At 40.1% G+C, this 72,089-nt stretch overlaps 2 protein-coding genes across 4 annotated transcripts; both read right to left on the bottom strand.

Moving 5' to 3' along the window:
- Positions 1-1,507: 1,507 nt before the first annotated feature.
- On the bottom strand, positions 1,508-28,448 carry POLR1B (RNA polymerase I subunit B). Of its 3 annotated transcripts, XM_069495115.1 has the most exons (16): positions 28,251-28,448; positions 26,152-26,319; positions 25,783-25,929; positions 24,554-24,686; positions 22,756-22,892; positions 21,744-21,967; positions 20,790-20,961; positions 15,403-15,574; positions 14,457-14,738; positions 11,234-11,367; positions 9,958-10,091; positions 8,601-8,775; positions 7,846-8,002; positions 4,913-5,109; positions 4,197-4,450; positions 1,508-3,183 (listed from the first exon to the last, which is right to left on the bottom strand). In XM_069495115.1, exons 1-16 carry the CDS (start codon positions 28,425-28,427, stop codon positions 2,304-2,306), a joined length of 3,543 nt encoding a protein of 1,180 aa, XP_069351216.1. In that variant the 5' UTR covers positions 28,428-28,448; the 3' UTR covers positions 1,508-2,303. The 3 variants fall into 3 exon arrangements, with proteins under 3 accessions (XP_069351216.1, XP_069351217.1, XP_069351215.1); XM_069495116.1 differs by lacking the exon at positions 9,958-10,091 and having other exon boundaries at positions 8,601-8,771; XM_069495114.1 differs by lacking the exons at positions 9,958-10,091; positions 26,152-26,319 and having other exon boundaries at positions 8,601-8,771.
- A 9,462-nt stretch (positions 28,449-37,910) lies between these two features.
- TTL (tubulin tyrosine ligase) lies at positions 37,911-66,951 on the bottom strand. The gene is made up of 7 exons (XM_069494535.1): positions 66,718-66,951; positions 63,536-63,614; positions 56,505-56,737; positions 48,937-49,072; positions 47,677-47,946; positions 40,983-41,126; positions 37,911-38,276 (listed from the first exon to the last, which is right to left on the bottom strand). The coding sequence occupies exons 1-7, from the start codon at positions 66,872-66,874 to the stop codon at positions 38,162-38,164; spliced, it is 1,134 nt and encodes a 377-aa protein (XP_069350636.1). The 5' UTR covers positions 66,875-66,951; the 3' UTR covers positions 37,911-38,161.
- Positions 66,952-72,089: the final 5,138 nt, after the last annotated feature.

Here is a 72,089-nt window from a genome sequence, read left to right as displayed (position 1 = left end):
AGGAAATTAAGTGAAAAAGGCCAATCTCAAAATGTTATGATTCTACTCACATAATATTCTTAAAATAAAATTATAGAGATGGAGAACAGATTAATAGTTGCCAGGGGTTAGAAATGGGGACAGGGGTGGGGATGGCTGTAAAGGGAAAGCGTAACATCTGCTTGTGGCAATGGAACTATTCTGTCTTGATCATATTGTTTCCATCAATCTACACAGGTGATAAAATTAAAACAGAACTATACACACAACATAAATGACTGCATGTAAAACTGGTGAAATCTGAATAAGCTCTGTGGATTGTCCCAATGTCAATTTCTTAGTTGTGATTACACAATTTAAAATGAAAAGTTAAAAAAAAAATTTAACAATTTTTTAGCCAGTAAAAAACAAAGTGGAGAGACTTGAACAACAGACCTCAGCTATGGGTCAGATGGAGACTGAACTAGGGTAAGAAAGTCTACAGTTAAGATTCTATTTACGTAGGGGGAAGTTACCAGACAATAGATTCAAGGTGTCTTTCCTTATATTTTCCAACCAGTTTCATGAAGCAAAGCCAGGATATATCTTGAATGAACAGATTTTTCTGTCTATTCCTATTGGCCTTATAATTAGTGGTAGACCACCTAAAGCCAAACTCAAGAAAAAATTATCTTAGGAAAGCTTTTATCATCAAAAAGCCTCTTATGTAAGTGTATACAAGATTATCTATTGCCAACACTGTTTATAATGGCCAAAGAATGGAACAACTCAAATATCCATCAACAGGGGCAATACACAAAAAAGAATAAGCAGCACTCTACAAACTGACATGAGAGCAGCTCAGTATCAATAATCCAAAATAAGCTAAGTGCAGACCAAATAGAAGACCCACTGGATTTGAGATTCAGTATGAAGGTAAATTATCTCAAAAAAATTTTTATATTCATTACATGTTGCAATGACATTTTGGCTATATTACTTTAAACTAAATATATTATTATTTCTAAGATATGGAAATAACCTTAATGTCCATTGATGGATGTGGTATATACATCCAATGGAATATTAGCCTTAAAAAAGGAGGAAACATTCTGATATGCTACAACATGGATGAATCTTGAAGACATTATGCTAAGTGAAATAAGTCAGAGAAGGAAAAATATTGCATGATCCCACTATGAGTTACCTAAAATAGTCAAACACATAGAAACAGAGTAGAATGGTGATTGCTAGGGCCCAGGGAGAAGGGAAATGGAGTTGCTGTTCAACAGGTATACAGTTTTAATTACGTAAGATGAAGAAGTTCTAGAGATCTGCTGTACAACATGGTACTTATAGTTAACAATACTGTATTGTACACTTAACAATTTGTTGAGAGTAGATCTCGAGTTAAGTGTTCTCACCATACACACCCCAAAGAACAAAAAACAAAGGGGCAGAAGGACACTTTTAGAGATGATGAATATGTTTATTACCTTGATTGTGATGGTATCACAGTTGTGTCCATATGTTCAAACCCATCAAATTGTGTACATTAAGTATGTACAGTTTTTGTATAACAATTACACTTCAATAAAGTTGTTAAAAAATATTTGTTTTTTTAAAAATCAGAATTGACCTGAAATCTACCTCTTTGTTTTTACTTTAACATGGCTATAAGAACATACAAAATGACATATATGGCTTAAATTATATTTGTATTGTACTGCCCGGTTCTGGATAGACTAACAGGTATGTGACAGTCACTGCCTATTGAAAGCAGAGTATAGGGAACCTCTGGCTGGAAAGGAGACTTTTCCCTGTCTAACCTTCTATGTACGAGTATTTCATTTTTTAAGAAGATACATGTGAAATTTTTAAACACATATACCAAAAACCAACATCAGTGGTTAGTATACCAGAGACACTCAGAACCTTGAATTCTTGGTTGCCAAGTCTTTTTTTGTGATAGAGTCCCAGCTAGAGTGCAATGACCTCATTATAGCTCACTGCAACCTCAAACTACTGGGCTCAAGTGATCCTCCCGCCTCAGCCTTCTGAGTAGCTGGGACTATAGGTCCGCACCACCACGCCTGGCTAATTTTTCTATTTTTTTTGTAGAGATGGGGTCTCGCTCTTGCTGAGGCTGGTCTCGAACTTCTGGCCTCAAGCAATCCTCCCACCTTGGCCTCCCAAACTGCTAGGATTACAGGCATCTACCACTGTGCCCATCCCCAAGTTTTCATTGAGAATTCCAACACCCTTGAAAGAACACAAGAATAATCTAGTGATAACATCATTTTTTTAATCTGATAGATCTCCTAATCCAAAAGGCCAACATCAAGTTAAACGACATCCAGTTTCACTTTGATGTTCATAGCTGCCAGTTCAGCTACAAAATACCGAAAAACGTAAGGCACAGAAACAGTATCAATAGTGTCACTGCGATTACACAAGGTACAGTTGTATTTTCTGTTACGCATGGCAGACCAAGATGGGGGTGGCTTCTCTAACAGTGGAGAGAGTAAGCTGCCACACTTCACACACACATGAGCTACCGATCGGTCAGAGCAGTTGAAGAGGCGGTCATGCAGGAGAAAAGATGTACCGTGAGCTAAAAGAGCATCCCGCTCCATCTCCCCAAAACGGATTCCACCCTGAACATTTCTTCCCCCAATAGGCTGGTTGGTGACTCTGTCTCTCGCTCCAGTTGTCCTAACTTGAAATTTGTCTGAGACCATGTGGCGTAGACGTTGGTAATATACCACGCCTATGAAGATGTCTGCTTCCAGTTCTAGCCCACTGATGCCACTATACATCCTCTCAGTGCCATAGAAGTTGTAGCCAGCAGCCTTTAACATCTCACCAAAGTATTCTAAGGCCGAGTTCTCTGAGAAGGTGAAGGGTGTAGCATCATGGCAGAGACCATGCAAAGCTGCAGACTTCCCAGCCATACTCTCAATTAACATACCGATGGTCATGCGCGATGGAAAACCGTGAGGGTTGAACAGAATGTCTGGGACCATCCCACTTTCAGTAAAAGGCATGTCTTCTACTGGCCATAATCTGCTCAAAATGCCCTTTTGCCCATGACGACTGGCAAATTTATCCCCAGTAGTTGGGTTCCGAGGGACTCTCATTGTGATGCAAATACACTTAAATCTTCCACTCCCAGTGTCATTACTACACACTTTGATGTTATCCACAACACAATTTTCTTTACTCCTAGGAAAAAATAAACCATATAAAAAGTCAAACTATTTGTCTAAACTTATACACTTGAGTTTTGTTGATATAATTACTGCTTCATAAAGGATATTCCCAACTTATTCTTACCTCTATTCTCCAATAAAAAAAAGTTGGTATCCCTGAAAATATTTATGAACCGGGCTGTTGATTATGTTTACTACAGAATTATGTTCTTCTGAAAGACTATCAGTAACAAAGGCAACTGAAAAACTATTAAAAAGACCTAATGAAATCAATTTTAATATTATAGAAAGAAGCTAAAATAAAAATTTATTTTTAGTAAGAAGCATAATGAACTCAACATTCTGGCTAGGAAACATTCCTAACAACGTTTATGAGAGAGATGATAAAGTTTGAATAATACGGTTTTAAAATAAGTCACTTATAACTCTCAAAAATTAGAACAGACTGACAAGAAAAGCAGAAAAACAAAGGCAGTAAAACAGACATAGGAATTTTGTCTTATTTAAGCAATGCTAATTTAGTTATGACTGAGACAATAACTGCTATGGTTTGAATGTTTGTGTTCCCTCCAAAATTCATGTCAAAACTTAACCCCATTGTGGTGGTATTAAGACGCGGGGCCTGTAGGAGGTGATTAAGTCATGAGGATGGAGCCCTTTTGAATGGATTAGTGAGTGACCTTATAAAATAGGTGGAAGAAGCTGCTCGCCCCTTTCTGCCTTCTGCCACGTGAAGACATCCAGACAGCACCATCTATGAGGAACGCATCCTCACCAGACACTGACTCTGCCAGCACCTTCATCATGGACTTCCCAGCCTCCAGGACTCTGAGAAATAAATTTCTGTTTCTTGTAAATGACCCAGTCTCAGGTATTATTATAGCAGCACAAATGGACTAAGACAATAACTAAGCTACCACTTATATTTTCTCCAAATATTTTCTTGCTAAAAGATAACTTTCATTGACCTCTAGCAATTTCACTGAGAAATAGCCTTTAAAAAATAGCACAGATACTCAAACTTACTTGTAGTACATCACAAAGCTTTCCCCGGTGTTGGGGTTTAGGTAGCTGTAATATGGATCTCCATACTGCAGTTTTGCTCCTATAAATGGCAATCCATCATCATCTAACTTCTGCAAAATCCGTGGGTCACCAGGTTTGACTCCAAACACCAGACTATCATCTCCTTGTTTAATTTTTTCAGTGAGGTCTATGAACTCAGACTTGTAGACACTTCCATGGGCAAAGCCTCGTTCCCAAGAGGCCTTATTCACAATCTGTGAGGTCCAAGAATTGTTAATTTAAGAGACTAAGGCCAAATTCGGATTTTCACAATAAAAATGGGGTAGGACTATAATAATGCTTGGTTTAGGATAACTGGTATTAGATTTTAAAATTCTCCTCACATTTTCCAAATTACTGCTAATACTATGAAAACCCAGACACACATAAATGGCTTAAATCCTAATCACATATAAATATAAAAGATATACTCAAGACCACACGCATTCAACATTTACTCATAGTATGCACTCAAATGTTCAATATCTGAATATTTAGTGAATATTCCTCAAGGCTTGCCCACTTTCAACTTAGACTAGGAGCCAAACATTTAATAGAACACTCATATGTCAAATACTAATTACTTAGGGACACAAAAATATTTCCTTCTGTCATCTCACAGTAAACAAAAGTGAAAAAATAAAAAGATTGGAACTACATCTCCTGGAAAAACTTACCATGGCATCTTCCATATCATAGCCAGTGTAAGAAATCACAGCAACGATGGCATTTGTCCCAATTGGATAGTTATCCATGTCATAATAATCATACATGTAAGGTCTCACTAAGGGACTTTGTGGAGTCTGAAGACGATACAATTTATTATCTGATCGGTCTTGGTAAGTGAGAAGTGGAAAGCCCATAGTTTGCTTACCTACAGAGGGAAATGACAGACGTCTTAGCATTTTATGGGTTTTTTTCACCTTGATTATAAAGGTGATACTTAAAAATGGCAACTAAATATTCACCATAGGGGAATGAATAAATAACATATCACGGTAGTTATGCTTACTCCAGACCAATACATAGCTGTGAAAATGAAGTACACTGACATGTATCAACATGATCAGACCACGAAAACCATGCTGAGTAGGACAGAAAGTGCACAATGACATTCAACATGACACTATTTAAGTGCATTTGCAACACATCCCAAACAATTCTATACCTAGTTTATGGATATGTGTGAGATATAATAAAAGCATAAAAAGGGGAGAGAAAGTATGTGCACACGCTACATGCTATTGCTACTTGAGGGCGAATGGGGGAATGATTATTATCTAATGAGATTCCTTTCTTACACACACACACACACACACACACACACAGAGAAGAAAATGGCAGTATTTGTTAATATTGGGTAGAGGAGCAGAGGGTATGACTCTTCCTTATACTGCTTCACAGTAGAGAGAATCATTTCTGAACAAAAATGACTTAAAAAACTAAAATACACATACAAGTAAAATCTTTCAAAAATATAGGGAGACTTACAGCTTCCAGTAAGAAAGGGCTACTCTTACAAAGATCCCCAACACTTGAGTACAAATGTTCCAGAAGAAAACAAAAACAACTACATATAGCTGGAAATAACCAAAAGCAGTCAGAAACTGAGAGTAATTTTCACCTGAACAAAAGGAACTGCACTAGGTGATTTTCCAGTTTCTTACACTGTTAACGTTTTTTTTTTTTCTTTTTTGGTCTGATGGCCCAGTCAATGTGACAGCTACAACTTAGATACTAGTTTGAAGAACCAAGGAACAGAATTCAGAGCATGATAGCAACCGGAAAGTAAAGGGGAAAATTTCAGAAGTGAGAGAACCACAAAGAGAAATCCTTAAATTCTGTATATAAACTGAGTCCAGATCTTTGGTGGAGTCCTGAACTATGCATACATGGGAAAGATCCAAGCAACCTATCTAAGGCTGAGAGAATGCACTTCAACTGCTGTGTTCACCAGTTAAAACTAAAAACCAGACCTCTTCCCCTGGAAATTTTTGGTGACGCGCAATGAGCCATGGTGATGAACAGTATATTAAGGAAAGACATATAAAGAAAAAACTAAAATGGATTTGAAGGCCAAACATCACAAAACAAACAAACAAACAAACAAATAAACACAAAAACCAATCCTCTTCAGAGGACTATAGCAGGATCCAGTTTTTAAAACATCTTATTTATAATGTTCATAATACAATCCAATATTACTGGACATAAAAAGAAAGAATAAAACATGACTTATACTCAAGAAAAAAACATAATCAGTGGAGACCAATCCTGAGATGACCCAGATGTTGGAATTAGCAATGATTTTGAAACACCTATCACACAAACTATGCTCAAAAATGTAAAGAAAAATATGTCCACAATAAATGAAGATAAGAAATCTCAGAGAAAGGGGAAGCTATAAAAAAGAAACAAGTGGAAATTCTAGACTGAAAAATAGTCATGTGCTACATAATGATGTTTTAGTCAACAGTGGACTGCATCTATGATGGTGGTCCCATAAGGATACCACATTTTTACTATACACCCTTCCTATGTTTAGATACACAAATCCTTGCCACTGTGTTATAATCGCCTACAGTATTCAGTACAGTAACATACTCTACAGGTTTGTAGCCTAGGAGCAATAGGCTTTACCATATAGCCTAGGTGTGCGGTAGGCTGTGCCATCTAGGTTTATGGAAGTGCACACTATCATGCTCGTAAGACAAAACTGCCTAAGGACTCATTCTCAGAATGTATACCTGTTGTTAAATGATGTATGAGTGTGTAAAAGAAAATTTAGTAGATGACAGAGTGAGAAGTGAATGTGATGACAGATCAATAAAAATGATCCAATCTGAAGAAAAGAAAGAAAAAAGAGAACAGAAACTCAGTGGCTTATGGGACAATAAAGGTTTAACAGACATGATAGCTGAAATCTCAGAAGAGGAGGAGAGACAGACAAGGGAAGGACCAATTATTTGTAGAAATAATGACAGAAAACTTTACAAATCTGGCTACATTAAAAAAAAAAAAAAAAAAAAGGAAAACTCCAAGTAGGACAAACACAAAAAAAATTCTATCTAGGCATATCATAGTCAATCTGCTAAAAACCAAATATAAAGAGAAAATCTTAAGGACACGGAAAAATATCACATTATATTCAGGAAAACAATAATATATATGACAGACCCAAGAAGAGACAGTGTAACAGTGAAAGAACAATAACTGTCAACTCAGAACTATATGTCTACTGAAAATTTCCTTCAAGAGATACAAAATAAAGACAATTTTCAGATAAATGAAAACCAAGAGAATCTGTGGCCAGCAACCTGCACTATAAAAAATGTTAAAGGAAGTTTTTCAGGCTGAAGGGAAATTATATGTGATGAAAACCTGAATCTTCAGGCAGGAATAAAGAACACTGAAAGTGATAATTATACGGGTGACGACAACGGCTTCTATTCTTCAAAAATTGAATCACCAGATCTAAGATAACCTAAACCAATGGACATTTTACAATTCTTAAGACTTTTCTCTGAGTTTGAAATTATTTCAAAAGAAAAAGTTACGAGCGCTTTTCTTGTGTAAGTGTGACTACCACCCCATGCTCCCTCCACCTTACCCATCTGGCACTGGTACATGTTCCGTGGACTCTGGTTGTGATCGGAGAAAGGGATGAAGTTGGCGATCACACTCAGCAGGCTGTGAGGAAAGAGCTCCTGGTGTGTGGTGACTCCAGCAATCACCTCATCCTCAAAGATGGCGACGTTCATGAAGATCTGGGAAAGAGGAAGTTCAAGGCACACAATAACCATGACTGCCTCACATATTAACTCTTACTATTTCTCAGAGTTCAGTACTCAGACCCGAAAGAAAACCTTCCCCACCCAGCATCATGAATGCTGAAGGGATCCACTGGGAAGCACACGGAAGCTTCCAGTTAGAAATAGCACCTGCCTTATGTATTTCACTCTACATCTACCCCAGTCCAACTGTGAAGGAGAATAGGAAGAAAGAACAATTTTTAAAGTAGCATAAAGCCCACAATTTTGCAACTGCAAAGATATAGGCAAAGACTGGGAGTGAACCTAATAAAAAGTTTCCATCTCACGGGCTGAGCCAGGTGCAAAGGAGCTCTGGGAGCTGGGCAGGCAGCTCATGTGACCACCAGCCCTCTCTCAGGTGCCATGCAGAGAGATGAGCCATGGAAACTGCTTTGCGCTGGTCACAGAGGTGGCAGAAAATAAGCATGACTTTCTTTTAAATGTCTAATTGTTACTGTAACAATGATAATAACCCCTTTAAAAGGAACAGTTAAGTCTCTGAAAGTTATACTGTGCAAGCACACATGCCCACTCATCACACATACTTAAGTACCTGTTCCATAGTTCCAATTAGTTCTTCTTTGCCTAATTCCAAGTTCTGCACAGGCCGTACCAGTCTACAAGGGGTGGTAAAAAGAAATAATCCTGGGTACAGACTTGCTTTCCCTGTCATGGGGACAAGGGCCACCTCCATCCAGGGAGGAATTCTTTTTTCTCTCAACACCTGTTTTCAACAAAAAGAGATTCAGTGAAAAATAAGTGATGTGTCTCACACGACTCCCATCCCCACCCTGCTGGTAGGTGGGTAGAATGGGGAAAGAGGTCAAATAGGAAAAGCAGTATCTTAAGAAATTAAATGATGCAAGTAAACATGCTAACGAAATTCTGACCTCTGGTGTCTAAAATACATTTGATTACTGGCTTTATTTTCAGACTTATTAAATGAAAAGGCCCTTCCTTTTCATTTAATAAGTGAAATTAAGGAAAAATACCAAAACTATTAAACAGCTCCCAGGTAAAAGGAGAAATACAAATCAAAATTACAGAAATTTGGAAAAAAAAGGACAAAACCCATGTACCCGAAACTTTTATGGGGATTCACAGCTAAACCAATCATCAATAAAAATGAAAGGACATTGGAAATAAGACAAAAAAAAAAATGAAAGGACACTGGGCAGAGGGGGAGATGGAGTGATATAGATCAAAGCATACAAAGCTTCAGTTATGCAAGAGGATTCAGTTCTGGAATTGAATGTACATTTTGTGACTACAGTTAACAATATTATATTGTATACTTGAAATTTACTAAGAGGGTATATCTTAAGTGTTCTTATCACATACATCCACACATAATGCTAACCAAAAAAAAAAAAAAAAGAGAAAATGAAACTAAATGAAGTAGCTTCTTAACTTAAAAGCTAAAAAAAAGAATAAACCAAAAGAAAGCATAAGAAATTATAAAAAAAAAAATCTGAACTTCATGAGGTCAGAGTATAGAAAGGATCAAATTAATGAATCAAAATTCTTGGTCCTTAAAAATCAACAATATCCACTACTTAATGTAATCAAAGGAGGGGGAGGGAGGGACAAATATATTTTAAGAAACAAGGGAGGAAAACCACTGAAACAAAATTTTCAAAATCATACTTTCTATGAAACCAAGATGAAGTGGACAAAATGCAGGTTATCAAAATAGACTAATTTTCAATTTCTAAATTCCATATAAGAAATGAAGGCCGGGCGCGGTGGCTCACGCCTGTAATCCTAGCACTCTGGGAGGCCGAGGCGGGTGGATCACTCGAGGTCAGGAGTTCAAGACCAGCCTGAGCAAGAGTGAGACCCCGTCTCTACTAAAAATAGAAAGAAATTATATGGACAACTAAAATATATATATACAAAAAATTAGCCGGGCATGGTGGCGCATGCCTGTAGTCCCAGCTACTCGGGAGGCTGAGGCAGTAGGATCGCTTAAGCCCAGGAGTTTGAGGTTGCTGTGAGCTAGACTGACGCCACGGCACTCTAGCCCGGGCAACAGAGTGAGACTCTGTCTCAAAAAAAAAAAAAAAAGAAATGAAGATATCAAGAAACTACCCTGCCAAGAAAGCACAAGAGCCAGATGGTTTCACAACAGACTAGATAACCCAATGTTTTACAAACTGTTTGAGAGCACTGAAAACAAAGGAAACTTTCTAAATTCTTTTTATAAAACAGAACATGTATGAATGTTATTTTAAAAAATCTTAAAGTATTAGTATTTAAGAAAGTATTGGTATTTCACAAACATTAAGAAGCAGCATGCCATGACCAAGTAGGATTTATTCTAGGAATTTAAGACTCATTATTTATCACTATCATCAGAGAATGACTGTTACTAGAGAATGAATGAATACACTCAATTAAAGGAAAAAATCTTGCAATTTTCCCCCGAAGATGCCAAAAAATTAAACCTAGAATTACCATATGATCCAACAATTCCACTTCTAGGTCTATACCAAAAAGAACTAAAAGCAGGGACTTGAACAGATACTTGTACACCCATGTTCACAGCAGCATTATTCACAACGGCCAAAAAGTAGAAACAACTCAAGTGTCCTACAAACACTTAAAAAATAAAAACTAAAACTATTGCTTGATGACTTGGGATACAAAAAAGAAAAACTAAAAACCAACAAAATAGAACAGAATATGAACACAAATTCAGCCTGCTGCCAAAGGACAATTCTTCCAATGGCCATTATCTAAGCCAACAAATACTCTTTGTTAGGAGGAAATTTCAAAGATAAGTTATTTAAAGAATGTCCTTCTACTTGACTTTCTAAAAAATGTATTTTCAAAACCTAGGTGACACGGTATGTCTTATATCTTACAGGTCTTTAATATTACTGAGATCCTTTATCTGTCCCTAGTATTAACAAAAGAAAGTTAAAATTTGTTAGATAAGCAGACTGGGGGCTCACTGGAACTACCAAGAAATGCATATGGGTCAAATATCTATGACTGACCCCAATGATAATAAGATCAGTACAAGGCAAAACTCTCACCAGAGGGAATATACCAACATTTTGGAATTAGCTTCTACCCCTGACCATTTGATCACTCTAAATTGTCCTGGGGCTAACCTCAATTAGAAAAGGATTGAAAACCTAAAGTTAAGGGATGTGACAACTTACAAAGAGTTAAGATCACCTTAAAATGACGAAGAGAGTCTGCGATGCCCGGAGCCAGCTCCTTATCCACCCAGCCAACCATGACACCATCCAGCAGGACAGGGTAGCATTCGCTGTAGGGGCGGTGGGGAGCCCCATCTACAGGAGTGACCCCTGGAAAGGGAACAAACAGAAGCAACACATTGGACTGCTCTGTGCAACATTTCAAACTTTCTCGTGATGGGTTCAACAACTGCTTCATCAGTTTAGATATCTAATTATCCTTGTCTCTGAAACTGGTACTGGCATATATTTTTATTGAGCTTCACAGATACCACATTTGTTTGTTTGTTTTCTCTTTTTTTACACAATTTAAGGTTTGTGGCAACCCTGCATTGAACAAGTCTAATGGCATCATTTTTCCAACAGAATGTGCTTACTTCATGTCTCTAGGTCAGCATTTTGGTATTCTCACAATATTTCAAACATATTTATTATATCTGTTATGGTGAGCCGTGATTAGCAATCTTTGATGCAACTATTGTACTTGCAGATCTGGTGGAAATAGCAAGAGAATGAGAATTGAAAGTAGAGCCTGAAGATGTGACTGAATTGCTGCAACCTCATGATCAAACTTGAACAGATGAAGAGCTGATTCTTACAGATGAGTAAAGAAAGTGGTTTCTTGAGACAGGATCTACTCCAGGTGAAGATGTTGTGAACATTGTTGAATGACAACCAAGGATATTCCATACATAAACTTAGTTGATGAAGCAACAGCAGGGCTTGAGAAGACAGACTCCAATTTTGAAAGAAGTTCGACTGTGGGGAAAATGCTACCAAACAGTATCATATGCTACAGGGAAATCTTTTGTGAAAGGAAGACTAAAATGATGCAGCAAATAAGATGTCTTATTTTAAGAAATTGCTGCAGCCACTTCAATCTTTAGCAACCACCACCCTGGTCAGTAGCCATCAACATAGAGGCAAGACCCTCTACCAGCAAAAAGATTAAGATTCACTGAAATCTCAGTCAGCATTTTTAGCAATAAAGTATTTTTTTAACTGAGGTATTTACATTGTTTTTTGTAGACATAATACTATTGTACACTTAATAGAATATAACATAGTGTAAACAAGTTTTATATGCACTAAGAAACCAAAATATTTGCTTTATTGCAATATTTGCTTTATTGTGGTCTAGAACACAACTGCAACATATCCGAGCTATCCCTGTATGTTTTTCTATTGCATGTATAAGTCTAAATCACTTTAGCAAGGACACACAAGAAGCTACTAACTCTGATCGCCCGTGAGGACAGTAGCTAGCAGCGGTCCTCAAACTTTTTGGCACCAGAGGCCAGTTTCATGGAAGACGATTTTTCCATGGATGGGGTGGGAGGGGCTGCATGGGGAGAGGTGGAGCTCAGGCGATGATGTGCGACCCAGTTCCTAACAGGCCACAGACTGGTACCAGGCCTGGGGGTTGGGGACTGTAGAGGGGACACGGGTATAAGGGAGACTTTGTATGCCTTTTAAATATTTTGATTACTGAGCAATGTAAATGCATTAACTTGCTCCTAAATAATCTAATTACAGCTGATCATTATTTGCTACATATTTGTAAACACAAAATCACTACTAGGAGCACTTTCAAGATCATTTGAGAACGTGGCAAAAAATTTTAGTCCCCTGATGCACACACCCAGCTGAGGTCACACAAGGCGATGCTCTGTCTTCTTGTCTCAGCTCACACTTAATCGAGCTTCCTTTTTCTGGTCTGTTTAGCGCCACACATTTTGCATTTTTGTGATTTTTGTCGTTGATTTCACTGTATAAAATGGCCCTGAAATGTAGTGTTGAAGTGCTGTCTAGTGTTCCTAAATGCAAGAAGGCTGTCATGTACCTAACAGAGAAAATACCTGTTAGATAAGCTTATAGCTATAGTGCTGTTGGCTGTTGCTGCTCAATGTTAACAAATCAGTGATACCCATTAATGAAGGTGCCTTTCAATGGAAAGATATCAAACAAGGCTACGTATTGATTAGCTGATAAAAATTTGACCAGAGGCCCCCAGGAACCTACTCCTGTACCTCCCCCAGGAAAAAGGGTTCAATATTCACTGATGATTTTATAGAACATAAGTACTATAAGTAATGAGAATCGACTGAAATTAAGTAAAAAAAGAACATCCTTCCATGAATCATAAATACCATCTGAAGACAGCAAGTGTTGAGCATCACAGATTACCCAGTCTGTTTCATCTATCACCCTAAGATGACCAGCCCCACCAAAAGTTAGGCAGCATTTTCTAGTCTGTCTTCTTCCCCAGTGACAGAGCAAATAACCCTTCCCATCTCTTCTGCAGTAAGATATATTTTCCACCTCTCTACTTTTTCTCCTTTCTACCCTCTCCCAGACTTTGATGTTTTTAATCACTGGTAGCAAAGAAAATTATTTTCCTTTTAGAGAGTGAACCTTCAGATTACACTGATTATGTCTTCTGAATCTTGAGTATTTTTTGGCTACTTTCTCTGGGGCTCCATTCTCACAGGCCACTCTCTAGTTGGGAGAAATACTTTTAAGCAGAAACGTCTTGACTCTTGCCTCAATGCCCATATAGTTGCTTGAGAATCCCTATACTGAACACAGAATATTTCTGGTTTCCAATTCCCAACAGGAGAACCCTCAGACTAGAAGACTGTAGAGTGCCCAAAGACAAGACTGACATCTTTAAGTATGAAGGTAAATGCAAACCAAATATCAAACCCAGAAGAATAATGAGAGCTAGCCTTCCAGCCACAGCAGACACAGCAGAGCAAGGTTACCAGGAACAAAGGTTATATATCTAAGGACATAGAGGTAGACTTGACAACCCCCTTTTAAACTGTTTTCCTGCAAACCTGTAAACATTGTTTTCTATTTAACAGATGCAAAAGGCTCACTAAGAGATGCAAGGAGAGTGACCCAGAAAGTTACACAATAGCTTCTATATTTCCAATATTAACTACTGGTCTATTGCAAATGCTTTGGCATCATTTTTGCAAGAGAAAAACAAAACACCTATAACATTTAATTTTTCTTGTTTTCAAAGAATGTATTTGACCTTCTCTAGAGAACCCAAGAAAGCAGCCCAACTCCTGCACAGAAGAGTGAAAAAGAATTCTTGCAGGAATTCTCTGCTAAATCCCCAAAGGAAGCGTAACTTACATTTGATGCTGTTAAAAACCATATAAGCAAACAAGACTGCTTATCACACATACCCAGGTTGCACAGCAAAGCTGGAATAGGTGTTGTATACACAAACTGTGTGACGACTTCACACACAGCAGTTAAGTGGTTCATCAGCCCACAGGGCTCCCCGTCTGGGGTGTGCACGGGACAAAGGAAGCCCCAGGACTCTGGCAGCAGCCTGCGTACTGTGGTGGTCCTCATCTTGGCAAAATCAGCCCCTCTGTGCACACAGCGGAAATGAGAGAGATAGCGTACGAAGTTCAGCTTGTCAGCCACAACACAAAGTCCGGAATCTTGCAGGAAGCCAAGACCTTAATAAAACAAACGTTACTGAAAACACGAGCCAAATTTATAACCGCTCCTAGTTCTGATAAGTGGAGTTTATAAAAACTAGTAAAAAAAAATCCCCATGTTTCACAAATCATATTAGCCCTGAACTGGTTCCCTATCTCCTCCACCACTACCTCTCTGTGAGAGAACATTAAATGAGTAACAAAATAGCAAGTATTTAAATTCATCTCGGAGGCCTGGATGATATACAAGCATATGATAGCATGCTAACAAAAGAATCTGCATCAGTAGCAACTGTAAATATTAAAAAAAAAAAATGCAGATTTCTGGGGTCCCAATTATCACTTTTTGTTTTTAAGTTTCCCAGATCATTCTAAGGTAACTGGTTTAGAAATGGGCACGTATAGCAACCCTTCTGGACTTCCTGCTAGGGAATTCTTCCTCAGAGATCTAAGCGGTTTTGCATTTTCCAGGAGGCACAAGAAATATATGTGGTTATTAGAATTAGATTTAAGCTATATAGACTTCAGACTGACATATAGTCAAAATTTATCACAACATGAAATCTTCTTTAGTGAAAATGAGGAATTTACTTTTAAAAAGAACCTCTCTCAGGGACACGTAAATTGTAAGCAAATAAATTGAAAAACACAACTAAAATGAAGCCAATCTATTTAATTTCACCTGTTTTAGAATGCAGATTCCCAGTAGCAAAAAGGTATTCAAATGGTTTTGTAAGATCACTTCCCAGACTAAAAATCTTCATCAAATTATCGGTGTTCACGGACACATTGGTCTTCTGAGCCTTCTTATCAAAAGCCATTTTAATAGACACTAACCAAGCTTCCATTTTTTCCTGAAATAAAATAATTTTAATTTAAAATAGCATCTGTTTTAATTATCACAAATTTCATATTTATTCACATGTAACCTGTACAATCCTTAACAATGGTCCATTAACTTAGGTACATGACGGGGAAAAAAATCTAAACCACAACCCTGAAAGACCGCTTTTCTGCGTAGGACTATATGTGTGGCATTTCTTATGACAGAATAGGCAAGCTACTCTAGGACAGAGTTTCTTAACCTCAGCCCTATTAACGTTTTGGTCAGAGAGTCCTTTCTTATGAGGGCCCCCACCCAAGTTGTGACAATGAAAAATGTCTCCAGACATTGCCAAATGTTCCTTGAAGGGTGGGATGGAGGCAGAACCACTGCTTTAGATAACCCACATTAATGGAAAGAATCAAATTTATTTGCTTTGGCCTTAGAAGTTTTTAATTTAAATGCTCCTGTCAAGTAGTTGGAACAGCTTCAATCCCAGAAAACAGCAAAAACTTCGAGATCAAAGCAGTAGCCCCCATGCTCGTAAGAATTAAAATCAAGAGCTCAAAATCCCGAAATTAGATCCAACATCCAAGATAGCTGATGGACTAACAGAAAATACTGACACTTTCTTCCCCTATAAAAAAATCTGAAACATAATGGAAATAAAGTAGAAGACCAAAAAACAAAACAAAATAACAACAACAAAAAAAAAAACCCTGAGACCGGAGGAGGCTGGGAGAATAAGGAGCTAAACTCTCTCCTTTGTTAGAGGTCTGCCTATTGTCTCTTATTAAAGTCTTGCAAAGGCAAAGAACTAGCATTTATTGGGCACACACCATAAACTGACACTCTGCATATTTATTCAAACTTCACAACAAACTTTTCTTCAGGAAGCAGTATATTACAGAACCACTGAAAAGTTCTGGGCCAAATGTATGTCAGTATTAAGAATTTTTTCAGACTTTAGAAAGGGAACAGGTACATAAACCACCACATACTACCTAATACCCATGGTGGAGAATGAGACACAGACTTGTAATCAAATGTGCTTCTAAAGTAAAAGGCACAAACTATTAATAAGTAGGATAAAAGTTACAAAAAGCCTTCTGTTTGTTCAGGTCAGGTCTTGCTGCCAACTCATGCTTTTTTGAGTTCTAGCACTTTTTATTTTTTTGAGACAGAGTCTGGCTCTGTCATCCGGGGTAGAGCGCAAAGGCATCATTGTAGCTCACTGTGACTTCAAACTGTTGGGCTGAAAATTTATTTGCCTCAGCCTCTCAAGTAGCTGGGACTACAAGTGCGTGCCATGACACTCAGCTAATTTTTCTATTTTTAGTAGAGATGGGGTTTTGCTTTTGCTCAGGCTGGTCTCAAACTCCTGAGCTGAAGCAATCCTCCTGCCTTGGCCTCCCAGAGTGCTAGGATTATAGGCGTGAGCCACCATGCCTGGTCTCTAGTGCTTTTTGAAGCTGGAATTACAGATAAGTGATGGGAACTCATGTATGCAACCTGGACACATCAGTACAAGCAGCAGAACTGAGCAGGAGACCTCTAAGAAGCCTTCCTATGGTGAAAGCTGTAAGAGAACAGCTGTCCCTTGGTATCTGTGAGGGATTGGTTCTAGGACTCCCATGGATATCAAAACCCATAGATGCTCAAGTCCCTTATAGGAAATGGCTTAGTATTTGCATATAACCTACACATAGGCTCTGTATACTTTAAATCATCTCTAGATTTACTTATAATATACAATACAATGTAAATGCTAAGTAAATAGTTGTTATATTGCATTTTTTAATAATATGTGCATTTTAATTGTGTTTTCATTTCCTGAATATTTTTAATCTGAGGTTGGTTGGATCCATGGATGCGGAACCTGCAGATATACAGGGCTGACTATATAAAATTGCACTGATCTGAAAAGACGAACTGACACTTCGTAGAGAGAGAGGAGACACCACAGAAAACCACGAACGGTGTCCACCTTATCTGTCACAGGAGTGCAGAAAGGGCAGCTCTTCAACAGCACACACTTCTTCACTGTTACTAAGCAGCCCTCAGAACCAATCACACCAACCACACAGGGTCCCTCAATCTTTGCTGACAACAGTCAGTGTAGTGGCTAAAGATGTCTGCAATTCTAAAATTACAACTAGATAAGAAGAATGAGTTCCAGTGTTCTACAGCACTGTGGGGGAAACATGGTTTACTATAATTTATTATGCATTTTCAAAAAGCTACAAGAGAGGATTCTGAATGTTCATAACAGAAAAAAAATGAGAAATGTTTGAGGTAATTAATGTGCTAATTACCCTGATTTGATCATTATACATTATACATGCAGCAATAGACCACTCTGTATTCCATAAATATGTACAATTACACATCAACTGAAAATAAAAGGAAAGAAAAAGAAACTCTATACAAGTCGGAGCTTCCTATGGGTGATTCAGAAACCACTGAAAATCCCTAAGGGAATGTCTTAAATAGGTTTTCCTCTATATCTGATATTTGGAGGAAAAGCTGGAAGACATACATAAGGCCACTTAATCACTGGTATCTTTGCCTACAGGCCTCTGATTGAATACATTAGCCATTGCTAATCCACCTGATGAAATAATCACTGCTTGAACACTCACACTTTAAAGATCTACCTATCTATTTTTCCAGAAAATAGCACTGAAGTGCCACATTTCATTTCTGCATACTGTCTGGTACTGGCACTCTGAAATAATTTTACAGTTATTTTAGACACAGCATTTAGTGTCACTGTGGATCCAATTATATTGAGTTATCAGTACTTTAAAGGAATAACTTTTTGAAAGGAATGGGAGGAAGGAATACATTTTATAAAATTCTACAATGAATCTCACAACTGACTTTTCACTAGTAGGACTTTCAAGTAGACTAGTAAATATCTCTACTGTACGGATAAGGGAACTACCACAGAGTGAGTGAAACTGTGAGCTCACCAAACAAGGGTGTCAGTGTAGGCTTGGTTTTTTATCAAGTGAACCTAAAAGAGAAAGTTTCAGTGGAAAAGCCTAGCATTGTTGTTCCACTTCTGCTTGTTGCTGTTTTCCATTCCTCTGTTGAACCTACACCTGCCAGTGTCATAAGCTTTTTTATCAGGTATATGTCGAACACTTCAGCTTCACAGTCAAGACAGAATCAGAAATTCTGGATACGACAACTGATTTGTCTATTTCTCTGGTCTTTCCTCATGACTATGTCTACATTTCCTCATTTAGATTTAAAAAGCAAGACCTGAATAATCTACAAATACAGAAAATAGGGCTGTTACTTCAGGCAAGAAATATCAACTTTGTACAGCTTCTTTCTTTTAAAATTTTTTTCCACAAATAGGACTCTTGTCCTTATTAAAAGTCTGAATTTCTATACAAAGTAAAAGTAAAGAAGGAAGCTACATAAAGTGAAAATACGTTCCAAAGAGAAAGGAATGGGTCAGTCTCCACGAGTGGACAAAGACCTATACGGCTTATTTCAATATAAATAAAATGTGAATTTAAGTCTGTAATTTATCTTATGTCAAGGTCATGTATCTTCTGAAGACTGTTTGTGTTCCAAACTTAGAAGTTTACAACTTAAACACAGCTGGTAAGGAATGAAACACTCTTCAGCAATGAATTCTCTGAAAAAGTCCCAATTTTCCCCTTGTTTCCCCTGTTACTAAAACAGGTCACCTTAGTAACACCTTGCTACCAAAGACATATTCCTAACAGTGTGGGATACGATGAACTCACCATGCTTAGTTTAAGTAGGTGGGAAGTGTAAATTAGCTTTTACTTGACAGGCTACCAACAACAGAAAACTTCTGCTGTCTGGTTTCATTTTTTGTCAGGGCAATCTTAGGCTGCTGAAATTTTTTGGTCTAATTTTATGGATAGAGCAGACAGAAACAAAAATTATTACTTTTCAGCAAAAATTTAAATAAGAATTACTGATTAGATAAGGAATTAGGAGATCTTTATTCAGCCTTCTCTACCTTGCCACTACATTACCTCTTATATTAAATGTTTTTTAGATAAGTTACAAAATATAAAATGCCACCAAATCAACATTCTTATGAAATCACTTTTGTGTCATGCTTTCTCTCTCTATATATATTGACAATTAATTGTCAGTATTCACAATAGTTATGTTCTACTGCATTACTGAATACTGAACCCTCACTCCTAGGGGAGATACAGGGTTGGATTCCTGAAAGTCTCTGGTCATAATATTTTTGTCAGCCGATCAATACATAACCTTGATTTATGTGTGTTTCTGTTGAAAGACAACTTATTGGCCATGTGCAGTGGCTCACGCCTGTAATCCTAGCACTCTGGGAGGCTGAGGCGGGAGGATCGCTTGAGGTCAGGAGTTCGGAGACCAGCCTGAGCAAGAGCAAAACCCCATCTCTACTAAAAATACAAAAATTAGGTGGGCATGGTGGCATGCGCCTGTAGTGCCATCTATTTGGGAGGCTGAGGCAGGAGAATTCCTTGAGCCCGGAGTTAGAGGTTGCTGTGAGCTAGGCTGATGCCATGCCACTGTAGCCTAGGTGCCAGAGTGAGACTCTGTCTCAAAAAAAAAAAAAAGAAAGACAACTTATTAGATACATGTTGCTAATTCACAGCCTTCTTACATTTAGAAATACTAGATTGCACTCAGCACTATACTTAGGGCCATTCTAAACAGCAAAAATCACTAATAAAAAGCACAAAAAAAGTGAAAAACATCAAACTAAACAGACCTCAAAAAGGACCCTTGTTTACAGCATCAGGGCTGACACAAGATGGCAGATCACTGCCTTGCTCGACCTCACTGGTAACAGGCATCGGGACTCAGATTCTTCACTGCTCTGCTCATGTCTCTGAATAACCACAAAAACATGAGGATCGATATTTGGGTTACAAATAAATTTTAGCTGGTAGGTGAATTTGAAAATATGGAATCTGTGAATAATTAGGATCAACGGTGTGTAGGCCATTTACTTTTTATCATTAAAGCTATAACCAAGATTTGATGTGGTCTTTCAACTGTATAAAAATATTAAACAAATTTCTAAACCTGGTATAAGCTAGGATTTTTTATTCCCTTACTGATAAATGAACAAACAAAAAGATCATGCAAACTGCCAAAACTAGAAATCAAAACATGCTAAAAACACCACCACTTGATACAATCACACCATTCCACGAGTGGTACCACTGGCCGAGGGGGAGGCTGCATGCATTTACCTTCAGAAACATAAGGAAGAGCTGACCAGGTGTAAGGACTTCTTGATTCACTATACTGTCAGGATTGTCCTCCATGCACGCTCCTTTGGCTAATGCAAAGAGCTTCCGGGTCATGAGACAAAGCATATAAAACTTTTCAGTATTGGATTTCAAGTGGATACAGATGCACTGGCTGTCAAACAGAAAGAAAAAGCTTAAAACAATTCAGTTGCTAATATTACTTAATGCCCTACTAACCAGGGTCCCCAGTTCGTGCTGACTTAGAATAAAATCCTTACTTGGAAAAACTGCTTTTCACCTTTACTGGCAACATTAGCAAAAGAACAGAATACAGTCGCAAGGTCTAGAGCTGTGCTGATCCAAATGGTAGCAAGCAGCCACATGCAACTAACTAACTTTAATTATTAATAAAATTAAATGAAATTCTGAATTCAGCTTCTCAGCCATGCTGGCCACATCTGAAGTGCTCAACATGTGGCTTGTGCCTACATATTGGACACTGCTGGTCTAAAGCTGGCTCCTTTAATAATTATACAGTGATTGCATAAGACAATGTCCTTGCCTCGGGGAAATAAAGGGACACAATGTGTGTAACCGCAACTTTCAAAAGTTATGAAAGAAAAATGTATGCCCCTGTACAGAAAAAGGAATAAAATATTACTGGTCAATGTATATAAGTGTTTAACATAGTATACTATTTGAATATTATTCCTGAAGTTTGAAGTTATTTCAAAATAAAAGTTAAAAAGTACAAGAAAACTTTTAAAAAATGACCAAAAAAAAGAGAGAAAGGTTGAGGATGGCCATAGAAACAGAGGTAGCCTCTGCTGGCCAGGACCAGAATTCTACCCCCAGATCCATTCTGAGTCGCAGACGACTCGCCAGCCCAAACTTCAATCAGTACAAAGCACCACTGACACCCCTCCACAAATAGCACAGGCAAAACACACATACTTAAACAGGAACTCTGCAGCTTGTTGATTTGGGTACCAGTTGGGAAGATTGAGTTTAACTCTGAAGCATTCACCTAGATAGTTAAGGACCTGTTTTTGTGTGGAACAACCCTCTTCTGTTACAATCCTTAACATCTGAGAAACAGAGTTCCTCAAGAATGAGTCATCCTCTTTTCCTTTAATAAGCTCTTGAAAAATTTGATAATCGGAAAAGTTGACAAGTGCCTAGAATAGAAAATAAAAGGTTTTCTTTTTCATTCTCACAAACAGTAACTATAATATTTTATTCATTTAGTAATAATTTTCTCGTCTAAATTTTTTCATGCCCAAGAAAAATTAGCACTCCACTATTGCTGAATCAAAGTAAGCACTCCAAAACAAAGCATTCCTTATTTGTCAGCCAGACACCAAGATGGCCCCCAGTGGTCTTGGCCTCCTGCTGTTCACAGTGTACAGTCTCCTCCCACACTGAACTAGGGCTGGCCTGCATGACCAAGAGAATATGGCAGAAAAGGTGATGTGAGACTCCCAAAGCCAGGTTATAAGAAGCACTGCATCTTCCGCCCTGTTCTCTCAGCAAACTACATTGGGGAAAGACAGCCACCTCAAGCAGCCTATGGAGAGGTCTACGCAGACAGGGGCTCCATGAGCAGACCTCCTGCCAACAGTTAGCAAGGACTCATCAGCCCTGTGAGGGAGCCCCCTTTCAAGTGGATTCTCTGGCCCTGTTCAAGTATTCAAAATGACTGCAGCCCCGACTGACATCTCATTGCACCCTCCTGAGACTCCAGGCCACAGCTGCCCGGCCAAACTACTGCCAAATTTCTGACCCACAGAAACTGTCAGACAAATGTTTATGGATGTTTTACGGTACTGAATTTCATGGTAATTTGTTAGAGAACAGTAGATAAACAGTATAGCATGTACTTTAATGAGAACCCACCCAATCTGAACAGGATACTACCTCCAATCAATCTCTTCCTAACAAAAGAAATAAATTCATTAAGTCATACCTTAAGGGCAAATCCCAAAGGAAGAAAAAACAGTTCTTTCCGGTAGATAAAGTTCAACATAACTGTGCCATTTTCCAAGTAGTGAAGGTTCATATTAACAGCGGAATGTTCTTCCCTCACACAGTGTATTGAAATTCCTATTGAAACAAACAGCAAAAAATCAGAAACTCAGTAATATTATAATTGCCTCAATCATTTTTTTCTGAACTATTTTACCCTCTTAGACAGAAATTAGAACCAAATCACTAAGTTTAGCCAAGAGTGGCAATCAAAAATGTTTCTAGACCTTGCCAAATGTCCTCTTGGGTACAAAATCTGTTTTGAGAAAAATTAATGTAAAGTAACTGAAGCTATGAATTTAACCATACTTCAAAGTTTCCCTCCAGACCAGGGTCTATATCTTTTACCACTTTATATGCCCCTTAAACTGTGGAGTCTGGTCAAGAGATGGTGCTTGATCTAAAACTTCTAACGGAAAAAGTAGAATTTTAGATTTTAAGTTTATTTTAGCCTTAGGCAAAGATTGCTAAGACATACGACATCAATTGATGCAAAAGAATAAATGACTAGACATTTTGATGGGCTGAAATGCTGTTTTTCTAGGTATAATATACACAGCTATAATTAAAGGCTGATTTTTTAGCTCAAGTATAAGGATAAATTGCTTAATCATCAGGGTTACCCAAGAATGCAATATGCTGCCTCATGAAGCCAGGCACTGTCACAGAGTGCTCAAACAGAGTCCAGATGGCTGAAGCCAGAGACCCTGAGGGGAGTGGTATGGTAGCCTGAATCAGAAGACTTCCAAGACCCATGCCCACCTGTGGCCAAGTCAAGCCTGCCTCCATCTTCTTAAGCAGTAACATAAATACATGTGCTCTTTCAGTTTGAAAAAATGGAACGTCATAGAAAGTAGGTTTCCCACTGTGAAATCTTTTTTTAGGTCTAATTTTAAAAATTTTTAAAATACTTAATTGATCAAAATTATATGTACTCAAAGTGTACAATACCTTGAACATACACAAATATAACACTGTGTGATGATTACCACAATCAAAGTGATAAAAACAGCAATCATCACCCGTAGTTACATGCTGTGTGTGCACGCATGTACAGTCGGGACACTTAATATTTATTCTTATCAAATTTCAAGTAAACAGGCCGGGCGCGGTGGCTCACGCCTGTAATCCTAGCACTCTGGGAGGCCGAGGCGGGTGGATCGCTCGAGGTCAGGAGTTCGAGACCAGCCTTAGCAAGAGTGAGACCCCGTCTCTACTAAAAATAGAAAGAAATTATATGGACAACTAAAATATATATATACAAAAAATTAGCCGGGCATGGTGGCGCATGCCTGTAGTCCCAGCTACTCGGGAGGCTGAGGCAGTAGGATCGCTTAAGCCCAGGAGTTTGAGGTTGCTGTGAGCTAGACTGACGCCATGGCACTCACTCTAGCCCGGGCAACAGAGTGAGACTCTGTCTCAAAAAAAAAAAAAAAAACAAAAAAAAAAAAAAAACAAATTTCAAGTAAACAACACAGCATCATTAAATATAGGCACTATGGTGTTTATTAGATCCCCAGAACTTATTCATCTTACAAGTGAAAGTTGATACCCTTTGACAAACATCTCTCCATTTCTTCCCCTACCCCCATTATGAAATCTTAACACAGAAATGCTTCATAGAAAAACAAACAAAAATATAAGAAAAATATCAAAGACTCTATTTAGATGTAGCCACTTAAAAAAAAAATGATTTTAAACTTTTCTAAAAGAGCATTACAATAATCACTAAAACTTACCATATTGAGTATAGCCAGGCCCTCTGGCTTTCCATTTTGGTCTAATCATTGCAATGGGAAAATTTCTCCGAGGCATAATCAACATTCGAATTACTTTCTCAATGCCATTAATTATAAAATAGCCTCCCATTTCCTGCCAAAAAGATGAATTATAACTTGTTAAACAAAGATACATGACTAACTGTAAACATGTATTTTATTCCTAGACAAATGTGGTACAACATGAAGAAGAGGTGAACAGAGCTAAAAGGAACTAGTGATCTCTTGGGAAGAGTACACAGGCACTGTCTATGTGTGAATTAACAGTCTTCTCAAATGTATTACAAAGGTCCTAAGAACATGGGAGAACCATATGGAAGGAAAACAGGGTACTACTGCTCTCTACCAGACAGACTGGAACTAACCTGCCTTTCTGTCCTCTAAAACGACCTCAGTCTTCAAATAACATTAAAAAATTGTATTTCAAAGAGAAGCCTAAAGGTTAAAATGGTAATCATTTTGCTTCCATAAGGGTATGGTTTCCCAAGTAAGGTATAGAGCTACTATTTACTAATTGCCTACTATGAAACAGGCATATCATGCCAGGCACTCTATGTTATTATAACATTTAATCCTCACAACAATAAGTGGCATAAGAACTATTACACTTATTTTCAGCAGAGGAAACTTCTCCAAACCACACAACTGGTAAGTGGAAGAACTGGGTGTCAAACCCAAACTGGACACCAAAACCCTCTTCTTATTGTATAACACAATGTTATCTATTGTAGACAGAGTCTGTATGTCTTGATTACTTCAAGTCAATACTGCAAAGCCACCTAACATAGCTGAAAGAAATGATGAAGGGGAAGAAGGTATATGAATCATTTAATATGCTCACAGAATCTGTCAGTAAAGCAGACATTTTTGACAATAGTTTTGTGGGTTAAGACAGCTTGAAAAAAATAAAAATAAATTTCCCAGAAGTACATCTCTAAATATGTTATCACTCAGAAAATTAGGGAAAAATCTATCAGTTCTTCCCCCCAAACACTAACGTTCTCTAAATATACAGCCACTTTTTCATACTGTCTCATTTGATAGTCATTAAGAGTAAAACACAGTCTTGTGGATAAGATATTAATTCCCCATTATACCTATCTAGAAATTAGAGAAGAGAAAGGAAAGCTGACTCCTCACTACCAACCCAGGCTTGCTCTACTATCTCCAGGCCTGGATCCCTGGATTACCTCTGTCTCCTCGTGGTGCTCAATGAGGGCTTGTGGAGGAAGGCTGTGTAAATTGCAAAGCTTGGACTTCACCATGATGGGAACATAGCCAAGAGGCTGTTTAATGATTCCTCTTGGGATTCCATTTACTGCCCAGTTGATATCAACCTAAATGAAAAGGAGAGAAAAAAATTACTTAAAGAATGTATCTGAACCTGCAAGAACAAATGAGTAATTTTAAAAGAATGAGGAAGAAGATCACACTAAATGATTTTATGCTTAGATGATAGCACTAAGAAAGTAGAATTCTGGTATAAACTTTTAGGCTCCAGCCCTAGTCTCAAAAACATGCAGTGTGAGAGCCACTCACACACAGTCTCTTATACTCACTGTCAACTTCCCACGGTAGGTACTCCTTCGGCCCCGGCATTCTGCTGGGTAAACCTTGAGCTCTTTGCAGATGGTCCCTTTTGGAACTGTGGGTGGACTAATAACAGCATCCACAATAGTAATAGAGATATGCTCATCTTTGAAAGCAAATTCAAAGGGAGGTATAGCCTGAAATACACAATTCATGCTATTAAACTGCTTGCATTTCCAAGGCACTTTTTCTCTAAGATTATTCCAAATCCCATGTGTTCTATAAGCATTGATGCCTATAATGCCAATGTGACACAATCTGAAAAAGACAGTTAAGGCTACATCTAGTCTACTCATAACTTCACTGAGTACTTAAAACTATAATGGGTTAGCTTAAGATTTTTTTGAGTGCGTAGTATGTGTCAGATTCTGTAGCAGGCTCTAGGGATACAGCTGTGAACAGAACAAATCTCCTCCCCTCTGAACCAAATGCCTACCTTGTCTATTCTTACCTTGTCTGTGTGCATAGCTGCTAATAGGGCAAGCATAAGGAAACATCCCCTTGATTTAGGACTGGACACTCTAACAGCATTCTTTAGGTTCATATTTGTACATTTCATTACCGCGGTGGCCTCACACTGAAGCCAGAAGCATGCAAAGGGGAAGGTGGTGGCCAAGGATAAGTTTTCCCTTCCCCAGCAGTTGCTTCTCTGTACCACCCCCTGGGGGAAGGGTTGCTGTTCTGAGGAAGGGGCACTCCTGAACTATCAACAGTCTCCTAGCCTTAGTGTTAGAATGAGAATGCCAAAAACGGAGCCAGAAAAGAATACCAAAAAGGCTCTCCACCCTCATGTGAATTCAACTGATCTTATCTAAATTTTTAAATTTAATCCAAAGCTGGAATTATTTTAGGATTTAATATTTTATTTAAAAATAAAATATTTCAAGTTTAAAGGATGGAGCATTAAAAAAAGGGAGATCAAAAGATTCACTTTCTCAAGCCAAAGCTGTACTACCCAAACCTAAATATAGTTGATGCTAGTTATTCACTACAGTTGTGTTCTGCAAAATTGCCATAAACACTGAATTAGCAAATACTGAACCACGGTTCCTAGGTGAACTACAAGGTCAGGCTCCTGCGAGCCTATTTAAGGACACCTTATTTCATATATATCGTTGAGTCATTAACATTGAACTCTTAGCCAGCAGTACTAACTCTTGCCTAAACAAACCTTATCTAATGCGTAACATTTTCTCCATAAGCCTTCTGTTCTTAGGAACACTACATAACACTTTCATACTATGCTTGGGGGACATTTTAAATAGCAAAATTACCAACAAAAAGCACAAAATATAGCACTAAATAGACAGCAGAAAGGACCTTTGTTTGTAGTCTGAGAACTTGAAACAAGAAGGGAGAGCATCACCTTATTGAACCTCAGCTGGGAATATGCACCATGGGCGATGCAAATTTTTCACCGTTCTGAGCATGTTGACAAGTATTGATTTTGAGGTTACAAGTAAATTCTTAGCAAGTAGATGAATCTACAAATATGGAACCCCTAAATGATGAAAATCAATTGTATTCTGAAATGATTAACATGACAGACATAATTCTGATTCACAGAATGAAGGAATCTACTCCAAAGAAACTAAACTATGTTCAAGACTTTCAAGTGATATAAAGGCGTGTGCGTTGTGAATGGTTGGGAAACACACCCCAAACGGGCCACTTCCTCACTCACAGCACCCGGAAACTAACTGTCCTACAAAAAACTGTTCGCAAGCATTTAACAGTCCAGAAATCACGAATCCCCTAGTCGACTCGACTACAAGTCCAATGAGGCCAAGCCCCGCGTCCTGTTCAGTATGTTTTTCTGTCTCGCGTACATTCTGAGCCTAGCGGGATCAAGGAGCACGAGTACTGGGGATTATACTGCGGCCTCCCAGCAATCTCTCTGGGACCCTGTCCCCGCCCGTGCCCCACACGGCCCAGACTTCACCCCCGCCCCTCCCTCCTCCAGCCTCGCCGGGCCCCTCTCCTTCGCCCGCCCAGAGCTTGGCCTCGCCGCGAAAGCTGCGCGGGCGGACGCCGAGCTGCCTGGAGCCCAGGAAGACGCCGCGCTCACCTGCACCGCATGGCCGAGCCCCTCGTGCACAGCGTAGTTGAAAGACTCCACGTGCGCCCGCGTCAGCTCCTGCAGCGCTGCCTTTTGCTGCTCCCGCGGGATCCCGTAAGAGGGGTCGGTCAAGTGCTTTAGGCTAGGCGCGCTGGGCAGGTTCCGCCACCGGCCCCCGGGATCCATGCGGCCGCCAGCACACCGGACGCCAGCAGCCAGCAGCCAGCAGCGCCGCACTCGCGGGTAGGAATGGCCGAGCCCCGACGCCCGCGGCCTGCTGGGAAATGTAGTTCCCTCTTCCTCCGCCCGCCCCTGGCCCTTCGGTTTTATAGGGTCGACTTGGAACCAAAACCGTAGAGTGAATGGGCCGGTTAAAACCACACCGAGGCAGAGCGTTACGAGCCCGCCGTCTCTCTTCCACCCCACCCAGGTCCCTCCTCCGCGAATGACTGCGAAGGTGGAAACTGGCTCCACGCCCAGCTCGGCGAGTGACTGCTTGGGCTCTCGTTCGCTCAACTGGGATTGGACGGGAACGTTCTTCACCGATTCCCCTCTAGTCCCCTTGACGGCTTTCCGATCCGATGCTGATGCCGACCCTGGGGACGCACCCTGCCGGAGTCGTGGCATCGAGAAAGCAGATGTTGTTGGGCCCCAGGCTGATTGTTCTCTCTACCCAACTCTTAACGCGTGAAGGCCCATCACTGGGCCAGTCAAGCGGTGGTCGGCCCACGCTAACCTTCTCCCCCCAGTCTTCTGGACTGGAGTCCTGAGCCGGGGAGGGATGGCGGGGAAGGTGGTCTCGGGTGGAAAGGGAGGGGGAGGGAGGCGTCTAAGTGGACTTACAACCTTAAGATCCTCTGAATCTCTATCAATCAGTTAACTCCCCAGAATACTGATTAATCAGAGAATGCCTGCTGTTGTCTTTCAACTTCGTGTGTAACAGCTGTATTGCGATATAATTGGCATACAATAAACTACACACATTTTAAGTGTATGCATTAAGTTTTGACCCGTGAAGCTATCACCACAAGTAAGACGATGAATTAATCCACCAATCCCTAAAGTGTCCTCCTGCCCCTTTGAAATCCCTGCTTATTGTCAACTTCATCTTTTCCCAGTTCAGCTGCTAATTTTCATTTCTATATTGCTTTTTTTCAAAAGTGATCTTCTGTGTCTGTTTTATCTTGACATCGCCAAAATCTACCAAGGTGTGTGCAGCTGCCTTCTCTCCCTTTACATCTCTGCCTCTTCTAAGAAATACTCTTCCTTCATTCCCTCTCCCCTAGTCAAGGACTCGTAGAAGGCAGGAGAATAAAGACATTATTGCAGATGCAATAATTTCCATCAGCATACAAACCTGCTGGAAAAGCTCTTAAAACAAAAAACGACTCACTGATCCATTGTCCCTTTTTCAGCCACGATACTATTTTTCTGCTCCCCTTTAGACCATACATCTTAAGAGGACTGACCATCCTCATGGTCTCTCCACTGTTTTCAAGGTTCATCCATGTTGTAGCTTGTATCAGTACTTCATTCCCTTCATGGCTGAATAATAATCTATTGTACGGACATATCACACTGTGTTTATCCTTTCACTAGTTGATGGACAATTGTGTTGTTTCCACTTTTGGTTACTATGAATAATGCTTCTATGAATACCCAAGCACAGGTTTTTGTATGGACATGTTTCCAATTCTCTTAGGTATTATAGCTAGGAATGGACATTTCTGGGTCATATGTTTAACTTTTTGAGGTACTGTGAAAGTGTTTTCCAAAGGAGCTGTACAATTTTACATCCAATACATATTACTAGCAATATACAAAGATTCCAAATTCTCTGTATCCTTACCAGTACTTGTTATTGTCTGGTTTTTATTATGGCCATCCTAGTATATATGCAGTAGTATCTAATTGTGGTTTTGATGTGCATTTCCCTAATGACTAGTGATGCTAAGCATCTTTTCATGTGTTTATCGATCACTTGTATATTTTCTTTGGAGAAATGACTGTTTACATTGCCCATTTTAAAATTGGATTGTCTTTTTATTGTCAAATTGTTATAATTCTTTATATAGGTTATACTAGTCTTTGTCAGATATATGATTTTCAAATATTTTCTCCATTCTGTGCATTGTCTTTTTGCTTTCTTTATAATGTCCTTTGAAGCAAACAAGTTTTTAATTTTGATGAAACACAGTTTTTTCTTTTGCTGTCTGTGCTTTTTGATATCACAACTAAGAAAGCATTGCCTAATCCAAAGTCATGAGTATTTACACCTATTTTTTCTACTAGTAGTTCTGTAGTTTCAATCCTTATACTTAAGTCTTTAACCCACTTTGAATAAATTTTTGTATATGGTGCAAAAAACGCATACTTCATTTCTTTGCTTGTGGATATCCAGTTGTCCTAACACCATTTGTTGAAAAGACTACTCTTTCTTCCACTGAATTGTCTTAGCCCCCTTGTCAAAAATCAACTGACCATAGATGCAAGGGTTTATTTTTGGATTCTCAAATCTATTCCTTTGATCTGTATGTCTATCCTTATGAAAATACCACCCAGTCCTGATTAATATAGGTTTATAATAAATTTTGAAATCAGGAAGTATACTTCCTCCAACTTTGTTCTTCTTTCTCCACATTGCTTTGGCTATTCCTGGTCCTTTATTTTTTCCATATGAATTTTAAAGTCAGCTTGTCAAAAAAGGCAGCTGAGATGTTTGATAGGGATTGTGTTCAATCTGTAGATCAATTTGGGGTCTATTTTTATCTTAACAATAGTTGTCTTTCAAACCATGAACACAAGGTGACTTACCATTTATTTAGTTGATTTCTTTCAAAGATGTTTTGCAGTTTTTGGTGTACAAATGAATGCTTGTTATTTATTCCTAAGTATTTAATTCTTTTTGGTGCTGACATAAATGGAATTATTTTCTTAATTTCATTTCAAATTGTTCATAGTATATAGAAATACAGTTGAGTTTTGCATATTGATCTTGTATCTGGCAACCTTGCTGAATTCATTTATTAGATTGAATAGATTTTGTGGATTCCTTAGGATTTTCTATATATAGGATCTCATAATCTGCAAAGAGAGATAGTTATACTTCTTCCTTTCCAATCTAGTTGCCCACCCTCCCTTTCTTCCTTCATTCCTTTAATATAATTGCTCTGTCTAGAACATTTAGTACAATGTTGGAGTGGCAAGAATGTATATCCTTGTTTTGTGCCTGATATGATGGAGAAAGCTTTAGTCTTTCACTATTAAATATGATGTAGGCTGTGGCTTTTTTCAAAGATGTCCTTTATCAAGTTGAGGAAGTATTGTATTCCTAGTTTATTCTTAGTTTGTTGAGTGTTTTTATCAAGAAAATATTGTGGGCTGGGCAAGGTGGCTCACGCCTGTAATCCTAGCACTCTGGGAGGCCGAGGTGGGTGGATTGTTTGAGCTCAGGTGTTCGAGACCAGCCTGAGCAAGAGCGAGACCCCGTCTCTACTAAAAATAGAAAGAAATTATCTGTTAAAAATTTTATTAAAAAAAAAAGTATTGTGTATTGTCAAATGCTTTTTCTTTGTATATTGATATGATTATGTAGTTTTTATCCTCTTTTCTATTAAAATGATATATTACATTGATTGAATTTTGTAAATGGAACAAACTGTATTCTTCGGATAAATCCTATTTGGTCATAGTGTATCATCCTTTTTATGTGTTATTGGATTTGGTTTGCCAGTATTTTGATTTTTCTCATGTATATTTCTAAGAGATATTGGTCTGTTGTTTTTCTTGTCTTTGTCCAATTTTGGTATCAGAGTATTAGCAGAGATCCAGTTAATTTCCAGACAGTTTTGCAAGTGTTCTCGTTGCTTTTACAGAAGAGAGGATTTTCAGAGGTTCTTACTCTGCTATTCCCACTGATGTCCTCTCATGTGAATTTTTAAAAGGAATTTTTCTTCAAGTTGTGCCATGAAGTGTTGCATGGGACAGGGGCTCATTTTCCTTTGCCTTTAGGGATTGCTATGGTCTGAATGTGTCCCCCAAAGTAAATGTGTTGGAAACTTAGTCCCCAGTGCAACCGAATGGAGAGGTGGGACTTTTAAGAGGTGATTAAATCATGAGGGCTCTGCCCTCATGAATGGATTAATGATGTTATTGTTGTTGCAGGAGTGGGTTGGTTATCTCAGAAGTAGTTTCCTGATAAAAGGATGAGTTCAGCCCCTTTCCTCTCTTACCATGTGTCTCCCTGCCATGGGATGATGCAGCGAGAAGGCCCTCACCAGATGTAGCCCCTCAATCTAGGATTTAACCATCCTTCAGAACTGTGAGCCAGGCCGGGCGTGGTGGCTCACGCCTGTAATCCTAGCACTCTGGGAGGCCGAGGTGGGCGGATCGTTTGAGCTCAGGAGTTCGAGACCAGCCTGAGCAAGAGCGAGACCCCATCTCTACTAAAAATAGAAAGAAATTATATGGACAGCTAAAAATATATATAGAAAAAATTAGCCGGGCATGGTGGTGCATGCCTGTAGTCCCAGCTACTCGGGAGGCTGAGACAGGAGGATCCCTTGAGCTCAGGAGTTTGAGGTTGCTGTGAGCTAGGCTGACGCCACGGCACTCACTCTAGCCTGGGCAACAGAGTGAGACTCTGTCTCAAAAAAAAAAAAAAAAAAAAGAACTGTGAGCCAAATAAGTTTTATTTTCTTTATAAATTACCCAATCTATGGTATTCTGGTATAGCAGCACAAAACGAACTAAGACAGGGATACTTTGGGGAAAACCTCTGGGGCCATGGGAGAATTTTAGATTCTTTAAGGAGAAGGGACAGCTGCTGACAGCAAATGGGACCAGCCTCTACAAGAAGTCTTCCAAAAGCTTTATAGCTGCACACCCAGGTTCCTAAGGAGCTGCCTTGGTCCATGTCTGCTTATTCCCTGCACTCTGCCCATGCAGTCTCTTCTGAATCTAGCGGGAGTGTGTCACGTTGCATCTGAAACTTGTTTGGCATGGGATGCCCACGCCAGGGTTTCTGTCATGGAAGGAACTTCTTCTGTGCCAGAAATATATTTATGGAGTGGAAACAGCCATGGAAGGCAGGCCAGCCATAGATGGGAAAGAAGCCCAAAGCCTTCAGCCTTACTGCACAAGAAGTTACAAGTTGATGACAGTTTGCATAAATCAAGCCCTTTCTATCTGTAAGGGCCTAAGCTTTGTAAGGTTTATAGGTATTTGTAGACCTGGCCTTAGTGAAATACATAGTAAGAATTTCTTGGCCATCTGGCTAATTATGGAAGTAGCCTCATTTCAGAAGCCCCTCTACCTCTGCCCCATGTTTGAAGACACATAACTCTCCTTCACCACGGGTCATACTTCACAATATCCATCATAATGCAGATGATACACAAGATGTGAGAAACAATGGGCAGGATTCTGGCAGCTGAAATTGTCTCAATGCTTCAGGCTAGAGCAGCTCGTCAGTTTTGAAGAACAATCTGTTGGTTTATGTATTGGCTAATGTCCTGGGGTCAGCAAACTATGGCCACAGCTGGCCTACCATTGTGTGGCCTATGAGCTTAGAAGAGTTTTTGCACTTTTAAAGAGTTGGGGGCAAAAACAAAGAATATGCAACAGAGACCCTATATAGCTTGCAAAGCTAGCAGATTTACTATCTCCCTACCCCTGGGTAATGAGATCATGGATTTAAACAGCCAGTGATATTCCAGGACAGTCAACACCCACAACAAGATGATAGAACCAAAGGGGACAAAAACACTTGAAATATCATTACTTTACTTTAATGCTCCAGGCATAAACATTCATAAAATTGCCTTATTTCAGAAGTCATTTCCTCTTCAGTACAGATTCTGTATTCAGGATCAGAGACATGTATATCACTGAATTTTTTCTATAGCACCCACATGCTACACGGAACCCACTCTGGCCCCCTGTTTTTGCTAGTAGAGCCCCTCACCACACCCACAACAGGTCTGGATTGCCCCAGCTTGACACAACCTCAACTGTTAATGAAACATGCTTTGTAACTTCACTGCCACCTGCTGGTTCTGTTGATCCCAGTACATTTCCAGCACTCCCAGATGTTCCATGTACGTATATAATAGTAACCATCCTGAAGAGCTAGTGAAACATGGTGTCAGCTGGTAAGTACGCCAGCACCTGCTCCACTAAATCATACAACACTGAGGCACTTAAATGTTCTTGGTAAAATGGGTTTATAATTACCATAGGAATTATATGTGAGAGAAAGGGCTTTTTTCTCAATAATTGATTAATAAATACATATTTAGCAGATTTATAATTTCATGTCTGTTTACATTTACTGTCAAACCTTCATAAACTGTTTATATAAATGAAAGCATGTTTGAGTTGCCAAATGCCAGGATGAGAAGCAAATACAGAACCTGCTTAGACCATACTTGCTTGTTCCACGAATATATATGTCAACATCTGGTGATTCTTAAAGAAATGACTGTGTTTCCAAAAAGGATTTTTAAAAGCCTTAAAAGGCTTTTTATAAGCCGTATGCAATTCTTCCAAGGTAATAATGTGTTTTTCCTTTTTTCTCAAGCTGTAGTTCAAGATCTTAAGACATATTGCTGTCTGAGGTTCTGGTTTAACTGGCCAGTGGTGGGGAGAGGGGAGAAGTGTGGGCACCACCATTTTTTAAAAGCTTCACAAGTGATTCCAGCATGTAGTCAGTATTGAGAACCTTGGTATTAAAGGCTCTTGAGTCTTCTCCCTCTTTTTTTTCTTTCATTTTTGTCTTCTTCCTAGAACTAATACAGGAGCACTCACTCTCATTTATCCTCACTAAAAGCCCTTGAGGTAGTCCCCGGGTCAGGCAATGATCTCTTCCATGAGCTAAGAAACTAAGGCACAGAGAGGTTAACGGGCTCATCTGCTACTGTGTAGTCGGATGACAGAGCCGAGATTGGAATTAACATTTCCAAATAAATAATGCCTCCTTCCCCAGCAGCTGGCAGCACTTACACGGACTGAAAGTGTGAAGCCTGACAGGGAGCCAGGCATGACCATCTGTGCCAAGGACACCATGGAAGGGTATAGAAGAGTTCTGAGCCAACCATCCCACCGAATCAGAAATAAATGTGTAAAGCTGGGTGCAGTTGCTCTTGCCTATAGTCCCAGCTACTGGGGAGGCTGAGGTTGGAGGATCACTTGAGCCAAGGATTCAAGGCTGCAGTGAATTATGATCTTGACTGTGAATAGTCACTACACTTCAGCCTGGGCAACAAAGCAAGACCCCATCTCTAAAAAAAAAAAAAAAAGAAAGAAAGAAAGAAAGAAAGAGCGAGCAAAGCAAAGAAAAAGAAATAAAAAATAAAATTTAAAAATAAACAAAAATATTTTAAAAAATAAGTGTATAAAATAGATACTTATTTGAAGTCACATGAGGAATGAAGTGTAACTTTTTGTTTTTTCTAAAGTCTTACTTCCCTCATATATATGCTATTTTTTTTTTTTTTTTTTTTTTTTTTTTTTTTTGTTGAGACAGAGTCTCACTTTGTTGCCCAGGCTAGAGTGAGTGCCGTGGCGTCAGCTTAGCTCACAGCAACCTCAGACTCCTCGGCTTAAGCGATCCTACTGCCTCAGCCTCCCGAGTAGCTGGGACTACAGGCATGCGCCACTATGCCCGGCTAATTTTTTCTATATAGATTTTTAGTTGTCCATATAATGTCGTTCTATTTTTAGTAGAGACGGGGTCTCGCTCAGGCTGGTCTCGAACTCCTGACCTTGAGCAATCCACCCGCCTCGGCCTCCCAGAGTGCTAGGATTACAGGCGTGAGCCACCGCGCCCGGCCTTATATATATGCTATTGATTCAGGTTTCTTAGAAAATCCATCAAGATTCATAGTCTTCCTAACATCTGAATTCTTAGCTCTGTCACTATAAAGGCTAGAAAACTTTTGGACGTCCCTGTAATTTGGGTCCAAAAGATAATTACAAATCTATGTTAGCACGTGACATCGTCACAAAGACTTCCGTGCTTTCCCCGTTGCCAGCGTACTTAGCCTTGCCAAGGACCCAGTACCCCATACTTTCTAAATGGGTGCGTATCTTCCCATGATCTGATCAGGTTTCATTCCCTTCTCAGAAGTTTCAAAACACTAACCCATCAGCTATGTTGAGCCTCCAGGATTCACAATTACCAATGACTGTTTTATTTTGCTCTAGATGCAAACTTTTAAAAATCTGTATTCTGGGCAACCACCAGGACTTTTATTTTGTACTTCCAAGTTCCCATGAGAGCCAACCCAGTTGGGCTCTTCTCCACTTAACCCTAAGGTAACACCCTCACATCCTATCACCCACTGCTGCACCTATTAAATAATTTCTATCATTACCCCTTTCCTCACTGTACGCTGTCACATCTCATTGTGTTCAAGGAGGTGTTGCTTTTTCTTCTCTTTTGTAAAAGTCTCACCTGACTGCAGAAATGTTTTCTAGCGCCAAGAAGAAACGAATAATGGTGCACACATATGCACGGAGAAAGAATACACCATGTTGTGGGATGGAGTGCAGTTTTCAACAGATCTGCTGTGATTTGCAGGACACTAATAAGAAGGGCCTGTTTACTCAGTTCACATCAAACACAAATGACATCTTGTCCTTCCCATTGCTAGTAAGGTGGTCTCCTGAAAAGCCTCCAAAGTATTAGTCCATCCAGTGCATGGAAGCCACATGGCACAGTACACGTTTGTTGAGACTCACAAGACACTGCATAGAACTCTGAAACCACTTCTCTCCCATTTTAGAAGACTCTTCCATTTAGGCAGGACCTATACTCTCCTGATGCCTGCAGGTACAGGCAGGCAAAGAACTCTTCCTGGAACAAAACCTGCCCATCCACTCCTGCAGAAGGTGCTTGGAGCACAAGGAGGACAGAAAGGGGGCAAGCTACCTGTGTCTGGGGTAGGGCCACCTGAAGGGGGTAGGGAATGGAGAGTGGAATTCTACTTTCTCCTGACCCCCAGAAAGGTTTTCTACAAAGTTTAAAAAAAAAAAAAAGTCGAGGGAAATTTGCAAAGCTGCATTTAGAATTCGGGTTAAAACAAAGATAATTGAGAATCATCATACTTTCAAAGACCCACCACACCCAACCTATTTTAAGTAAAGCAAGATATGTTTTTTTTCTCTCTCATGCTTATTTGATGCTTACAGGTTCAGGGCAGACTTGCCACTTTGTTTCTAAAACATGCAGAGAGCAGACCTAGAGCAGCAGTTTGCCATATTGGGGCCTGACCCACACGAACCCTGACAGGCGACTGACCAAACGCCATCAGGAAGGTGATGAGGAAAACCGCCTTCACCAAGAGGCTGGTGCGCAGCACGAAACTAAGGACTGTTGGTGCATGCTTGTCCAGAGTTTAGGGGGCAGAATGTCATGAGAGGACGACTGGGGAACACACGGGCAACCTCCAAGAAGCTCTGATGTCCACTCCATGTCCCAGGACAGCAGGGCTGCGGCAGGCACGGAGCTAAGGCACTAGGGCTGTAGCAGGTGGGGGCACCGACCAGAGGTCCTGGCAGCCTGCTGTCCCCAGGGAGCGGGGAGGGGGTTTTGCTCACAAGGCTGCCTTTGGGTACCAAGGTTATTTTAAGGGATGAGAACATAAAATAACCAAATCCCTGGTTGCTCTCCCCTCAGAGACATTTGCTTCAGTTTTCAAAAGTCTGGGCAGCATTGTTCAGAGCTCCACCTGGGACACTCCCCGAGCAACCCGCTTTGGGGGAGTCACCTTCTCTGCTCACATGCTCTCTTCCATCCGTCTTTGCGAATTGCCTTTCTCCCCCCTCGCTTTGGCTTGATAACGAGCAATCCAGTCACTTCATTGTCCCCTGCAGGAGGACCCTGGGCTTTTTCCAAGGCAGCTCTGAGCATCCCTCTGTCACAGTTTGATGAAGGCCGCTGGTGGGGCCTGTGGTGGTTCCACGTCTGGGGGCGGGAAGACACTGGATATGGCTATGTCCACGATGCCCTGGCACAGTTCTGCATAAAGCTTCCTGAAATGCGTTTTTAAAAATATCACTGAGGATGTTCATCAAAGTGCAAGCAAAAAAATCTAAGTTTTATTGTTAGTTTTTTTTTTAACCAAGATCTGCCCTAGAAATTCTATCTCATGACCACATTTATAGATGAGTTGCCATTATACATACAAATACTGCAGAAGGCACTGCATAAGATAAAGTATTCCTTCAACAAGTATTTACGGAAGGCCTTGCAGGTGAACAAGACAAACAACTGCTGCTTTGACTGGCAGGGAAGACAGGCAATTTCAAGAGTAAGAGCCATCCTGCCTGTCCTTGATAAGGGACCCACACACACACACACACACACACACACACACACGTACTTTTGATGAGTTAATTTCATGGCAATTAGTGCAATGAAGGAAACTACTAAGCCTCTGGCAAGAGAAAATCAGAGATGGGGTTGCTCAGGGAAGGGTTCCTGGAGATGCCATTTTGGTAGAGAAGGAGTCAGCCATGGCAAGCCTGGTGATGATGGTGGTAGGGACTCCACACACAGGTGACAGCAGGCACAAAGGCCCCACACCAGCCTGGGGTGAAGTTGGAGAGCCAGGCGGGCTGTGGCCTTGAAGGGGGAGGGAGGGGTCTAGTTTCTGTCTAATGTGCAATGGGAAGCGTGGAGAACAGTGTGGTCTCGTTATATTTTATCACTCCGGCTACTCTGGGAGGATGGATCTTACCACCGTAAGAGCAGAAGTAGAGATCCCAGTTAGGAGGCTCTTTGCAAAAGCCTCCGCCACGATGGAAGACGACCTGTGCAAGGGCCATGGCAGTGGGAGTGGAGGACTGAAGAGGCACAAGCCACAGGGTCTGAGGGTGAGGGAAGCGGGAGGCAGGGCTGGTGGACTCGCTGAGACGGCAAGTCTGGGAGTGGGAGGAGGATGCTGCCAGACATCCAGACATCATGGCAGGGAAGGCAGGTGCAGACACAGGTCTGTATCCCTGGGCTGTGAGGTAATCTGGTGGTTTCAAAACCATGAAGTTGAATGAGATCACGTATACAGAGAGCACAGCAGGGAGAGGAGACGGACACCCAGGGCTGGGACCTGAGGTACCTGATGAGGTCGGGGAGTCCTGCTTGCCCGCACCTCCCCAGACAAGCCTGCCCAGCACAGAGCGTGCCGGCAGCCACCACAGGAGTGCATCTCAGCACGCGGTGGTCAGCTGCCTCTAATGCTGTCGACAGGTCCAGGGAAGTGGGGACAGAAACAGGCTGCTGGACTTGGCAATGTGGAGTTGGCTGGGGCCCTTCCAAGAGCAGTTTCTGTGGGGCGGTCAGGATGGAAACAGCATAGAGGGAGAAAGGTGGCAAAGTAACTGAGCAAGGCGGGAGGACAGAAGGGGGAAGGTCTAGACTAGAGCATCACAGAGGGACAAACCTGTGACAGAAAAGACAGCAGAGGAGAGACTGGGCACACCACTGTTGATTTGGTGAAGGAAGACACAAAGCGCTGCCTGCCTCTGCTCTTAGCCTACCCAACTCACTTTCCACCTTCAGGTCTCAATGCCAAGATCACTCCCAACGGTGGCCTTTTATTTGGTTATGTTATTTTTCAGCATCCTTTGCTCTCTGTCAAAGCACTTGTCTCAGTTTGTAATGGATATCTGTCTGGTCCTCTGTCTTGCCCACCGTCTCTCTCCACTGAGGGCAGGGCCCACGTCTCTCTTTGCTCCCCACTGTGAACCCATGGCCTGGGACACAGCCTGGCTGGTTGCCAGCTGCAGGGGCTGACAAGTGAGATGGAATCACACCTGTCACAGCCATCAGGCAAGTGGCAAAGGCCCAGCTCCTAACCAAAGAGCAGCTTGTGTATAAAGGATGGTCCCTTGGAGGTTCAGGACTTTCTCCTAAGCCTTTGAAAAGTCACTTCAACTTCTCAAATCCTCCAAGATGTAGATGGGAACCATGAAAGAGTCTTGACATGATGAAAGTGGATCTTCAGAAGAACGAAGAGGATAAGAGGATTGAGTCCAAATGACTTTGTGTTACACTGAAGGCCTTTCACAGAAGGTCTGACTTACCTTTTCACCTTCATCTTTCATCACATCATGACACTAATACCACTATAGCCAGGCATCTCCCCAGGAGGGACGGAAGCTCCCCAAGGACAGGTTCTCAGGGAGCTTCTATTCCTCTATGCATCTCCCAGACATGCTCAGGGGTCAGCACAGGGCAAGGTCCCAATGGGCGATGTGCCCCTTTCTGAAGGCTCTCCCCACCTCCCTCTGGTGCATCTGACCCTCTTCCCTGGCATCCCAGCTCCAGTTCCACTGTGTCTATGATGCCTCTCAGACTCCTTCCTGCCTGGGGAGCCCCTTAACTTCTGGGTCATCCCTTTATCCCCCTTCACAGGATCCTGCTCACTCAACTTGTCACAGGAGAGGGTCTCTCTGGCAGTTATTAGCTTTCTTTGAAACTCTCACGGCATCTACCACCTGCCTGAGCATGGCCCAACTGCTCAAAACACAGGGGGAAAATGGAAAGGAAATGACTCAGCAAAGCCCCTCTGCCAGACAGCTCCTCCCAAGGGACTCTATCACTGTGTCACCCTCCCTGACAGCAGTCAAGGGTCCATGCTTGCACCCTTCAGGAGCGGGAGCTCACCACCTTACCAAGACACTTATCCAACTACTGAACCAACTTCCTGCATGTTAAAACACAATGGCGTTCAGGCTTACTGAGCACAAGCAGGGGCACCGTTGACCTCAATGAGCCAGACCTTCAGCTCCTCATCCACCATGAAGTCGAAGCCGAAGAGCTGGAAGCTCTGGTAAGGGAGGTGCTTGGTGCTGATGGCAGGCTCCACGCTCAGGAGGCAGCTCCTGCGGGGCGGGAGGGGAGAACTTGCTGAGAATGGGATTGTCAAGGGAGAAGGAGTACATGAGATGTGCTTAGAAGATTTTATATCAAATGTGTCTAAAAATCAGCTTTGACTTAATTCTCTGCTTTCGATTTATTATCAATAAATTATTCATGAGAATGCTACTTATCAAGCATTTATTAGAAACCTCTGCAACCACTCATGTTCTTCCAGGCTGCTTTCCTTGGCCTCAAGAAGCAGCGCAGCACCGAGTTGCCGTGGCCTCTGTAAATGCAATTCCTCCAGCAGGTGGGTGGCCGCTGTGTTTGTTTGTAATAAATAAAACATTTCTCTGTATTTTTGCCATGTAACAAATGGACTACCATTTGGTGAAGGGCAGAATTTGCAAAAGGAATGGTGGCCTCATTAATTTCTTTCACTAGCTCCAGTTGTAATGCCAAATCATTGCTGATTAAAAGACTTGAGAGCCATACATGCTGAAGCTAAATATGGGAATATAGAATGGAATTATTATTAGCATCAACTACTGTTTAACAAAATTAGGGGATTGTAGTGATACAGAAAAAAAGCTGAAAGTGAATCTCAGAAACATAACGAAAAAGTACATGACGACAGTCTGAGGTCAGGCTAGAATCTCAGACCAGTTTTTTAACTTCTCTAAGTCAAATTTTGACTTTTTTACCTATAAAGTAAAAATAGTATCTACTCTCATTGCTGAGATTGTTCAATAAGATAATTACAAATGTTTCTTGGCATAACTCCTGGTACCAAAGAAGCATTTAATAAATGTTACTCTTGTGAACAAGCATATTTCATTAATTATAATTATAAATCTCTTATTTATGAATAATAAATACCTGTTACCTAGTACAACCATCCCAGAAAGCCTATGCCATTTCTGTCTTATGAAGATCTTCCTTGATTTTCCCCTCAACTGAACATGGGGGCACAACATTTATGTTAGTAAACAAAATGTGTTACGATGACTCTAGGATTACCAGAGATAACTGTCCTGCTACACAGCTGTGTATTCAGAAGGAAGAAGATGCAGGGTACTGGCTTCCCCGTGACTAACTCTAAGATGTATCCCTATAGGTAGGTTTTGACTCATGACTTTAAAAAAGAACTAAGGGCTCTGCGAACTTAGAGCCAGGGTCTTGCTCTCCTTGCCCTCCTTCCTTCCCTCCCCACCCCAACCCCACAAACTTCAATCTCCTTTTCTTTTCCCCCCAAAAGAAAAATATTTTTATAGATATGTTTAAACCTTTAAAAACAATCTTGTACAGATAAGCCATTTAAGAACTAATTATAATAAAAATTTATTTTCCCATTCATCTTTAACCTGCATTGATTGACAAGTCACATGCCACATTAAAAAAGTCTCTATGAAAGAATACCCTTAACTTTTGTTTTAATTAAAATATTCTTTAAAATATAATTAAGAAAAGTTTAATAGATACTAATGGTAAAAAAAAAAAAAAGAGCAAGAGAGAAAAATACTAAAGGATAAACAGTCAAAGAAGCATTACACTCTGACACACAAAGGAAAAACAGAGAGCCAGAACCAATTCACTAACTAAATATTATATTTTTTTCTGCTGAAAGCTCAAGATTAATAATTTACTTTAAAGAATTTTTTTCATCATCAGAACCTTTATACAGTATATCTATATTTGGCTGGAGTGGGAAGTTGGGGGAGGCTAGCTGGGAAAAAAGAAAACATGGGAGCTGTGAGGAATATTTATAGCACCAAAGCAGCAACATTCTCTGAACTGTACAGAAGAATGTAGAGGGGGCGTAGCAAATTTCCAATAAATCTTTTACTTAAAATAGGAATTCTTTCTTCAGCACACTTGATTTATATGGTGTGAGAATTCTAACCACCTATAATCCCTGAAGAAATGGGACTTCAATCCCTTTATTCTGCTAGGCTCGGTGTAAGAATACTTTAAGAAAAAAGTCTGAGTTGTCAAGACAGAGCAAGCAACAACACAGTGGATAAACAGACTAATGGGGCAGAATAGAGATCACAGGAACAGACCCGCATATGAATGGCCACCTGACTGGCAACAAAGGCACACCACATGCAGTGGGGAAAGGACAGTCTTATGTACAAATGGCCCTGGGTCAATGGGATATACATGTGGAAAAACATGAAATTTGACAAATAACAATTCCAGATAGGCCTAAATATAAGAGATAAAACCTAGATAGGTATCAACTATAGAAGGGATAAACTGTAAAATATTCAAACAATGGAATATAACACAGCAATAAAAAGGATAAACTACAGCTATGTGCAAGAATATAGATGAACCCTACAGACACAACACTGAAAGAAGCTGAATACAAAATAGGAAATACAGTATATTCCCATTTACATAAAGTTTGAGAACAAGCAAAAGGAATCTATGATAATAAAAGTCGGAAGAGAGGCTGTCTGTGGCAGGGAACATATATTCTGAGGAAGTTTAAAGGAGTCATTTGGGGTGCTATAAGTGTTTTATAACTTTATTTGTATCATGGTTAGGTGAGTATATGCATCATTAAAAGCTCACTAAACTGTATATTTTATGCATGTTATACCTCATTTAAAAAAAATCTCTACTTAATAAACTGTAATAAATGAACACTAACACTAAAAAATTATTTCCAGGCATGTTAAAAAATAGAACTAAGAGAAAAAAATGGATAAATAAAAACAGACCTAAAAGTCAGGGGTTGTCAAACCTTTTCTATAAAGGGCCAGATAGTAAATATTTTAAATTTTACAGGCTATATACAGCTTCTGTTGCATATTCTTCTTTTTTCCTTTTTTTTTTTTTTTTTTTGGAGACAGAGTCTTACTCTGTTGCCTAGGCTAGAGTGCCATGGTGTCGGCCCAGCTCACAGCAACCTCAAACTCCTGGGTTCAAGTGATCCTCCTGCTTTAGCCTCCCAAGTAGCTGGGACCACAGGCATGTACCACCATGCCCAGCTAATTTTTTCTATTCTTAGTAGAGACAGGGTCTTGCTCTTGCTCAGGGTGGTTTCAAACTCCTGAGCTCAAGCAATCCTCCTGCCTTGGCCTCCCAGAGTGCTAGGATTACAGGTGCGAGCCACCATGCCTGGATGCATATTCTTTTTTAAAAAAAAAAAAAAAAGGTCTTTAAAAAATTAAAAAACTTAGGATCAGGGTGGCAAAAATAAATAAATAAAAATAAAAAAATCAAAAACTATTCTTAGCTTACAGACCTTACAAAAACAGGCTGCAGGCCAGATTTGGCCCATAGGGCATGGTTTGCTGATATCTGCTATGGCTGATTCAGATTTTGGAGATATCAGATAAAGATGTTAAAGAATTCCATTATATTTTAGAAAATATGAGACAAGTGGGAGAATTTCATAAGAGGACCATAACCCAAGAAAAGAAACAAATGAAACTTTCAAAACTAAAAAGCACAATAATTACAATTAAGAACTCAGTAGATGAGTTTACCAGTAGATTTTAAAGGTTTTTAACTTTTTAAACTTTTTAATAGGTTTTAATAGCTCAAGAAAAGATCAGCAAACAGAAAGATAAGCCAGAAGAAAAGAATGAGTAGAATCATGAAAAGATAAAATGATATACAAAAGCCATAGGAGAAGTGTGAGAAACAGTGTAAAGGATTAACATCCATGTATTAATATTATAATTAGAGACATAGAAACAGAGAGGAATGGGGCAAAAGGCACAGTTGAAAAGATAATGGCCAGGAACATTCCAAGACTGGTAAAAAATAACAAGCCAAAGATGCAAGAAGCACTAAGAACCCAATGCAGGAATAAGTACAGAGAAAACTACACACATCTCTAAGTAAACTTTATAAAAATCGATGAAATAGGATCTCAAAAACAGAGAAAAGATACATTAAGAGCAATACTAAGATTTCAGCTGACTTCTCAGCAGCAAAGATGGAAGCCAGAAGACAATAGTATGCTGCCTTCAAAGGGGTAAAGGAAATTAATTGCAGATCTAGAAATCTGTTTTCAGAGCAGATGTCCTTAAAAAACAGACACAATATATTTTTAGATGAATAAAAACTGAGACAAGATTACCAGCAGGCCTTATTTAAAAAGTACTAAAAATGAGGGGTTTTCTTAACAGTAAGGAAAATGATCCTAGATAAAAGCAAGGAAATGCAGGAAAAGAAGAGAAGCAACATAAAAGGTCAAAATGTATGGGAAAATCTAAACGAATATTAGCTATACATAACAAAAACGTCTTGTGAGTTTAAAATATGCCTAATATTGATGATTCCCCATGTACCCACCATCCAGTATCTTTAAGCTCCTCCCCTATGTCCTCCTGCCTCCCCTCCAGAGATAACCAGTATTTTGAATTTTATGTTTCTTATTTCTTTGTTTTGCTTTATATTTTTACCGTACAAGTATATTCTTCTAAATAATACACTATTTAGTTTTGCTTGTTTTTTTAACTTATATAAATGAAATCAATCTGTATACATCTTGTATATAGCTTATATTTTTTGTATTTTTTGCTTAACACTATATTTTGTGTAAATCCTATGAAAATATTCTTCAGGAATAAGGTGAAATAAACACATTCTCAAATGATAGACAACTAAGAGGATTTAGCACCAGCAAGATGTCTCAAAAAGAAATGCTTAACTCTGAAGGGAAATGATACCAGAGAGAAACTGAGAACTTCAGACTAAAGGAAAAACAAAAGAAATGGTGTCGGTGGGTAAACATAAAAGAACATTTTTCTCCTTTTGTATTTAAACTGAGCTTCTTATAGACAGTATATAGTTTGGTTTTACATTTAAAAAAATATAACCTGATAGTCTATCATTCATATGGAAATATACATAACTGTTGATAGCAAAAATAACAACCTTATGTGGTGGAGAATTCAATGTATGTAGTTATAATACACATGGTAACTATAACATGAAGAGGGAGAGTTAGCAAACTATAAAGTTATAAAGTTTTTGCATTTTATTTGAAGTGGTAAATTATTAACGCTAAGAAGGCTGTGAAATATTAATTATGTATATTGTAATCCTTAGAGCAAGCACTAAAAAAACCCAAAAAACAGAGAGATATATATATAGAGAGAGAAAGAGTGAGAGAGACAGTGCCAAATACGCAACACAAAAATTAAAATAAACTATCAAAACATTTCAGATATTACAAAAGAAGGCAGGAAAGGGAGAAATGAGAAAGAAAAACCAAAAATACGAAAAAAAAAAAAAGGACAGACAACAAATAATAAAATGGTAGATGTGAATTCAACCAAATCAATAATTAAGTTTAAGTGGTAAAACACATCCATTAAATAACAGAGATTATCATACTGAATTAAAATAAAAATAGAAAACCCAACTATATGCTATCAAAAAACTATTTTAAGTATAGAATATAATGAATGAGATACAAGATAGGATAGAATAAAAATAAAAGGATGGAAAAAGACATACCATGGAAACATTAATTAAAACAAAGCTGGAGTGCCTATATTAAAATCTGATAAAATATACTACTACCAGAGATAAAGATAAATTATTAATGATAAAATGGTCAATTCCCAAAGAAGAAATACCAATCTAAATGTATATGTACCTAACAATAGATCTCCAAAATATATGAAACAAAAACTGATAAAACTGAATGGAGACATAGAAAAATTCATAATCAAACTTGGAAACTTCAATGCTTTTCCTTTCGATAATAAATAGAACATGTAGAACAGAAAATAAGAAAAGATATAAAAGACTTGAACAACATTATCAACCATTTTTACCTAATTGACATTTATAGAACACTCTGCACAACTATAGCAGAATACACATAAAACATTCACTGAGATGGACCACATTCTGGGCCATGGAACAAACCTTAGCAAATTTTAAAGAAATGAAACCATATAAACTATGTTCCTCTGACCACAATGGAATTGCTAGAAAATCCCCAAATATTTGGATATTAGACAAAAATTTCTAAATGACACATGAATTGAAGATAAAGTTACAGGGAAATTTGAAAATATTTTGATAAAATGGAAATGAAAGCGTAAATAGCAAAATTTGTGGGATTCACCCAATGCAGTACTTAGAGGAAAATTGATAGTTTTAAAACACTTATATTTTTTCCAAAAAGAAATCTCTCAAATCAATGAGCTAAGCTTTTACCTTAAAAAACTGAAAAAAAAAAAACACAACAAATTAATCCCCCAAAAAGAAGAAAGAAGAAAATAATAAAGAGCATAATCAAACAAATTGAAATAAAAATAGAGAAAACCAATAAAGCCAAAAGCTAATTGTTTGAAAAGATTAATAAAATTGATAAACCTCTAGTCAATCTGTCCAAGTAAAATAAAGATGATCAATATCAGGAATGAAAGAAGTGACATCATTATAGATCCCTTAGATGGTAAAAGGAAAGAAACATTACAAATAATTTTTGCCCATAAATTAGACAACTTAAATGAAACAATTCTTTGAAAGGCAAAGACACTCATAGCTTCTTTAAGAAGAAACACATAACCAAAAAAGATCCAATTAAGTTACCTTATTATATGTTTGATTTGTAGTAAGATACTACTTTCTAGGGTAATGTTCAAAGCACTTGTTAGGTACTGATTAAATTCCTCGAAGAACATTTCATTCCCCTCTTCATATTTCCCATAGTTCTTTGAGTACTCCTTTTGAATGCAGTGATTGGTCAAATGGCAGGTTTTGTCTTGGAAATTATCAACATGATATGGTTCTGAAGCAGTCCGAAGCACACCCTCTCTATAGAGGTAGATATTATACTGATGATCCACCAAGACCCAGCTTCTGCAAATCAATAAAAACACTGCTTTACTCAAGTCATCCAAAGCTTCTACATATTATAGAATATATAGATCAACCCCTGCCCCCAACTTGACTTCTTTTGGAGTATGAAGGAGTTTGGGTGGGGGGAATAGGAGATGGATGTAGGTTCTAAAATTATATGAGGCAAACCACGATTTAGCTGAGATAGTAGGTTATTACTATAATGAGACAAACAAAACATTTCACCATAAATGACAAGAAGTCTTTAGTCCATTCAAACGATACAGCATTTTGAAGAGATTTAGATGGGCTGGTTTTTATGGTTAACCTGGAAAACCTCCATTTGCCACGTTTGCTCTTTTAGTAATCTTAAGAGGAAGAGTATTCTTGCTGAAGCTGATCTGACCTAGGACTGATGCTCAAGAAGCAGAAAGTTATCACGAAGGAATCAAGAAGGCAGAGTCCTCGATGAGGAGATGACAGCAAGGCCAGGGATGAGCTGGGCACAGAGGGTTGTTCCACTTTAGAAAGCAGCACACAACCTCTTTCTCCATGCCAGGTCCTTTGCCCAGAAACTTGAGATCCAAAAGCCTGAGGTGTGTTCATGAAATCCACAAAGAGTGGGATACAAATAATGAAGTGAAGACAAATTGTTTGGCAGGGTCACACAATCGGTCATGTCTGAAGTATGTGTTCTATGTACATCTCTCAGCTTATTCCATAAGCAAGCCCTTTATACTCTTCTCTTTGGATTCATAAGTCATTTTCATAACAGAGAATATTAAAAATAATCCATAACCTTAGTAACATTTTCTAGACAGAAGAAAGCAATGTTGAAAGGAAAACAGAAAGTTAGGTACAGAAGCTCAGTTCCAGTAAGTTGTACTCAATTTTGGTAACATCTTAAACACAGTCAAATACTTCTTCATATTCCACGTCCCCCTCCTCACCACACATGATTGCATTTTTTCAGATGAATAAACACAAAAGCTGTGGATACTGATGCATTACCGAATGTCGAACTTGCGATGACCCGGTTCCAGAAGCAGAGGGTGCTCAAGGTATTTCTGGATCACGTGCACTTGGCCCTGGTTGTCTATGAAATCGAGAAGCTCTGAGGCCTCCGAGGAGATGAGAATGCCTTCACCTAACAGGGCAAAAGGAAAACAGAAACTTGTCCAATTGAAACCAAGAGGAAAAGCTCTGTACAAAGCCAGAAAGGAAATACAGCAAAAAACCCACAGGAGGCTTTTACTGGACTGCTCATACTTTTCTTTCTCCCCGCCACCCTCCTCTAATCTCTCACATTCTCTGCTCTCCCACAAGAGCACCCAGGGTTATCCAACTCTTTGTCCATATAGGATTGTCAACACTATCTTGGCAGGCTACAAACATGAAATTTCAGTTTTACAGATATGCAAAGTGTCTAAGCACTCTAAATAAATACCATTCTACTATTGGTCACTGGCTAGCACAATGAAGACTGTAAACTGCCTTGACCAATAAATCACTTCTAACACTAAAACTTATAGAAATACCAAGAAGGTTATAAAGACACATGTACAAATATGTTCTCTGCAGCATTATAACAGACAAAACTGGATACATTCAAACTGTCCATTAACATTAAACAAATAATATATCCTTTTTAACAGCATAATTGAGATGTAACTTATATACTGTAAAATTCACCCTTTTAAAGTGTACAATTCTATGGGTTTTAGTAATTCAAGAGTTTTGCAAGTATCACTACAGTCTAATTTTAGAACATTTTCATTGCTAATGGGTACAGGGTTTTTTGGGGGAGGCAGTTACTCCCCATTCTCTGCTCACTCCAGGCCCTGACAATCACTAATCTACTCTCTGTCTCTTATCTGTAGATTTACCTCTTCGGGACATTTCATATAAATGGAATCATACAGTATGTAGCCTTTCATGTCTGGCTAATTTCACTTAACACAAAGTTTTCGAGGTTCATCCATGTTGCATCATGTATCAGGACTTCATTCCTTTCCAGGGCTGAGGAGTACTCCACTGTATGGATATACCACATATTATTCATTCATTCTTAATTCATGGACATTTGGATTGTTTCTATTGTTGTTTGGCTGTTATAAATAATGCTGCTATAAGAATTGATACAAGTTTTTGTGGATATATATTTTCATTTCTCTTGGGAATCTACCTAGAAATGCAATAGCTGAATCATGTGGTAACTCTACCTTTAACTTTTTGAAGAACTACCAAATCAGATTCCAAGGTAGCTACACCATTTTACATTCCTACCAGCAATGTTCGAGGGTTCCAATTTATTCACATCCTCACAACATTTATCATCAGTCTTAATTACAGCCATCCTAGTGGGTATGAAGTGGTATTTCATGTGGTTTCAATTTCATTTCTCCAATGACTAATAATGTTGAACATGTTTTCATGTGCTTATTGGCTATATATTAATATTATCTTCTTTGGAGAAATGTCTACTCAGACTCCTCGTTTATTTCTTGATTGGATTATTTGTGTTTTTATTATTGAGTTATGAGTTTTTTAATACATTCTTGAGATAGGCCCCTTATCAGATATATGATTTGCAAATATCTTCTCCCATTGTGAACAGTTCCATTATTGCATGGATCCCTTATGTTGCCTTTTTAAAGCCACACTCAAATCCCTCCCTATCCTACCCCCATCCCTGGCAACCACTAATCTGCTTCCCATTTCTATAATTTTGTCATTTCAGAAATGTTATATAAATAGAATTATACAGTATGTGATCTTTTGGGATTGGCTTTTTCCATTCAGCATAATTTCCTGAAGATTCATCGAAGTAAGCTTCTGTATCAATAATTCACTCCTTCTTATTGCTAAGTATTAACAGTATTCCATGGTATTAATTCACCACAGTTTGTTTAATCATTTACTCATTTGAAGGACGTTTGAGTTGTTTGCAGTTTGGGGCCATTAAAAATAAAGCTGCTATGTACAGGTTTTTGTGTGGACATAAGTTTTCATCTCTCTGGGACAAAAGCCCAAGAGTGTGCAATTGCTGTGTTGTATGGTAGTTACATGCTTAGTTTTATAAAACATTCCCAAACTTTTTTCCAGAGTGGCTGTACCATTTTACATTCCCACTAGCAACGTACAAGTGATCCAGTTCCTCCAGATCCTTGCCAGCATTTGCTGTTGTTACCATTTCTTATTTTAGCCATTTTAATAAAAATGCAGTGACAGCTTGTTGTGGTTTCAATTTGCATTTCCCTAATAGTGAATGATACAGAAAATCTCTTTATTTGCTTATTTTCCATCTGTATAGCCTCTTCAATAAAATGTTTTCATGTCTTTTGCCCATTTTCCAATTGGATCATGTGTCTGTTGTTATTTACTGTTATGTTTTGAAAGTTGTTTATATATTCTAGATCTGAGTACTCTGTCATATAAATGGTTTAAAAATCTTTTCTCCCACTCTGGAGTGTATCTTTTCATTCTCTTAAGGGTTGTTTCACAAAGCAAAAGTTTTACTTTCATGACGTTCAATTTATCAATTTTTACTTTTATGGATTATACCTTTGGTGTTAAGCTTAAGAACTCTTTGCCAAGCTCTATCTCCTATTTTCTTCCAAACAATTTTATAGTTCTACATTTAAGTTCACAATCCATTTTGAGCTAGTTTTTGTATAAGGTGTGAGGTTTACATTTTTTTTTTGTTGTTGTTTGTTTTTTGACACAGAATCTCACTCTGTTGCCCGGGCTAGAGTGCCATGGCATCAGCCTAGCTCACAGCAACCTCAAACTCCTGGGCTCAAGTGATCCTCCTGCCTCAGCCTCCCGAGTAGCTGGGACTATAGGCATGTGCCACCATGCCCGGCTAATTTTTCTATATATATTTTTAGCTGTCCATATAATTTCTTTCTATTTTTAGTAGAGACAGGGTCTCGCTCTTGTTCAGGCTGATCTCAAACTCCTGAGCTCAAACAATCCGCCTGCCTCGGCCTCCCAGAGTGCTAGGATTACAGGCATGAACCACAGTGCCAGGCCAAGGTTTATGCTGATGTTCATTTTTTGTCTGTAGATATCTACCTTATTCAGCATCATTTGTAGAAAAGCTTATCCTTCTTGTATTGAATGGATTTTGTGCCTTTGTCAAAAATCAGGTGAGCATATATGTTTGGGTCTATTTCTGAGTTCTCTATTCTGTTCCATTGACTATTTCCGTCCCTCCACCAATACTAGAGTGTACTGAGAACTGTATAGCAAATGCCAGCAAGGGTCTGGAGGAACTGGATCACTCATACATTGTTAGTGGGAATGTAAAATGGTACAGCCACTCTGGAAAAAAGTTTGGCAATGTTGTATAAAACTAAACATATACAGTACTGTATAGTATGCCTTAATGTCAAGTAGAGTGATTAATTCCCCTTTATCCTTCTTTTCCAAGATCATTTAAGCTATTCTAGGGCCTGTGCCTTTCATATGAATTTTAGAAGCAGCTTTATTTCTATGTAAAAACCTTGCTGATATCATGATAGGAACTACATTAAACCCATAGAACAGTTTGGAGCAAAATGACATCTTTTCTTTACTATGTTGAATACTGCAATCCATGAACACAATATATATCTGTCCTTTTCTTTAGGTCCTCTTTGACTTTTTCCATAACCATTTTGTAATTTTCAGCAGACAGAGCCTATACATGGTTTGTTAAGTTAACATCTAAGTATTTAATTTTCTCTGGGGTGACTGTGACAGTTTTTTACTTTGGTTTCCACATGTTTATTGTTGGTATATAAAAATACAACTGATTTTTGTGTGTGTGTGTGCTGATCTCACATCCTGTAACATTGCTGAACTTACTTTTTAGTTCTAGGACTTTCTCACCTATGCTTTAGATTTTTAGATTTATAGCTTCTCTCCACTTAGGTCTCATGCTTTCAGTACAAAGGAATTCAATTCAGTTCATTAATTCAGTGATGTATCTTTCCTAAAAGTCAACCCCCTTCTCAACTACTCTGTTTCTGTCATTTGTTCCACCATCTGGTTAGCCTCTTGAACAAGAAACCACAAATCTACTTGGAAAAGCTCGCTTCTTCTCTTCCCCTACACACATGACTCATTCTGCTTCATCTCCCTTAGGAACCACACTCAGATATTCTGGTTCCTCTTTAGTTTCACTTGTCAATTCTTAAGTTCAGACTTTAATCTCCTCTTCCCTATAGCACTTTTCAAACTACTTTTAGAATAATCATCCTAAAACACCACTTTCCTACTAATGTCTTGAAACTATCCCTATCACCCATTGATGTCTTGCTCTACACAATCTAAGCCCATTGCCTCCCATATGCTCCAACCTTATTTTCCTTATGCTATTTCCTCATGTAAACCATTTCTTAGTGAAAATGAATATACCTAATGTTAATAGGTTGGAAAAAATAATGGGAAAATCAGAAGACAGATAGCTACATTTTTATAACTTTAAAAACCTATTGTCATTTAAAAAACATGGCATTAAAGGGAAATGGAAAAGTTACCCATAGACTTATTTCCTGCCGTAATAAATATTTTTATTTTTTTTTATATTACCTTTCTTTATATGTGGGCAAAGCCTGGGTCAGTCACAGTGAACTCATTTCATATTCTTTTTTTTCACTTTATATTGTCAATATTGTCACTGCTTCTATAACTTCACAATTATGTTAGTGGCTAAAAAATATCTCATTGTGTGGATGTAAACCAATTATATATTTGTTTACTGATTACTGGACAATGAGGTTGTTTCTAAATAATATTTTGCTATTGTAGATAATAGTAGTAAATGTCTTCGCTATAGATCACTCTTGTTTCTTTTTAAATATTTCTTTGGTGTAAGTTTTCAGGAATGAGATTACTGGACCAAATGATATGCATCCTTTATGGCTCTGCTCTGTGTTATCCTATTGCTTTTTCAAAGGGCTGTAAACTGTCACTAACAAGGAGAAGTCCACAACAAACTTTCAGCAACAGTATCACTAAAAGTTTTTGCTTTCTTATTTTGGAGGTATAAAATGATACATAAAATTCAAATTTATTTTGCAAGTTTTGGATACTGGTGTTGTATGTTTCCATGTGTTCATTAACTGTATTTCTTACATTACTTATTTGTTCATATCCTCACTAAATATGAAGCAATTATGAAGGAACATTTGGGATTCTTAAGGAGCTCCAAGGTCAGTCTTTCTTTTCTGTGTTACCATCCCAACTTTTAGGTAATCTGGAAATAGATGCAAAATTAGCCTTCTTTCTGATTAAGCTGTGGGTGCATGAAGGCAATAGATCATGTCTGTCTTATTTATTCCTGTATCTCCAAACACTCATTACTTCATTCATTCATTCATTCATTCAGCACATATACTGAACCTTTGCTGGGTGCTAGGTGCTGTCTTGGTGGGGGAGACAGTGCTGAGCACAGATGGGACATGGTCTGATTGCTTTAGCAGACTCTGTCTCCTGTATCGTGCATAGATTCTGGAGAATGGCCAAGAACAGGAGGACAGGGAGCAATGCTGTGGGAGGTGAAGGTGGCTCAGATCAGAGATGGGTGGGGAACAGTGGCTTGACACTGGATATAGCTGGACGGTTGAGCCAATTATACCAAACATGTATAATAGTAGTTACTAAGTAAATGTTCTTTCAACAAGAATAAAAGCTATTCATCCTATTGACTGAATAGGACAAGACAAATATATACCACTTATTTCCTCAACTCCTAAAGCAAAAATTCTTTTATTTTACTTTTTTTTTTTTTTTTTTTTGAGACAAGGTCTCACTCTGTTACCCAGGCTAGAGTGCAGTGGCATCATCATAGCTCACAGCAACCTCAAACTCCTGGGCTCAAGTGATCCTCCTGCTTCAGCCTCCCAAATAGCTGAGACTACAGGCACACACCACAACGCTCAGTTAATTTTTCTATGTTTTATAGAGATGGGGTCTTGCTCTGGCTCTGGCTGGTGTCAAACTCTTGGCCTCAAGTAATCCTCCCACCTGTGCTTCCCAGAGTGCTGTGATTACAGGCATGAGCCATGATACCCAGCCCTAAAGCAAAAATTCTTCGTTTAGCATTTATTCTCTTTACCCTCTCTCCCCTGCTGCTTGGTGTTCCTCTAAGTCTTGCCTTGGTGAGGGTCCAGGGACTACCCACGTGTCTTCACAATGGCCTTTCTGAGTCTAAACCCAAATTGACAGGAGGAATCTGCAGTACCATGAATGTCTACTTCCTCTTCCAATTCTTCCCTTTACCATTAGCACCAAACTAGGGGACAGTACCTGAGAAGAGGTCACAAGAGGGCAGAGAGATGTAGATGAGGTACCTGGCTTGTGGCAAGAATCCACCTCTCCCATTTTCAGGAGATGCCAGGTGATGCCCTCCTGTCTCATGGCTGGTGGAAAAGAAGGTGAGGTCCACTGTACCGGGAATAGTACCAATGGCCAGATAGTCTTTCCAGGCAATAAAAGAAGTAAATTCAACATGGAATGGTTCTTAAACGACCATATGATGGTAGTCATAGAGAGAGACTGTTTATGTGCTCACTACATTGGGAACTCTACTTTAAGCCTGTGTAATATTATAAACCTCACTTCCTCAATGCTTTCATTCAACACACATTTATTGTTTGAGGAGGGTCCAAGGACGAACAAGACAGAAAGTCTGTGTTTGTGTGAAGAGATGGATGGATAAACAAGTAACAGAGTGCTAAGAAGAGGTTGCTGCAAGAAAAAAAATAAAGCAAGGGAAAGGGAAAGAAAGCAATGGGCAGACAGGTTACTTCAGATTAGAAAAGACTTCCCTGAGGAGGCAACATTCGAAATGAAAGAAACAGAAAATAATCCATCATAAGCACATGCCAGGTACAGAGACAAATTTAGAGTATTTGAGGGACACGAGGCAGTCTCTGTGGCTACAGCACAGAGAAGAAGGCTGAGAATAGAAGGAGATGAGATCAGAGATATGGGCAAATGTCAAATGGTGCAGGCTACCCTGCAGAATCTGGAGTTTATTCTAATTGCATTAGGAGGCCAGCTGGTGAGTCTTGGGCAGGGAGTAACACGATTAGATTTATTTTTTTCAACATCACTCTGTCTGGGAGGAGGAGGACTAGCTGTGGGCAGGCGCTGCAATTGCAAAGACTAGAGAGAATGGGGGCTTTGCTTGAGAGGGGACACAGTGGAAATTTCAAGAAGAAGTCTAGTTCAGAACGTGTTGTGAAGATAGAGCTAGCAAGACCTGCTAATATGTTAGGTGGAGACTATAAAGAAAAATGCAGTGGAAGATGCATCCTAGGTTTGGGGGCTTCAAAGCCTGAGTGAATAGTGGGATCATAAACTAAGTGGGAAGCCTGAAAGAGGAGCAGGCAGGGCTGGGCAAGGTTGGGAAGGAAATGAAGAGTTCTGTATCAGACATGGTCAGTTTAAATGGCTTTCAAAGATGGGGAGGGTGTCAATGGATCTAGAGCTAAAGGGAAAGGCCTAGACAGGAGATGACATACCATTGAACAAAGCATGACAGAAACCTTCAGGGAATAGAGAAGGGGACAGCAATGTCAACTCACCTTTGGCACCGGCTGATGACTTTGCAATCCAGACGTTGCCCTCTCCATCCTCTTTCTTTCTGTTATAAGAAGCCAGGAAGAATTCTCTCTCATCTGTCCTTGAGTTATTGATCGGTGGCTGGATTCCATTCTGCGCTGGAGCAACTGGAGTCTTGAGATTAGTTGGATAAATCACATAAGACTCAGGGAACCATGTGCCGCACTCGGCCAGTTCCGGGCTTGTCTTGATTAGCCTGGCAGATGACAGAAGAAGGTCAGTGTCCCTTCTTATTTGCACTCTGTCACTCTCTCCAGAAAGGCCATTGCTCTCCCCAGAGCATTTCAGGGAGGTAAGGTATGACTCAGTCTCCTTCTCACCCCTCTATTTGCTCTTGGCCACCCTGGAGAGACCTCTAATGCACTCTCAGGCAGCACACAGCTATTAGATGCAACTTTAAAGGCGTGTCCCAGTTAATTCAAATGGCTTAATGCTCAGAACTTTAGCTCTTTTTTTAAATGCATCTCTACGGAAACTTGACATAATCCTGGGCCAACACTTTTTCAATAAGTATCTTGTGAGTGAGCCAGACCCACACTAAAAAAACGAAGTGGGGAACAGAGTGAAAATTTAACCAGTGAAAATACTATCTTGGCTCAACTCTCTGGGGAAGAAAAAGCTACTTAGGAATCTGAATTATCTAAAGACTTTTTTTTAGTCCATTTCTTGCTTTTAGCTCAGCCTAGATTTAGTGACAGAATAAAAATGGAATCTTTCTAATGGGACATAGGGCACCAGTGGTCATAATAAAACATGCCTCCTGCTCCCAAAATAACATAACCACACAGAAGATAAAGTCAGACCCTGGGCAAGGCACTTAACAAATACAAGAGCTTATCAAAAGCTCCCCACTGTACCTAATCAAACCTCTGGAGCCAGCGGTGCTAAAATCACATTTCACAAAATAGGAACTGGGTCACAGAAAAGCAAACTTCCCAAGATCATAAAGGTAGTAAGTACCAGTCAGGACACAAGCCCCAAATTCCCAGGTCTTTTTTTTTTTTTTTTTGAGACAGAGTCTTGCTCTGTCACCCAGGCTAGAGTGCTATGGCATCAGTCTAGCTCACAACAACTCAAACTCCCGGGCTCAAGCGATCCTCCTGCCTCAGCCTCCCATGTAGCTGGCCTGCGCCACCATGTGCGGCTAATTTTTTCCACTTTTAGTTGTCTGGTTAATTTCTTTCTATTTTTAGTAGGGATAGGCTCTCACTCTTGCTGAGGCTGGTCTCAAACTCCTGAGCTTAAGGGATCCTCCCACTTCGGCCTCCCAGAGTGCTAGGATTACAGGCGTGAGTCACCTTGCCCGGCCATCCAAACTCCCAAGTCTTAACTCTAAACTTACCCTTACTCCCCAGGAGTCAGAGCCAGGGAGGAACCTACCCAAAGACATGTGCAGGCCTTCCCCAAGCTGTGCTCCCTCTTCTGTCTAGAACAGGACTGCTAATGTTAAGCCCACATTAAGATTCACCTATAAACCCTAGTCAGTGAGCAAATGGCAGAAATAATGAAAAGAAATTTTAGGTTGAGATTACAAATAAAGTCATTTTAAAGTGAAAGGCAAAGAAATTGAAAGTTACTTGAACTCAAAGGAGTGAAAAAAATAAAAACAAATAAACTTCTAAGCCCTTTAATGTTCAGCTCTATATTGGCACCGTCCCATATGGTAGCCACTAGTCATATGTGGCCACCGAGCATTTGAAATGTGGCCAGTGTGACTCAGAAAATGGATTTTAAGTTTAATTTTAATTTAAAAACTGATGCAGTGTAAAATATTTTTCCATTACGTACAACTTATTGATTTGGTAGGATGACATTTTACTTTATTGTTGTATTGCAGTAGGCACATCAGGCCCATGTGTCATTTCTAGGATCACACACAAACACATCACTATTCTCTTTGGGGACAATAGTTTGATTCAGTTCAAGTGATTTTTTTCTGTGCTCTGATGAAACATTATAATGTATTTATTATGCAGAAAGCATGAGTTTTAGTGCTAGCTATATAAATCACAAATTGGTAACCAAGGTGAAATATAATTATTTTTCTAGTTAAAAAATGGGCAAATTTTAAAATTTAAAACAAAGGCATATTACTGCTGTGGAACTGACTAGAACTATGACCAGGTCAATAAAGAAAAAAAAAAAAAAAGCTGGAAGAAAGTACATCATAAATTCACAAAAAATAGCAACCATAATACACTGCCGCAGAGTAAAATGAAAAAGCAAGTTTGTTGTATAAAGGCAAAATTTTCAGCAAATACACAATGAATTTGATAAATATTTTCCTTTCCTTTCAACAAAGAAGAATTAATGAAATTAGTGGCCGAAATCACAGTTAAATATCTTACAAAAATTGTTTAATCAAATTTTTAACAGGATCTAAGCTTGTAATTTTGGTTAATACTAAAATGGCTTGGCTTGGCTTGGCTGGGCGAGGTGGCTCACGCCTGTAACCCTAGTACCCTGGGAGGCCGAGGCAGGTGGATTATTTGAGCTCAGGAGTTCGAGACCAGCCTGAGCAAGAGCAAGACCCCGTCTCTACTAAAAATAGAACGGAATTAGCTGGACAACTAAAAATATATATAGAAAAAATTAGCCAGGCAGGGTGGCACATGCTTGCAGTCCCTGCTACTTGGGAGGCTGAGGCAGAAGGATTGCTTGAGCCCAGGAATTCGAGGTTGCTGTGAGCTAGGCTGATGCCACAGCACTCTAGCCCAGGCAACAGAGTTAGACTCGTCTTAAAAAAAATAAAAAATAATAAATAAATAAATAAATAAAATGGCTTGGATCCTTACACAAAAAGACAACCATTTTAGAAGGAACTATTGTGAAAGAAACTATCTTAAGAAAAATATTTAAACCAGTATCTTCCAAAAAGTTAACAATCTTCCATTAAGAAACAATTGCCCTCAGACTACAAAATCTTCCTAGCTAACAATATCAAAGATTGATTCAAAGTTGGAAAAATAGTAAATATTTTAATAAATAAACTCATATATAAACAAATATAGCTTTAGATGAGTTGCATGACATAAGAGATGCTGGCCAATACTTTTGGCATGCTATATGCCTTAAAGGATTCCCAAAGATACTGTCAAATTTTAGCCTAAAAAATATCAAATTCATGGTGTAGAAATTTTTGAATCTTTTACATCTGTTAAGAGTTTCACCAACGTGTGAAAAAATTACTTTCTATCACCACAGACAGGACTTTAGCTACGTTGTATTAAAATATAGACTTACTGGGATTTTAATAGACTGATGTTTCCTTTGTTACCTCATTCTACCGCATGATACATATTGGAAACATTTGCTTCATTCCACTATACGATACATATTGAGAACATTTGTGCTCAGTTTTCTGAAGCAGACTCTGTGAAAGAGTCATGGATACAGTAGTTGAAATGGTTCAGTATGTATTTGCAAATGTTGCAATGACTTTCCAGTTTATGAAACTATTGAATGAAACAGAAGACAATGAATTTAATGATACTGTGTTCTTTACCAATACTCACTGATTGAGAGATGGAAGAGTTTTACAAAGATTTACTTTGTAATTCCGATTCAGATATTCTTGAAAAGGAATGTTTGCCAATTCATTATTTCATTCAATAATCAAAGATTAAAAATGGCGATCTTATTTACATTCTCTCACCTATATGTCTACATTGCATACGAAAAACTTAAGCTTAAAGCTCTGAGGAAGGGAAAGAAGACCTTATTTGTGATCTAGCCAGACAGGTATGAGAATTTATGTTCCAACTTCATAAATCAAGTCAATAATAATGATTTCACATATTTTTATAACATGACTCAGTAGTATGCAGAAGATTTTAATTGTAATTGACAGCCTTGTGAAAACTGGCTGCAAAAACTAAAATAAAATTTGAAGAATACTTTGTTAATATTGATAAATTTAGTTACTTTTCAATATATTCAATACCCCCCTAAATTTGATAATAACACTGAGTTGATACAAGAGTTGGTGAATTTCCTTAACTTGGACAGACATAGTATTGAAAACAATATGCCTTTGTTTCAACGTCAAATCAATTCTTCTAAAAAAAGATGAACCAGTTTTGTCAATGTGTGTGCAAATATTAAAGAAAAATGATTTTTTGGTACTTGATTCAGTTACTGAAATACTTTTACATATGTGGGAATAACTTCAACCATAATTTTTTTTGAGATCTAAATTCAGATGAAGAGTTTCTAAAGAAAATGCAATGTCTGAATTAAGATGTGCTACAAATGTAAAATATACATCAGATTTTGAACAGTCAGAATGAAAAAATATATAAAATATCTTTTTTATATCAATTACATGTCAAAATGATATTTTGGATTTATTCAGTTAAATAAAATAGATTATTAATTTAATTGCACCTGTTTTTGTACTTATTTTAAGGTGGCTACTAGGAAGTTTAAAATTACATGTGTGGCTAGCATTCTATTTCTGTTGGACAGCGCTGTAAGATGACCTTAGTTTGGAAGCCCTCATTTCCTGTACAGAACCAAGACTAGGCTCTGCAGGAATCCTTCACATTTGTTCCTCATGGGGGCCATTGGGAAGTAATCACAAGTGGAGGTTTATTCATATCTATAAGGGAGTAATGCTCACAAAAGGGAAAGAAGGGCTCTGATCTGCACCAGGAGATGAAAAGCCCCCCCCCAGGGCTCTGAGACCACAGCCTTGGGACCTTGATGAATTTCTGACACTCCCTGGTGACAGGAGGAAGGAGTGGGCTGTACAGGGTCCAGCAGAGAACCCCCCTGAGGCTCTGGGCAGCCTTCTGAGGGCACCCAGTCACAATGCCCACGAGTCCCATCTGTACAGGTTATAACTGTCCTGGTTCCGCATGAACTGCTGTGTCTGTGGGCAACGTGGCTGTCCTCTTTGAGCTGCCATTTTGTCCTACAAAATGAGGGAGATCTCATTTCTCACTCTCCGGAGTGCTTTCAAGCCATGCAAAATCACGGGGAAGAGACAAACTGACAAAGGGAACCATCATCTCCTGGAACTACTACAGACCCTCGCACGACACCTGAGAGAATGAAGGAAGCTGATGAGGATGACAACAACCTCCAACCTGCATAAGTCATGTCACCACTCACAAGGTGCCATCACAGGTCACACTGTGTGCCTCCAAGGGGCAAAGAGCAGGTATTGTCACCACCATTCATCCCTATTTTACAGATGGGATACTGGAATTCAGAGTGGTGCTGTCCAAGGCCACAGATATCTACCCAGACCTGTCATGACTCCAGCCCTGCACTCACTCTGCCTCACTATAGCTGCCAAATATGCAAATATGGAAAACAATATTTTTTACAGCATCTTCTGTTTCTGAATTATACAAAAAAATTTCTACCTTTATCTTTAGGGGAAAAAAATCATAGTAGAAAAGATTGAATAAACATTTAATAAAAACTTCTAAATGAAGAGTTTAAATAAACAATCATATTCAGCTTCTACTCCTGATTCCAGTGAAACAGTTGTTTGCATTCTATCACATAACTATGAAACAAGAAGACTTCAGGAAGCCTCAATCTGCTTTGGGAGTGGCTGGTGACCCACAAAAACCCATCACAGAGAGGAGTGGATATGTAAGCCACCAGGGCCAGTGAGTCTGAACAAAAATTGGAAATGTTCTTGTGAGCCTTCAACCTGAGTAAACATCTAAAGCCCAGAAAGAAATGTTAGTGGGAAAAAGAGCATTTTGCATCAAGGCAAAAATCCCAGTGCCTTCTTACCTAAATGATCTGTTCTGCTACATACACATGTTCACTAGTCATTATGGAAAGAATACTGGAGACCTACTACAGCCCTAATTTCAGGGGCCATACTCAGTGTTTCCCTACTGAAATGATAACAATAATAGCAGTGACAACCACAATAATACTAATAATAAAGTAAAGGAGAGTTTTCAATTATACAGTATGAACTATGAGACAGGCACTATTCAAAGCCTTTACATAAATTAACTCAATTAATCCTCATAACAATGCTGAGGTAGTTACTATTATTATCCCCATCTTACACAGAAGAAAATTAAGGCACAAATACTCATTATGTACCAGGCCACTGCGTTATATATACTTTACATGTATCACTTTATTTGATACTCATAGCCTTATGAGGGAGGTACTGAGGTTTAGAGGGATGAAATTTATAAGGGGAAGAGCTGGGGTTAAAATCCAAGCTTTTGACCCTAGATCTTAATCATGGTATAATACAGTCTCCTTCCACTTTATGATACTATGCTTGTGATACTGGCCATAATCCAACTGCTCAGAGATGGGCGGTGGCATAGGCACTGCTACACCCTGCCCAGATATCCTTTCTGAGCCCCCCCTCGCTGCTGTGAGAGATGGTGGCTCAGGAGTGTGCATGCTCTTCTCCAGGGTCCAGCCCCTGCCCAGAAATGCCTGGGAAGCTAAGTCCTCTACTTCTCACAGCCAATGGCTGACTGATACTGGATGGAGCACAGAAGCCTGGGCCCCTTGCCTCAAGATGCGACAACTCTGAGGTGCCATTCACTCCGGTGCTCCATGGAGTCGGGCTGAGGCAAGACTCCAGCTGAAACCACCTCTTTGCATGGCTCTTCCCCTGCCCTACCCCTCGCTGCTGCCCCTGCTCCGTGATGGGTTGCTCTGGAGAGCCCGCTCCCATGAAATCACTTACACAAGAAATCCTGCGTCAGGCTCTGCCTCTAGCGAGCCCCACCTAAGAGACAGACAATCTTTATCGAGCATGAAATAGCAATGTCTTGGACTGCGATCCAAATTGCAATTCAATTTTTAACAGGATGCACATAATGAAGCTCAGATCCTGTTAAAAATTGCTTCAATCAAAGCAGCTTAGGGGAAGCTTCAGAACTGACATTTGTTGGCTTTTTAGATAAAAGTATTTTTGCCCTTTAAACAACCCCACATTTTTGCTTAAATGCTTCATATATCTAAATTGAAAACACAGGTCTTCAAGAACACTTACTTCACTAAGGAAGCTTTGCGGCACAGTTTGTCAGCCCCCCGGTAGTAATTCACCAACTGCGCCAGCCCCGGCTCGTGACCTGCGAAGGAAAGAGGAGACTCAGAAGGGACAGGACAGGTGGGGAAAGACAGCGTCAGCACCAGCTCACAGGAGGGAGAACAGTTGTGCCACACCCAGCTTTTCTTTCTCTCATTTCAGGACTGGTTGTTAGAAACGAACAATTTTGTTTCTCTGTCCCCAAGGTCCTTCTTCCTCTCTGTACCCTGCTGGCAACTCCCACCCAGCCCTCCACGGATATAATAATACCAACATGGTAGGTCTGCCAAAGACCACTGCTACCTTTTGTGTTAGGGTACAGAGTGCTGGGGATATTTTCTATTTCACCTCTCCCTGAGGCATAGCATATTCCTCTCTTGGCTTAACGCTTATGGACCTGTAGTCTCTGTATAGTGTGGCTACTTTCATAGAGTCATGCTTTCCACATCCCCAATCTTGCTTTCTACAGCCACCAAAGAAGGCAGCAGAACCATGATGCTGCTAGGCTCAAGCACATCTGCCTCTGCAGGCTTCTAGGAGAGCCACTAGGAGGTAAAAGAAGGTAGTGGAGAGGCCATGTCTATAAAACCAGAAGCTCTGAGAACTTTCTTCTGTGCATCAACCCACAGGGAAACTCACTCTCAACAGCTCTTATTACATGTACCCTTCTTTATAAAATTAGAGCAGAAAGGATACAAAGAAAAACAAATTTTTATTTAAAATAAAAAATATTTTGTTTAAAATGCTAATAAAATGCATTGCATTTCCAGTAACAAAAATCAAAGTAAGAACAAACAGAGAGATTGTGAGATGAAGATGCCAGAGGTAAGAATAATTCATCTGAGACTGGCACACAGCCAAATCAAAAGTTTCAGGTAGGCATTAACTGGCTCTTACTGTCTCCCCAGGGCAGACAGACCTGATTCACACCTTCTCATTCCCTGGGCACTAGCATTCCTCAGCTTTGAAATCGCTCTATAAGCCTTCTCCTGGGGTTTCCCAAAATGCATTTTAAGCAAAAAGTAAATATCCCTAACAATGATGGCATATAACCACTTATAATTGTTGGATGCTGTTTTCTTTACCATAAAACCCAATTGTTTACTGATCATCTGCTGAATTTGTGGTTCCTATTTAGGATTCAGACCCTGTAGGTTTCTGCTTCTCATCCTAAGCTTGAACACCACAGTAATGCCAATCACTCCTGCCTCTGCCCTGGGCAGAGCTAATTTTTTCTGGGTTTTTTTTTTTTTTGTTTGTTTTGTTTTTGAGACAGGGTCTCACTCTGCAGCCAGAGCTACCAGGGCTAGAGTACAGTGACATCAACATAGCTCACTGCAACCTCAAACTCCTGGGCTCAAGTGATTCTCTTGCCTCAGTCTCCCAAATAGCTGGGACTACAGGTACACAGCACCACACCCTGCTAATTTTTCTAATTTTTGTAGAGATAGGGTCTCGCTCTTGCTCAGGCGGGTCTCAAACTCCTCCCCACAAGCGATCCTCCTGCCTTGGCCTCCCAAAGTGCTAGGATTACAGGTATGAGCCACTGTGCCCATCCTTTTTCTGTTTTTCATATTAGGATTCCACCTAAGCCAGGCACCGCCAAGTCCAAACAGGAAATTAAGTCAGTAAGGGAAGTGGACAATGAAAGGAAGAAATAGCTGTTTTCAACTACAAGCAGTTTTTCCTCTCCTTCCTTCAGGGAGGTATTCTCTTCGCTGAGGGCTTCCTGAGACAGCTTAACAAAAGGGAATCTCCAGGCACATTTCCCATATTCTGAGATTTCTGGGGGTTCAAATCAGCCCTTCCATGCAGGTACCATTCTACATCATAAACTTGTATAATGGCGAAAACTTGTTCCAGGTATATTCCAAAGAAAAAAGTTCAGTAAGTTTATACCACAACACCCTTCATTCCTCAAACTGTTATGGTTTTACACAGCTACAAGTGTAAAATGCTCTGTGTAAGCTCACCAATGGCTGGCTAGTCAACTCCAAAGGGCCTGTTTTCAGTCTTTGCCCATTCAATCTCCGACCACACCTATTACTAAAAACTATTTCCTTTCCTGGACATAGAACATTGCTCTCTTTGAGTTGTCCTCCAAGGTAGAGATGACTCTTCCTCCAGTACCAATTCTGCTCTTTTGTCCTTGGAAAACAACTGGCCCCCAACCCTGATGAATTTTGGTGAGGCACATGGCTACTCAGAGAGAGGCTGCACTTCCCAGACCACCGTGCAGTGAGGGGAGGCCCTGAGACTACGCTCAGGTCAGTGGGATGTGAGTTGAACCAACCTGGACAACTCCTGGGTTACAGCATTTACAAACGGGGGCTGGTCCTCTCTTTGCTCCTGCCTTTCCTACCAGAGGTTATGTGGATATGGTGGTGCCCAGCCAGCTTCAACCACATGAACGAAGGCAACTTCCCCGGGGAGAGTAGGGCAGAGACGAAGGCGAACCAAGCCTCAAGTAGGACCTTTATTCAATGTACAATTGTGAAAATATTCTTTGGCGAAACTAAGGAAAGGTCTAAAATCAGACACCCCTCCACCATTCCGTGGGCTAGGGTCCCTTCTGAAGCTCCTATTTTGGGAATCCAGAGGTCTTTCCCAAATTCCCTGACCGTTCATCCGAGCCTTTGGGTGGCAGAATCCCGAGGGGTTTCAGCACCTACAGCTCCCGCACTCGCGCCAGGGAGGGAGGAATCCTCAACGCAGAAGAGCTGCACGGTGACTCCAGCCAGGTGTTGGCCACTGGCCGGCTCTGCGGACCGCGCTCCGCTCTGCCTCAGTCCCGCCCACCTGCCCGACTTGGGTGGACGGTCGGGCCCGGGGAACTCGGATACGCGCGGCCTCAAGTCCCGGCCTCAGCGGCTCATGTGCCGATGTCGCCCCGGCTGCAGGGACCGGTCATTGTCAGGAGACAGCTGCGTCCCCGGGTAGCCGCACTGCGACTCCCGCTCCGAATCCGGAGACGAGAAGGCATTAACAACGACAGGTTTAGATCTTTCTGGATCCGTCTGATCTCCCTTAGAAGAGACGGAGGGGAAGATTTATGACCTTAAAAACAAAGCGCTCGTTCTACCGGGCCGTGGGAGGAGCGGAGGGCCGCTCGGGGGCGGGGAGGCGGGAAATGGGGAAGGGCTCACCCAGTCTCCCGAAGGGCAGCCGGTTCCTCTCTCCCAGCATCAGGTTAAACCTGGGATTGTCTCGCCTCAGCCTCTTCCAGTGGCCGGTGGCGAGGAGCAGCCGGGAGACCTCGGCGTAGACACTGCTGTTCTCGTCGCGCACCACGAAGGTGTACATGGCGAAGGGCCGCGCGCCCGGGCCGCCCAGGCAGCAGCTGCAGGGACCAGCGGGCCGAGGCGGCTGCTCAGCCTGGACCCCGCCCGGGCGCCCCCGCTGCGCTCCGGCCGCGCCCCCGCGCCAGCTGGCCGCGCCTCTCGGGTCCCGGCGGCGCCGCGCCTGGGCGCCCGCGCGTCCGCCGGAGTGGAGAGCGCGGCCCGGACGCCCGCCCTCCCCGGCGGCCCCGCCCCCGGCCCGTGATTCCGCGCGGCCCGGCCCCCGCCGCGCCTGCAGAGGGCCTGTGGGCCCCGTGCGCCCGCGGTGCTCCCTGGGCCGGCTGGGACCGCGGAGGGTCGGGGGGCCGCGGGGCTAGGCGCGGCTTGCAGCGGCCCTGGAATGTGCGGTGGAGAGCGGGAGCCAGGGCAGGTCCTCCGGAGCCCAGGGTCACAGCCCGGGCGTGGTGCCAGTGGAAGATCCTTTTTTGCAGGGCTTGCTCTGGGTCTTACTTGTTATCAAAGGACATTTTATGGATAAAAACAAAAAGTTCTAAGGCCCAGTCCTGTGTCCAAGTGAATATGTGCTTCCCTTCCTCTTTGCTTAACGACTGCTGAGAACTCGGAGCAGCTGTTGGTTTTGTTTAGGTCGAGTGCTCCCTTAGTCTGCTGAGACCCGGGTGGCTCACGTCCGGGGCTTGGGGGTGACTTGAGACTCCGCGGGTGGAAACGGTCCATACAGGCCCCGGGGAGCCCTGGACTCCGCTGCCGGTCTTGCCATTTACTAGTGATGGGCCACTCGCTTTCCCTTCTGCCGACCTTGATTTCCCCTTCTGAGTGGCGGGGAGTGTTTCTTTAAAGTCCCTTCGGTTCTGATAGCCCACTCTAACTTCCTTTCAGAAAGCCATTTTTAGTGCATTCGAGGGACAGAGAGGACAACGACTATCAGATTCCCACAAACTTCCTACATTCTCTCAAAGTATCCACATCAGCCATGGGCCTTATATTTTTTTACTCTCGTTTAGAGAAAGAACACTCTGGGACCTCTCCCCATCCTGTTCCTCCTGTGTTCACGGTATCTACCGATCATATCGTAGAAGCACCCTCCTCCTTCCCATCTTTGCCCAAATTGTGTGGTGCAGGCAGGCACTGGCGGATTTGCGCACCGCCTCCATCTCTGTGGGGAGCTTCCTCAGAGCAAAAATGGGGCAGGCCCAGAAGTGCTAGGTGCTTACATTCCCTCCCAGGTGCTCTGCATCCATGAGGGATATGAGTTGGCAGGTAGCGCCCTGGCTCCCTCACCCCTCAAGTGCATCTGCAGGAAGGCGTGTATCCCAGGCTGTACTTCAGCGGCTCTCTGTAGGATAGATACAGTTGTCCACAACTGTAGCTTGCTCTTCAGTGTACCTCTGTTGGCTTCCTTCCTTTTCCTGACTCACTATGCCACTCTTGTACTAATGTTTCTTGGGATCACCTCCCAAATAAACTACGGTACTTGCTTTTGCACTCAAGTCCTTGTCCCAGGGCCACCTTTGGGGAACTCCTGCCAAGACACAGCTGCTCTTCGTAGCCGATCATCTTGAAAGTGACATCTGCTCCTACGTGCCCCATTCATTCCTCTCCACCCACTCCTCCTACACCGTAGTTGGTTTCTCTCTGACACTCCACAGCCATGGTTCTCCCTAGGAACACCAGTGGCCTCTGAATTTCCAAATCCAGGGGTTACCTTTTCCCGTTTTCTCACTTTTTGTAATGAGCACCATTTTTGTTTGTTTTAGTTTCTGTACAGCAGTGGTCCCCAACCTTTTAGGCACTAGGGATGGGTTTCAAGGAAGCCAATTTTTCCACGGATGGGGCAGTGGGGGTGGAGGATGGTTTGGGGGTGTTTCAAGCACATTACATTTATTGTGCACTTTATTTCTATTATTACATTCTAATATATAATGAAATAATTATACAACTCAGCATCATGCAGAATCTAGTGCCACAGCTGATCTGACAGGAGGGGAGCTCAAGCGTCCATGTGATCACGGGGAGCGGCTGTAAATACAGATGAAGCTTCCCTGGCTCGCCACCCCCCACCTCTTGCTGTGTGCCCAGTTCCTAACAGACTGCCTGCTGGTACTGCTCCATGGCCCCAGGAGTTGGGGACTGCAGTTGTATGTACTCCTAGTCTCCTTTTCTTGACAGTAAAACTCACCTTTCCCCTTGGAACCCATCTTATGTAGCTCTGGTGGGACTAATACTGTCCATTATGGGCATAAGAAAATGAATATCCAGGCTTGGTCCAAAAGGGAGTAGTCCACCCCTTTCGCTGTGGTGACTGGTAAAACATAGGAAAGTGATACAAATCAAGCCAATCTGATTCTCTCTAAGAGTTTTCTACCAGAGATATGGAGAAAGGCTGACTTTTTATTTCAACTGAATTTGCTCAGACAGAACACTGTCTGTGTGGGACAGCTTGCCACTATCTTGCTGTCTTACAGAGGGAGAACCCTATTTGAGAATTCAGCTTCCCATCCCCCCTAGCATTAGGCCTGGCCATGTGCATGTGTGAATATGTTCTTGCTAATAGGATGTGAGTGAGTGATGTGTATCATCTCCTACTCTGGACCTTAACATTTAGGTATGCCTTCTCCTTCTCCCAGAGACAGGACATACAGTCACAGTTATGATATTAGAACAAAAAGATGTAAGGAATTTCCCCAAACTAGCTATGTGCTGAATCATAAAACAAACCCCAACAAATTTCAAAACATTGAAATAATTCTAAACACTTTCTCTGACAACAATGGAATTAAGTTGCTTGGAAATTAAGCATTATTATATACTGATAAATACCTCGTAAATCAGTGAAGAAATCACAACAGCATGAGAAAATATTTTTTGGCTCAATGATAATGAAAATATGGCATATCAAAACTGGTAGGGTATAGCTAAAGCTGTACTTAAATGGACATTTGCAGCCTAAAGTACATATGTTAAAAAAAGAAAGACTGAAAATCAAGTAAGCATCCATCTCATGAAACTAGAAAAAGAATAACAAATTAAACCCAAAGTAAGTGGAAGGAAAGAAATAACAAGGGAAGAAACCAAGAAAATAGAAAACAAATGTAACATAAAAAAAATCAACAAAGCCAAAAGGAGGTTTATTTTTTTAGAAAAAGACTATTTAGGCCAGGCGCAGTGGCTCACGCCTGTAATCCTAGCACTCTGGGAGGCCGAGGTGGGCAGATCGTTTGAGCTCAGGAGTTCGAGACCAGCCTGAGCAAGAGCGAGACCCCATCTCTACTAAAAATAGAAAGAAATTATATAGACAGCTAAAAATATATATAGAAAAAATAAGCCGGGCATGGTGGCACATGCCTGTAGTCCCAGCTACTCGGGAGGCTGAGACAGGAGGATCGCTTGAGCTCAGGAGTTTGAGGTTGCTGTGAGCTAGGCTGACGCCACGGCACTCACTCTAGCCTGGGCAACAGAGTGAGACTCTGTCTCAAAAAAAAAAAAAAAAGACTATTTAAATTGTTAAGCATTTAAGACCAACAAATGAAAGGAAACACAATAATAATTTCATTCTAATAATCAATATTAGAATGAAAAAGGAAACTCACTAGAGATCCTGAAGACATTAAAAAGAATAAGATACTATAGACAATTTTTGCCAATGAATTCAACATTTGGACAAACCAGACAACTTCCTTAAAAAATCCAGTTTACCAAAAATGATACAGAAAGAAATACAAAATCTAAATAGTCTTATATCTATTAAAGAGATTGATTCTGTTCACAGATAAATGGCTAACAAACATATGAAAAAGTGTTCAACATCTCTAATCATCAGGGAAATGCAAATCAAAACCACAATGAGATATCACTTAACCCCAGTGAGAATGGCCTTTATCAAAAAAACCCAAAACAACACATGTTGGCGTGGATGTGGAGAGACAGGAACACTCATACACTGCTGGTGGGACTGCAAACTAGTGCAACCTCTGTGGAAAGCATTATGGAGATATCTTAAACAGATTCAAGTAGACCTGCCATTTGACCCAGCAATCCCATTACTGGGCATATACCCAAAGGAAAAAAGGTCATTCTGTAACAAAGGCACGTGTACCCAAATGTTTATAGCAGCACAATTCACAATAGCAAAGATGTGGAAACAACCCAAATGCCCATCAATACATGATTGGATTAGTAAACTGTGGTATATGTATACCATGGAATACTACTCAGCTATAAGGAATGATGAAGATACAACATCTCTATGGTTCTCCTGGAGAGAGTTGGAACCCATTATATTAAGTGAAGTATCCCAAGAATGGAAAAACAAGCATCACATGTACTCACCAGAAAATTGGTTTCCTTGATCATCACCTAAATACAAATCTGGAAACGACACCAATTGGACATCAGACTGAGGTGGGGGGTGGGGGAGGGGATGGGGGTATGCCTACACAATGAGTGCATTGCGCACCGTTTGGGGAGTGGTAATACTTGAAGGTGCTGACTCGGGAAAGGGGGGGTGGGAAAAAAATATGAAACTATTGTTTTTAACTTGCACTGTTCACTTAATAATTTATCATGAATATTTCCCATATTATTTCATATCATTGTACAAGAAATAATGTATACATTATGAGGACATACTGTATCTAACAAGATATACTGTTAGACTCTTTGATTCTGTAAAATTAAATAAAAAAAAAAACAACAACAACAACAACAACAAAAAAAAAGAAAACCCTACCAAAAAAACCTCTAAAGATTACACACACATCCAAAAATGTTAGAATTAATAAACAAATTCAGCAAAGTTGCAGAACAGTCAAAAGCAATCCTAAAATAAAGTAAAGAAAACAATCCCATTTACAGTAGCATCAAGTAGCCAGTTCAGTAAGGTAAAATTTGAAAAAATAAATAAAACCGTCATTTTCACATATGACATGGTTGTATACATAGTAAATCCTAAAGAATCTACAAATAATTTGAATGAATAACTGAATATAGCAAAGTCACTAGATACAAGGTAAATATACAGATATAAATTTTATTTCTATATGTCAAAAACAGAAAAAGAAAATGAAATTTTAAAAGATACAATTTATAATAGCATCAATACATCTCAAATAATTATTTAATAGGACTCTCTAATGAAAGCTGTGCAAGATCTCTATACTGAAAACTACAAGATATAATTGAGAGAAAATTTAAATGCACAAAATAAATGAAAGAATATACCA

Source organism: Eulemur rufifrons, chromosome 19 (assembly GCF_041146395.1).
Source record: "Eulemur rufifrons isolate Redbay chromosome 19, OSU_ERuf_1, whole genome shotgun sequence".
Taxonomy (NCBI): Eukaryota; Metazoa; Chordata; class Mammalia; order Primates; family Lemuridae; genus Eulemur; species Eulemur rufifrons.
This window is presented reverse-complemented; position numbering and strand designations above follow the sequence as displayed.

What these genes read in the sequence shown, in the direction of transcription:
- POLR1B (XM_069495115.1), bottom strand. Translation starts at nt 28,427, where the DNA reads ATGGATCCCGGGGGCCGGTGGCGGAACCTGCCCAGCGCGCCTAGCCTA. An exon ending in CCTACCGTGGGAAGTTGACA is followed by an intron (nt 25,930 to 26,151) that starts GTGAGTATAAGA and finishes CTTTTCATTTAG; the next exon opens with GTTGATATCAACTGGGCAGT. An exon ending in AGCTTTGTGATGTACTACAA is followed by an intron (nt 3,184 to 4,196) that starts GTAAGTTTGAGT and finishes ATTTTTTCCTAG; the next exon opens with GAGTAAAGAAAATTGTGTTG.
- TTL (XM_069494535.1), bottom strand. Translation starts at nt 66,874, where the DNA reads ATGTACACCTTCGTGGTGCGCGACGAGAACAGCAGTGTCTACGCCGAG. An exon ending in CGCAAAGCTTCCTTAGTGAA is followed by an intron (nt 56,738 to 63,535) that starts GTAAGTGTTCTT and finishes GTCATCTGCCAG; the next exon opens with GCTAATCAAGACAAGCCCGG. An exon ending in CATCGCAAGTTCGACATTCG is followed by an intron (nt 47,947 to 48,936) that starts GTAATGCATCAG and finishes ATTGATTTGCAG; the next exon opens with AAGCTGGGTCTTGGTGGATC.